Source organism: Lissotriton vulgaris, chromosome 6 (assembly GCF_964263255.1).
Source record: "Lissotriton vulgaris chromosome 6, aLisVul1.2, whole genome shotgun sequence".
Classification (NCBI taxonomy): Eukaryota; Metazoa; Chordata; class Amphibia; order Caudata; family Salamandridae; genus Lissotriton; species Lissotriton vulgaris.
In genome coordinates this window covers 1,468,327,199-1,468,399,287 of record NC_141694.1, presented here as the reverse complement: position 1 = coordinate 1,468,399,287, position 72,089 = coordinate 1,468,327,199, and the positions used below count along the sequence as shown (strand labels likewise).

Below are 72,089 nucleotides of genomic sequence, written 5' to 3'. Positions count from 1 at the left end.
TCTCTAGATGCTCAAGTTGAGTTATTCAGATTCACGAGAAAACTAAGGCTGCGCTATTTTTTCTCCACTTTTGAATCTTCTGGTTCCAGTCAGGACACTTCACAACTTCTTGAATTTAAACCAAAGAGCTCCTTCATACCACCGATTTCACACAAGTCCATTGATCTTTTTGAGTCTTTAGCCAAACAAGACATTGCTAAATTATCTCCTACTACTAGATCAAAATACAACTTATCTAAGAGAGAAAAAGATTCTCTACGTTCACTTAAGGATAACACTGAGCTTCACTTCACGCAGGCTGATAAAGGTGGCGCTCTCGTCATCATGGATAAACATCACTACGAGCGAAAAATTGAACTTATGTTATCTGACACATCCACGTACCTACCATTGCCTGCAGACCCTACTAATGATTTCTTGAGAGTACTTGACACAATTCTCAACAAAGCTTTAGAAATGAAATGGATCACAGCCAAAACCAAAGAATATCTTTTCAATAGGTTTCCACGCAGACCACGTCTATACATGCTCCCAAAGATACACAAATCTTTGAGGGACCCACCCTTGAGACCTATTGTTTCTGGATGTGATTCCATACACGACTCTCTGGGAAGATACCTGGACACTTTTTTGCAACCCATAGTTAAATCCAGTGACACCTATGTGCAAGACACCACACATTTGCTCAACATTCTCTCTTCCATTGACATTCCAACAGGTGAAGAAATCTGGCTAAGCACTGTTGATGTGGTAGCCTTGTATACCTCCATTCCTCATTCTGAAGGCATTGATGCCATTGAATGGGCACTTCTAAAAACTGACGAATCGAGAGCAGACAGAGTGTTTTTACTGGAGATCTTACAGTTTTGTTTATTTCACAGTTACTTTCAATGGAAGAGCACTTTCTTTTTGCAATCTAACGGAACCAGTATGGGTTTTCCGGGAGCTCCCAGCTATGCCAACATCTTTATGATGAAATTTGAAACCGAGCATATTCTATCCAATAAGGACTGGTCTGATCATTTACTTCTTTTTAAGAGGTACATTGATGATATCCTCATCATATGGCGAGGTCCACGCCATTTACTGGAGACTAAGATACAAGAGCTCAACACCGTACATCCGAGAATTCAATTCACTTCTCAAATTGCAGCAATGAGCATCCCATTTCTTGATGTGTCAATCACCATACAAGACTCCAACATAACCACGTCTTTGTTCACAAAAACAACGGATAGGAACAACGCTCTGGCATACCAGAGCTTCCATCCATGGTCACTTAAACGCCACCTTCCGTACAGTCAATTTCTGCGCATCAAGCGCATACACTCTGATGAGCAAAAAGGCATGCAAACGATTGAACAATACAAAGAAAAATACAGTGCAAGGGGCTATCCCCCTTCAGTCATCCAAGAAGCTGAAACTAGGACTCGAGCAATGACACGTGAACAGCTTTTAAAAAAAACCATAAAAGCATCATCCACCAAGAGAGAAGTATTTGTTTCTACTTACTCCACACAATCTCCAAAGTTGAAAAGCATCATAATTAACAGATGGTCTCTTCTACAATCGGAAGTGGACTTCAAAGATCTATTTCAGCATACACCTATGTTTGCTTACAGAAGAGCTAAAAATCTCAAGGAGATTTTGAACACTCAACCAACTCCCAGAGTCATGTATAAAGGTCTGATGACGTGTATGAACTGTTCGAACTGCAGCAACATGGTCAAGGGTAACATGATTCACCATCCTAGATCTGGCAAACCCATTCATCTCAAATTTAATGCTACTTGTAGCAGTCATCATCTAGTATACTACATCAAGTGTCCATGTGGTCTTTACTACATTGGCAAAACTGAGAGACCTTTAAGGGTTAGGATTAATGAACATAAGAGTCGGATCAGAACTCAAACCACGAGTTCCCCTATTGCTGAACACTGGCGTAACCTCAAACATAACATCGCACAACTGAGATGTGGGGTACTTGAAGTCATCGATGTACGCCCAGACAGGGACTGTAACAAATACTTGTCTCAACGAGAGACAAACTGGATTTGGTTCATGCAGACTCTGACCCCCTTGGGTCTTAATGATAAATTTGAACTTGCTTGTTTTCTCTAAACATACCATTCAATATGCATTTTGCATCTTCTGTATTGTTTTCATTCCTCCTGTTCGCATATTGCAGGTTTCTCCACTGTTTGTAACATCTCGATATGACATTGACATTGAAAACATACACTGTTTCTGGTAGAGAACCACGTTTATCTCACTGTAATTAGTTGCTTCATTGGACCGTTTGGTCACCTTTTGGTATCTTTAGTTTACTCTTCACACCACTTGCAAATGGCCGATCATGGGCACACACACTTGAGTCCTTCTATTCTTTCCTCTCTCTTTACTTGGGACTTCCTGTTTACTCATGCATATCATCGGGCGCCTCTCTAGCGCTGACACTCGTTTCCTGCATGGCACCGTGTTTACACGCTTCGCGTCCACATTGCTGCTAACGGTAAGAGACGCGCTCGCCTGGCTTGCTTTTTCTTTTCACTTCACATCACCGGATCTCCGGTTTTGCTTAAATCACGTGTCTGCATTTTTTGCAGCTACCGGCAAGGATGTCCGTCTATCTACCTACCTCGTAAGCTCCATTGAGCATGTTCTTTGTTTACTGTTTACATTTAGACTCACTTGCATGTTTTTTTATCTAGAGGCACATCCACGGGAATATTGTTAGGGTACTCTAGTTTACTAATGTTTCATTGTGTACTTGTTTGCACTCATGACAGTCACCACTTTCATAGTTCAGCCACTCTCCATGATTTATTTACACTTCGAAGTTGCCGCACAGGTTGGATTGGCACTTGTATGCATGTGTGTAGGTCTTTCCTTTTATTATTTCGTTTACCACGTTTTGGTTTTCTTTTTAATTAAGCAGCTCACTTTGGGTGCTATTCGGTCCATGGCTTTCTTCACCTCCTCATTTGAGCGAATATGTTGCCTATTGCTTGGTTTCGCATTCAGGTCTAAAACATGATTTATGTCATTTTTCTAGATCCCCTGATGAAGGGCTTGGTTTATAAGCCCGAAATGCATTGGGACTTGTGATTTCATGGAATTTAAAGTGTGATATTTCATGTCCTGGATCTTGTGAATTTCAACAGTGTCCTTGGATATACACTATTCTCATCATGGTTTGAATACAAAGTTAACTATGAACTAAAATTAATGCTTCATTTGGTTATTTCCTTCAATCGTTTCATCATGAACATTTTTTGTGTGTAAAGACATTGAACTGCATAAGATTTCATTAAGCTTTTGGATTTACACTCTTTCGAGTGATAACGCTGTGCACAAGGCTACTCTGACATATGTCTAGTATTCCCTTGCATTGTTAAAAGTAAGGGCACCCTGTTTATCAGAACCCGTTCTTCCATTAGTGGCCCGTAGCCCATGCTCCATACATAGAACTTTTAGTTGTAACGCGGCCTCTGTCCACTTTTTAATAGGTATTAGAGACAGCTGAGGGATTTACCAGATATAGTCCTCTTCTACCGTGAGATCTATATCATGGATATCTAGGGGTTCAAAACAACAATTAAAATCACCACCAACAATAACATTGGCGTTTAAACAATATTGTTTTAAAAGAGAATCTAATTGGTCAACTGCCTCAGTGGATTTACCACCTGGTAACCCCCTTGAGTAAATATTAAAAATATAAAGGTCCTTGCAATGAGGTCGCTGTAATTTGACTAACAGAATATCGGGACTGTTAATAGCCAATTGGAGAGCAGAGTGCCCACTGTTCTGTTTGACCCATGTCCCCAAGCCACCCTTTGGCCTTCCCCTTAAACTCGGTGTAGCGGGGATATAAAAATGTAAATATCCTTGTATAGGTTCTGGGGCTATCTGCCAAGTTTCCTGGAGAAGGATTATGTCCTTTGTGTCCAGGAAAGTTAGCCATTCCAACGATGTCATTTTACTTTTTAGGCCTGCAACATTCCATGACACCAAAGTATATTTTGAAAGAACATTAGCATTAGGGGATTCCGTGCTAGTGGATTGGCTGACCCTATGTTATTGAGATGGAATACTTTCACTCGTATTATTCTCAATTGCCACCAATTTTGAAGATATTTTTACATTTAAACTATGATTAGTTATGTAGCCAGGTCGGCCAGTAAGGTCATAGGCTTCCTCTAGAACCACCGGAGTATCTTGTCTGCTCCTCTCTTTTATGTGGGGTGTGGGAGTATCAACTATCACGCCATTTATCTGGACCATCAGGTCTCCCGCTAGGTAATCACCGGGGGAATAAGGCAAGCAGTATTACGTCCCATACCAAGGAACTACTAAGCCTGTGTATCTATCAAAAGCAATGATTTCGAAAAGGACAGTAACAGGAGCCAATTGAAAAGATGGGTAGAAAATGGGCGGAGCTTCTACTCCATACCTCAATACAGCATGCCTCGCAGAGCAGCGCAAGCGCTGCCCAGGTTCAACCTAAATACTCTTTTTTCCACACAACAGGTAATAGGGCAACAATACTAGAAATGTTAGCGACAAACCACCTGTAATGGTCATTAACAAAAACTAACATCTCAGTTGATAAAAATTATTTTTTATATGGGTCATATCAGTGTGTGCAAAAGCTTTTTTGCACATATATACACAAAATAAGGCAGCAAATAAGTGCTCAGTGGGCCCAACGACTACACAAGATAAAAATATCCATACCAGTGAGTCAACTGAATGAGCAAAACTCAAACAGCCAAGACACAAAAAATATTGATGGGCATTTATATTCAGTCTATTGTTACAGCAATTGTGTGAAAAAGTAAGGAAATGTGCTGGCAATAATGTCAACGAGGTTTCGACCATGTATTTAAATTATAAGGTAATCCTAAGTACTGGAATATTTTAGGACACCTGGAACAAGCCAGATATGAGAGAGGTGTTCAATCTATTATTCTGGAGAGGATCGTTGAAAAGCGGTATGAAGTTCACATGGTGCAAAAGCCCGGCGTAGGAAACCTTGTGCCAAGCTGTAAATCACCAGTGAGATACAAACAAGGGTACTTACATGCGATAAGTTCTACTGTAAGACGAGGCAACATTAACATTTAAGGGAGAGCACAGATATGTGTCCAAATAAATGATGCGATCAAAATCCTACTCTGAGTGCCCTTAGAATAGATGGACTTTGTGGGTAATACAAAATAATGTGTGGTAAAGCTCGAAATTGTAATCCGAAGGTTCGTGTAGCAAAATAAATTGCACTTACCCAAAATGTGTAAGACTGTGAGGCAATCTGTTACATACCCTCGTATTTAAAACACGGTGTATATGAAGAAGGTGGTTTTATCTATGGTTAATGGGGGCACATAATATTTTGAATTTTTGATTCTATGGGGCAAAGACACTGCAATGCAATTTCTGTACTATTTGTTTTGCACTAAATATACACGTGCGCAAATATGTTTGTTGATTCTTTTATTTAGGATAAAAGGTACTCCGAGAGTAGAGGAAGCAATGACACATGGTGTAAAGACTGATGAGCCACTAATTGTTACGCCAGTGTCAGCCTATCTATGGTCAGTGTGGGCAAAAACTAGATATTGCATTGCATTATGAGTGACCTACTGTTCAAGTACCCAGATGGGGTATAGACATGCAGTATAACTGTCTTATTTGTCTTGAATACCGCTATGTTGTTAGCAGTACATTTGGTCAGGTAACAAGCAACAACATGTGGCTTTTTTATAACTGGATTTTGTGATTATCTTTGCACAGGCTTTTCTCTTCTGCTCCTTGGCCTCTTAGCTGATTGACTCATTATGCAGAAACTTACTAAAGGCGGTTTTAACCCATGTACAGTGTTATTTGTTCTGTATATGTTGTTGCTATGTGTCGCTTGATGTGAAATTTTAACAATCCTTTTAACCTTGTATTATTTTATTTTGAAAGTCTCTATGCTGACTCCAATAAAATAAATATTTGATTTCAATGATTCATATGGTTTAAGTCCAGAGTTGAGAAGACCATTGCTACAATTTGTTATTGTTGACTCATGGATCCACATTAACTAAGATATTACCCATTTGTTCTGTAAGGTCTATGTATAACCACAAGTTACCATACCCCTTGCCTGCTAAAACTACTGGAGATACCCATTCATAGTATATCGATTTAATTATATTCTGGACAGGCTCTTTATTCAGCATAAAACCAAAATATTTATTCACCCGTATTTGCACCCTCATACCTTGTGTTTCACAGAAAGGGTTTCCATTTTCAAGCCAATCTTGTGCTAGGAATTCTTCAACATACCAAGATTTGTGCAAATGTCTGGTGGAAGTATATCAGTCAATGTTTTCTCCTGACTACCTTCACTCACAGCCACAACTTGCTCTGAGAACAAAGATCCACTTTACTTTAGGTGTTTTTTTGTGAATATACCAGCACCATAAAACAAAACATTTTTTATAAAACTATATTCCCTGCTTTCCTATTCCAATAGTGAGTTCAACTTTAAAACAAACAAACAATTAAATTCTAACCTTCATTTGCTCAAGGAGACACATCAGGTGTCTCTAAACTCTCTACCTTGCTTCTTAAACTGTCAAACTCATAATCCTTTGTAATGGTGTAAGGAGAACATGAGGCAGCTAAAACGGTAACATACTAGTGCTGAATTCCAACTAAACACATTTTTTTCCACCCTCCTCCTCTTGTACGTGCAAAGCCTATACCGATTACTTTTGTTGATGAAGGCTTCAAAAGTCCATACAATGATTGCTACACCGAAACCAAACGGTATAGCATGTGTGCATGTCCATTGGTAAGCATGGTATGTTAAATTTAAAACCGAGTCATTACATCGTGGCAGCCTTAACACAATGTAATTTCAATGCCTATGTCATTGTAATGCAGATGTTATAATGCATTACTTAACAGGGTAAGTCTTTATCATGCATAGGTAAGTATAGGTATCTATGTACCCTTCAGGCAACGTGCCTGCACGCGCAACCTTACTCCTTCCAGCGCCTAGGCGTTCTCTGGGAGCACACTTGCTGGTCCCATGACAAAATAAATAACAAAAGGGATGTTTTACTATTACCAATCCCTTGTTTTTAGGTCTCGCCTAGGCAGCGCGCATGCGCTGCTCTAGGAGGGCCTTTAGCCATCGGTCTTCACTTTTCAAGCACTGCACTCGTGCTTGTGGCGGCATCCACATAGCGGGAGCGAGCAACGGCGTGTCACAAGCACGAGTGCAGTGCTTTTAAAGTGAAGAGTGCTCTCCAAAACGCGCGCGCACCACTCGCAGGCTCACCTTCTGCTCCCCCTCTCTCTCACAACCTCATCTTCGTGAGCTGGCAGGCTCACTCGGTTATCATTAATGCCCACCCAGATTCATCTTCGTGAGCAGGCAGGCTAATTCTTTTATTGTTAATGCCCACCCAGACTCATTTACGTGAGCATGCTGAATCCTCTGTTATTGTTAATGTCTAAACGCGCTTTCGTTAATGCCCGAATTGGCTCAGTTTTTTATCATGGCTAGACTTTATGAATTATTAGAGCGACTCAAATATTGATAATTACCAGTCATTCTTCCATTAACTACCTGAATGACTTTGATTCTGCTGAGAGTAAACATGTTTACAGTGTCTTGCTTGCTGAAGTATGTTAAATTTGGAGTTGATGATTTAGTGCAATGTAAAATTCACAGATTAATTGATTTGAATGTATAATCTTTTGTACGCTCCTTTTGGCACACACCTGCAGACACCCTTCTATGGTTGAAGTGATTAAACGCCAATTAATGCAACCACAGCGCTTCTAAGGGGTGGGGCTCTTCCAGAGTGCTCACAATTTTTTACAAATGAAGTGATTGTGGCAAACGTATTTACAGTTCAATGCCCACAGTCGCACAATTAATTGAGTGAGGAAAGATGAGATTAAAACTCAAGTCTTCATTTTGAGCAGGCAAGAACTGTGGAGTCCAATCACAAAATAGATTTTATCATCTACGCAAAGGCAACAGAAGCACACTGCACACTGCAGCATTATACCTACCCCAACCTCCATTGTTAACAAGCATTGGTATAGCCAATAGGTTTCGCCTTTGGGACCTTATAAGTGTTTAGTCATGCAACAGTTGATGTTGTTGCACCAAGGATATTGTGCTGGATAACTAAACATTTATAAGGTACCAAAGGCAAGACCTATTGGCTATGCCAATGCTTGTTAAAGGAAGAGGCAGGCGTGAAAGTTGAAGTGGAAGGTGGGGAGCGTCTCCAGCACTGTGAATCCTACGGAGAAACAGACAGCTGAAAAGTAAACCAGTCTTTTTGCCAGCATGCCTGAAAAAAATATAAATAAGCACATTTAATTAATCTGCAAGTGTGAAGGCTGCTTGGAAGCCGGTACTGGCTTTAATTGATGGGGTACTTGAAGAATATTTTTTTTCAGTGGAATTGTAAGCACACCCAATGAGCTTGAGATTGAATGCTTTATAAAAATGTTTGCACTAGGTACAGTCTGCATATTACTCAGATCTACATTTTGGAAGTACTTTATTAATCTTGAACCTAAATCTTTTTAAGCACTTTGTGGCAGTAATGCAAGTTCAAAATAATGATGTACCCATTCAGAGTTCTTTCTGTCACAGGCTGGGACCTCGTAATACTAAAAACACATAAGTCACTATTTCCCATTGCACCAACCAGAATTCAATTAAGTGGCTCTCTGGTTACACACATAGATACCTGCAGTGATCACATTAACCAATAGAGATTTCTCAGAGTAAAATAGTGCATCTCTCACTGATTAGTTTAACTTGCATTTATTTTTCATTTCAGGTGTGTGCTATTTTACCTGCAGTTACGTGAACAGTTACAGAATATTTTGTTCTTTTTGGCCACTCCCCTCCCGAACCGGGCATGCTGCCTGTGGGGCTTAGCAAGCAATGCCAGGTCAGGGACAGAGACAGCGCAGTTCCTCGGTGACATGAAGGAGAGGGAACGGATTTGTTGAAGAAACGTTCCTCTGTGAGCCATTGCCATGCCGATTCCGGAGAATCAAAGAAATGTGACTTGTTAAGATGAATAACACAGAGCTTAGCAGGAAATAACAGACAATATTGTAGTTCCATTGCTCTCAGCTTCTGCTTAACTTTCAGTTACGAACGCCTATGTTGCTGCACCTCAAGTGTGTAATTGGGGGAAAAGGAGGACTTTGGCATCACCACCTCCGAGGTCAGATTGCAGCCGGATCTCTCTGAGAAACACATCTCTGTCTCTATAATTCAGGATACGAGCTATGATTGGTTGGGGGGAGGCACCAGGAGGTGGTCAGGGGGCCAAGGCCCTGTGAGAGCCTTCAATCGCAAACCACAAGGAGAAATGATCACTAGGGATCCAAGACTTAATCCACCATTCCATGAAGTCCGCCATCAATTGGGATTTGGTTTCCCCAAGTGTCCCGGGAACTCCAATTATGCAAATATCAATGCATTGTGAGCGGTTCTCTCCATCTTCGGTGCGTCTATAGAGCTCTGACGTGCGGGCAAGTAGTATGGACTTAAGAGCGGTGACTTCATCTTCGACAGTGGCGATGTGGGATTCCGCTTCTGTGATTCGGGCAGTGGCGTTTCAGAGATCTTGACGCAGCAATGCCACGTCAATTCACACCATCACCTTCATTGCTGCCTGTGAAGTTTGGATAGTCTGCAAAATGACAGTGATCTCACTACATGGGGGGCCAGATTGTCTGAGGGACCAATGGGGGTTGCCAGTAGGGCCCGTGATGTAGTGTTCCAACTGCGTAGCAGTGGAACAGGCAATTTTATCCTTGCTCATGGTCACTAGCTGAGTAAAAGAGGGTGGAGGGAAAAGCACTATTTTCAGGCTAGTCTCCTGCTGCAGTGAGGAGTTTCAGAGCCACACCTCAGGAAGGACCCTATCAGCTGGGAGCACATTTTAAGTCGTCACTGAAAGGAGGAAGGGTCAGAGGTCAGTAGCAGAGGATCACGGGTCACAGCACCAGGGACCTCAGGGTGAGCACTGGGTAGTCATAAACAGGATCCACTCAAGCACACAGTTTAAGGGGTAGACTGCCACTGACCCCTAAGAAAGCACAAGCACCTACCTGTTGCTGTCCCAGACCTCAGGGGTGAGTACAACCAAAAGAGCCGATACCGGCAACTCCACACTTGGCGGTAGGTCCCTGCTGCTGTCCAGACACCGCTGATCCACCAATTGGCCTATGGGATCGCCCCATGTCCGGCCCCAGGGCCCCAGGTGGCCAGGCCGTTCACGAGCCAGGGAGGAGCATGGAGCCATCACCACGCTCCAACCACCGGCTCCTGTTCGACCCCAGCCATCACCAGGTGGAGGCACCAATTGCCAGCCTGGAACCTTAAGCCAGCGCTGCAGCAGCTTCGGTCAAGGCTGCAATGGGTCCAGCGGTGTCCGAGGGGAAGAGGGGATGGGACCCCCACCGACCGAGCCACGTGGGCTGCTTAAGTGACTGCACAGTTGGGCCCCCTGAACCGGTCTCATTCACCCATTGTGGGCACAATCTCAGGAGCAGGGCCTTCAGCTTAATCACCTCCGTGATTCCCTCAACGGAGTTAGCCCGTCGCCGCCCAGGATCACAGTTCACATTGAGGGATGGCGCTTTCACCCACCACAGCACAGAGATGCTCTCACTCCATTCTCCAGACTCAGGTGAAGTGAGCCGACTGGAAAAGGAGGCAGCCACCGAGGGGCGCACTCCCAGCCAGGCCCAAGCTCCGATCGCCGTGTAGGGAAGCAGCAATTGGGGGGGCTGTGGCAGGCCCAGAGATCCTTAGAGGAGGGGTGTTGTGGTGTGCCCCATGAACATCCTGGGAGGGACGCCACCAGCAGATGATCCCTCAAGCCTCAGTGCCAACCCGCCAGCGGAGGCCAGTCATCACCTCACTGCTGTGTCAGGACCCCACTCCCGGGCGAGAGTCCCAGTGGAGTCGGACACCCAGGGGGGCCCGAACTGCAATGCCAGGACATCCAAGGCAGGACAGGGGCCGCTAGCCACACCATGATCCCAGCTCCCACGCCACCAGGCTACAGCACCGGCCTTACAGCTCCATTGGGCAATCAATGGTATAGAGGGCAGCAGAAGTCAGATACAATGCTGCACCGCTGGCGAGTTGTGGAAAAGTAGTCGGTAAGTGTTAGATTGCAATCACAAGTCTGGATGGATGACGTATAACAGGGGTTCAGAGCGGGGCTGTCTCAGAATCTGCCCGCCATGTTGGCAGTCTTGGACATGCACCCAGAACTATTTTGATGAGAGTGCTGGTACGGCTACCTCCCCACTTATGGAATGGAAAGCCTTTAAGGTAGTCATTAGAGTGCACTGGTTGTCCAAATCCAGCTGTCACTATTGCAGGATATTGTTATCCATGAATGGACAATTAGAGATTTAGAGATCCGGTGCTCAGACAAACCAGAACTACAGCAGGACCTGCTGGAAGCTAAGGAGAAAGTGGCTGAGCATGTGGAGCATCTCTGCTGCTTCAACCACAAGGCTTGTACGGTCAGGGCACATACGGAGGGGGACTAGTCTGGCCCATTGCTGGTTGACCAACCCTTCCTGTTGTAGTTCGCCGACCATGTAGTTGTTCACTCCAAACAATACTTGCCTATACACTCAGGGAGATATAAATAGATCCTTGGCAGACTTCTGCTTCCTTTTATACGCAGCTCATACCTCTCTGCTGAATCATGCTGTTGATACGTGGCTTTCCACTCTGTGGTGGGGGTAGGTGGACTGACACAGGCGGATGTGGATGCACTCAGGGGAGACATCACTGAAAAGGAAGGCCGGGCTCAGATCTGATGCATGGCCTGTGGGAAGGTCCCAGGAACAGATGGCCTACCGGTGGAGTTTTATGCCACATACCCTGACATTCTTACTCCACTCCTAGAGGACTTATGCAAAAATGCACTCACTATCGGGACGCTGCCCTCTACGTCGCACCAGGCCCTTATTGTCCCTCTTCTTAAACCAGGGAAGCCTGCCTTGGATGTTTCCGTTTACCGACCCATATACATGCTCAACGTGGACTGTAATGTATTATTAGCGGTGTGCTTGCACAACACCTGATTCCTCACATGTCTGGATTGATCCACCCTGACTGCTGCACAGCTCTTAATATTATGTAACTCCTGGCACTCCTTAGGGAGGACACACAGCTCCCAAGATGGGTGGGGTGCATGTTTGTTGACAGAGAAGGCTTTTGATATCTTAGATTGGAGATATCTCCTTGCTGTCATACTTTAGATAGGGCTTGGGCCTCAATTTGTTACCTGGACCTTTTTTTATACACGGATTCTAAAGCTAGTTTACTCACCAGAGGCACAATCTCTGGCCAATGTGTGTTGGGATGGGGTATGCGGCAGGGCTACCCACTGTGACTGTTGCTTTTTGCCCTCGCTGTAGAACTGTTGCCGTGAAGATCATGCAGTGGCCTGCCCATTTCAGGTGTTCCCATCCGGCGAATAACCCATTTTATCTCTCTCTACGCAGACTACATGGTGCTCTTACTTCACGATCTGCGCACAGAACCAGAGAGGGAAGCTCACCTTTTCTGGCCTTCAGAGAAGCGGCTGGTCTTAAGGTTGAATTAAAACCAATCTGTCCTCAATGTGTAACAATGGAAAGGAACCCTTGGATATTAGGGACATGCACTGGGAACCAATGATGGTGCAGTATTTGGGAGTGCTTGTGTATCGGTCTCTCCCTGACCACCAAGAGGTCAATGTAGGTATGGCGCTCACTGCTGTGCGTCAAAGCATGGGGCTTTGGAAGACCTTTCTCCTTTCTGTCACGAGCTGCATTGAGGTGGGTAAGATGATGGCATTACCTCTCCTCCTTTATTTCTGTGCAGTGTTCCCTCTGGTGATTCCACAAGCAATGTTCCGAGAGCTAGGTTCCATCCTTATTTAAAAAAAAAATTTTTTTTTATGGATAACAGTGAAGTGACATTTATGTTTACAATCAAATGGGATAAATTCTGGCTTAGCGTTTGCATACATACATAAACGGGTTGCACATTTCAATACTTAGTATTCTTGTGTTACATTTTTACAGAGTACTTGGAACAGAAGGAGAGGGGGCAATTGGTGGGACACAGATATTACCATGATACTCATTCCATTTGCCCCATATTTGTGACAATTTGTTTTGGGCAGGCTCTTGCAACAAATATAGTTTTCTCCCTCATTATGCAACAGTCCATGTGGGTCTTCCATGCCTCCACTGTAGAAGCCGCACTTGCGCCCTACATTTTGGCAACATTCCTTTTAGCTACTATCAGACCCAGCGTCACCCATGTTTTGTCTTTGCTATTCAGATCTGTAGGTTCCCAAACATTTAGTAGACATCTTTTGACATCATTTTCCATGCTTAGACCAAGGACCTCTCTGAAGCAATAGTAAATTCCCGTTCAGTATTTCTGAATCTGAATGTGTTCACATTCCCAAAGTATTTACATGAATGTGCCTTCCTGGCCGCATTGTCTCCTGCACTCCAAGCGATCTGCCCTGCCCATCCTAGCTAGCGTGGATCCCGTAACGTATACTCTATGGAGGATCTTATTTAGGACAAGTCATAATCGAGCGGAGATAGCTACTTCCCGAGGGGAGGCCAACGATTCCTGCCATTCACCTTTGTCCAGCTCTGAGACATCCTCCTCCCAGTGTCCTCAGACCGATCTAAGGGGGTCTGGGGCATTTATAATCAGTTTTTTATATGTTAGGGATACCGCTTTTATCTACATGTATCTGTTGAGCAATCTATCCTCTAACGGTGAGGCCTCTGGGAGAGACTCTCCCTTCTGTATATGTGATGTCAGTGCGTGTCTCACCTGCTGGTATCGAAAGTGTTCTGTGTCAGCCATCTCATACTCCTGTTGCAGTGTGGCAAATGATATGATCCCTCCCCCTTTCCATAAGTCGCCTACCTTGGCGATCCCAATCATATCCCATTTATCAAATCCCTTTGTTTTCCTCAGGGTGCCCAGTTGCTCCGAATCCCACAGGGGAGTGGCCTGCGTACTTTTCTGCACCCAACCCATACTTCTAGTGGCAGCGTCCACACTAGTACCGAATGTCTGGTCGGCCCTGTCAGAGAAAATTTTGTGGGTTTTGAGTAGGTGGCCATGTTGAAGTTACCATCTGGTAGTAGCCATTTGTCCATCTTATAGCCCGGATCATCCCCATGATGGTATGTGCAATGATTGATAGCGGCCAGGTGGGCCATCCAATAGTATTTTTTAATGTCAGGGAGTCTCATTCCCCCATCATACCAACTCTTCACCAATTTTGAGAATGAAATGCAGGGTTGTCCATCCCAGAGCAGTTCTTTCTGAACACTCTCCACCTCTTTAAAATATTTCACCGGAACCAGGTTTGGGAAGTTTTGGAGCGCATAAAGGAATCGTGGTAATGACATCATTTTAAATAATGCTGATCTTCCCAATAACGATTTTGGAAGAGTTTTCCAGTTTGACTCCATCCTTATTGACCTTATATGGAACAAAGGTTGTGTGGCCTTAGCTAAATTGCAATGTGCAACGATGGACAGGGATGAATTTATCTAAGTATTATCTATGCTGCTTAGCAGCTCAATTGCAATGGTGTGCGGGCTGGTTCCCGGGACGGGATGCTCCGGGATTGTTACACTTACCAGAGCCCTTTGACCCACAGCAGCTTTGGACCCTGATGCTCAACCCGAGACAAGTTGTGTTGGATGCGTGTTCTCGCTAGGGCTTGCTTGTGGTCACCGTAATCCTCGAATCTGCCACTGCGGGCATTACTTACCCAGTTGGACAGCTTGGGTATGTTGTATGCTGATGGCGTGCTGCAGCCATTTGATGACCTATGCACGGACTATGATATTCCAGCGGGACAATTTCTGCTGTACGGTACCTTCACAGTGGCTATACCTAAGGTCTGGGGCCGATGCAGTGTAGAACCCAAACCACTTCCCAGTTGTTGCTTCCTCTGTGACACCTCCAATGCCCGTCACCTGGTCTTGGGCCTTTATGTGGACTTAAGGGATTGTGCCTGTTCCCCCTTGCAGTGCTGCGGGCAGATGAGAGGAAGACCTGGGACCTCCATTTCAGAGGGAGATTGGGTAAATATGTGAGAAAGGGTGTCCAAAATATCCTGCAATGCTTGCTTAAAGCGAATCCATTAGTATGTTCTCCACCGAGAGTACCCCTGCCTTTGAAGCTAGGCAGGTATTTTCCCTCAAGCTTGCCTGACTGCAAGCACTGCTGAGATGCTTGAGGAGACATCCTCCATATGCTGCTGGGGGTGCCCCCACATAGCCTATTATAGATGTGAAGTGGTACACCTATTGGCCGATGCCACTGACCCACCCAGATTTTGTATCCTGGTTATCTACCCTCGTCCTACTAAATACAGAGTCACTAGCTGCTTAATTGACCTGGCCTTAGTACTGGCTGAGAGTTAAATTATTATGATGTGGAGGAATGCTGAGGGTCTTTGGATTGAATGCTGGCAGGCAGATGTAATATGATGGGCAATGTAGGAGGGTATCGCTTTGCTTCATGAAGCACACCAGGGCAGGCTCCCCTTGGAAAAGGCGAAGGCTTAGAACGTAATTCTGGCAGATTTTGGGGGAGATGAGACTGAGAGTGCGGATGAGTCCTCTGACTGAATATCCCCTGCTAGGCTCTTTATGACTTGATGTTTGAGCCCCCACCTGTGTTTGCAACTCTCCGGCATTATCGTGGAGTCTCAATGTTGGGTTCTGTTCCTAGCGCATAATGCCTTTTCATTCAGAAGTGCGTTTTTCTATCACCGTTGCCTAGTCACTTGAGGATCTTCTTGTGGGAAACGGGGGGGGGGGGTGAGATGTGCCACGAGAGGGGGGAGTTGGGCCTGGGTGTTTTATTGATCCCTTTTTATTTATTTACCTTTATATGCTTACTTTATTTGTCATGATGTACACCAAGTTAGTTGTGACAAGCCTTTACGTTCATGTCCATACGCCTTGTGCTGCATATATATTATGCATTGTTGATTTGTATCATTCTCAGTGCTGAAAGTGTATTGTTCCTTCAGTTCAATGAAATTCTGTTGCAAAAGGGGGGGATGTAAAGAAAAAAGGTGGGTACCTTTGGCACCAATACATTTTCCATAGAGATTTTACTTAGTGAAAAACAGCTGTACAGATTTGAATCAAATTTGGCAGGAATAGAGATTATGGTGTGCAGATGATCCTTTTTGGGGTTAAGTAGGGTAAGTATTTTTAAGTTATAAGGTATTTTAACTTCATGATATCTGTTACTGCGGTAATGTAATGAAATGTCACAGTATTTTGCAAAACTAGCACAGTAAAAAGTGATACGGCATTATGTGATTGGCTAATGACTGCCTTTACAAAAGTTAAAAGCAAAAACAACAATTGATGGACAGAATGCAGAAAAATGATATACATTCACCCCAGTACAGCAATCTGGGCCTAAATCCATAGTTTTTTTGCTCACCATGCCTTTCCAGTTTGAACCCAGCCGTATGCAAATCAGTCTCAATCCTGTGCCCGAACTGCCCGAATAGACCAGGTCCTCACAGGACTGGAAACAAGCACCCTAGGACCAGTTTCGGGGGTTCACCTCTCTTCAGCCAGGTTAGCTTGACTCCAGTGGCATGGAGAACACGGGACTCACGTTACGGTATACCCGTCCTACTTGGGGTGACAAATGCAAAAACAACAATTGATGGACAGAATGCAGAACACTGTCATACATTCACCCCAGTACAGCTAACTGGGCCTAAATCCATAGTTTTTTTGCTCACCATGCCATTCCAGTTTGAACACAACTTTATGCAAATTAGTCTTGACCCTGTGCCCAATGGGAACAGTCCAGCCCGAACTGCCAGGCCAGGTCCACCCTGGACTGAAAACAAGCAGCCTAGGACCGGTTTCGGGGTTTCATCCCTCTTCAGCCAGGATAGCTTGACTCCAGTGGCATGGAGAGCACGGGACCCACGTCTGGATATATCCGTCCCACTCGGGGTGACAAATACAAAAACAACAATTGATGGACAGAATGCAGAACAATGTCATACATTCACCCCAGTACAGCGATCTGGGCCTAAATCAGTCGTTTTTTTGCTCACCAAGCCATTCCTGTTTGAACCCAGCCATATGCAAATCAGTCTTGACCCTGTGCCCAATGGGAACATTCCAGCCCGAACTGCCAGGCCAGGTCCTTCCTGGACTGGAAAGAAGCATCCTAGGACTGGTTTCAGGGTTTCACCCTTCTTCAGCCAGGATAGGTTGACTCCAGTGGCATGGAGAGCACGGAACCCACATCTGGGCATACCCGTCCCAATCGGGGTGACAAATGCAAAAAAAATTATTGATGGACAGAATGCAGAAAAATGTCATACATTCACCCCAATACAGCGATCTGGGCCTAAATCCATAGTTTTTTTGATCACCATACCATTCCAGTTTGAAACCAGCCATATGCAAATCAGTCTTGACACTGTGCCCAATGGGAACAGTCCAGCCCTAACTGCCAGGCCAGGTCCTCCCTGGACTGGAAACAAGCACCCTAGAACCAGTTTCGGAGTTTCACCTCTCTTCAGCCAGGATAGCTTGACTCCAGTGGCATGGAGAGCACGGGACCCAGGTTTGGGTATACCCGCCACACTCGGGGAGACAAATGCAAAAAAATTGATGGACAGAATGCAGAACAATGTCATACATTCACCCCAGTACAGCGATCTAGGCCTAAATCCATAGTTTTTTGCTCACCATGTCATTCCAATTTGAACCCAGCCATATGCAAATCAGTCATGACCCTGTGCCCAATGGGAACAGTCCAGCCCGAACTGCCAGGCAGGTCCTCCCTGGACTGAAAACAAGCATCCTAGGACTGGTTTTGAGGTTTCATCCCTCGTCAGCCAGGATAACTTCACTCCAGTGGCATGGAGAGCACAGGACCCACGTCTGGATATATCCGTCCCACTCGGGCTGACAAATGCAAAAACAACAATTGATGGACAGAATGCAGAACAATATCATACATTCACCCCAGTACAGCGATCTGGGCCTAAATCCATAGTTTTTTTGCTCACCATGCCATTCCAGTTTGAACCCAGCCGTATGCAAATCAGTCTTGACCCTGTACCCAACGGGAACAGTCCAGCCCGGACTGCTAGGCCAGGTCCTCCCTGGTCTAGAAACAAGCATCCTAGGACCAGTTTCCAGGATAGTTTGACTTCACTTGTTTGCGCAGCACTTTACACCCTAAGTGGGATGGGTATGCCCAGACGTGGTCCCTTGCTCACTGTGCCACTGGATTCAAGCTAGCCTTGCTGATGAAGGGTAATACCCAGAAACCGGTCCCAAGATGCTTGTTTCCGGTCCAGGGAGGGCCTGTCTTGGCAGTTCGGTCTGGACTGTTCCCATGATGCACATGGTCAAGACTGATTTGCATATGGCTGGGTCTAAACTGGGGTGGCATGGTGAGTAAAAGACCAATGGATTTAATCCAGATCTCTTGACTGGAGGTGAATGTATGATTTATTCAGCATTCCGTCCATCATTTGCTTGCGTAGCATTTTTCACCGTAAGTGGGATGGGTATGCTCAGACGTAGGGCCCTTGCTCACTGTGCCACTGGATTCAAGCTAGCCTGGCTGATGAAGGGTAATACCCAAAAAACGGTCCCAGCATGCTTGTTTCCGGTCCAGGAAGGTCCTAGCTTGGCAGTTCGGTCAGGACTGTTCCCATAAGGCAGTGTCAAGACTGATTTGCATATGGCTGGGCCTTAAATGGGGTGGCATGGTGAGAAAAAGAACAATGGATTTAATCCAGATCTCTTCACTGGGGGTGAATGTATGAATTATTCAGTATTCCGTCCATTATTTGTTTGCATAGCACTTTTCACTCTAAGTGGATGGGTATGCCCAGACGTGGGTCCCTTGCTCACTGTGCCACTGGATTTAAGCTAGCCTGGCTGATGAAGGGTAATACCCAGAAACCAGTCCCAAGATGCTTGTTTCTGGTCCAGGTAGGACCTGGCTTGGTAGTTCAGTCTGGACTGTTCCCATGAGGCACAGGGTCAAGGCTGATTTGCATATGGCCATGTCTGAACTGGGGTGGTGTGGAGTGCAAAAAAACGATGGATTTAGGCCCAGATTTCTGTACTGGGGTGAATGTATGGCATTGTTCTGCATTCTGTCCATCAACTGTTGTTTTTGCATTAGTCTCTCGGTAGTCAGAGGGGTCATGTCCAGGAGCGATGGTCATTGTGACCAATCACTGCACGGCTTTATTGTAAAGTCGTGCAGTGATTGATCATGCTCATCATTTGCTCAAGCTCAGCAGAGAGAGCGGGGTTGAGCTTGAGCAAATGATGAGCATGACCAATCGAATGAGCTCAGTGTCACTGCGTGTAACTCTGTACGGATCGACATCGACCCGCTGCGAGTACTAAGTTTAGTTTAGGGTATTGACAACAACAACATTCACTAGACTAGTACTAGTATATTATATTGCAGTGGCTGGCCTGGCTGCTGACTTTAGTTTAGTTGGGACTGGGGAAACGTGAGACTGGCTGCTGCGTCATGTAAGTTCACTTGTTGAGGCCCTGGCCTGGGCCTGCATAATTTGTTGATGGCGCAGGGCTGAGACCTGTGCATGCAGAGCAGTCAGATCATGATCATGCATTGCCAGGGCCTGGGTGCCGTTGCCGTGCTACTACTAGTGGTAGGGAGACAAAATATCGAAATTTAAATATCGATATTCAATAATATCGATGTTTTCATTTCAATGGTATAGAATATCGATGTCCAAAATATCGACAGACAGAATATCGTTTTTTTGGTATGTATGTTACAAATATCGAAATTTACTAATATCGAAATTATGTTTAGTGTTATGTATTTTATTATGTTCTTTATATGTTTGTTAAATATGTTATTAAATGTATGTTTGAAAATTAGTAATTTAGTTTACATTTTGCGTTTTAGTATCAGAGCGGGTTGTGGGTTTATAGGGGAATAGGGTGGGAAGTAATTTAATAATAATTAATTAATTTATATATTTATTTAAATATTTTTACATAATAATTAATTGGTAATTAATGATTATTAATTAGTTAATTAAATTAATTAGAGTTAATGTGCTAATATATATAATTTTTTGTTATTGTTAATTAATAATTATTTGGTAATTATTTAATATTAATTAGTTAATTACATTAATTAGAGTTATTGTGCAAATATATTGCATTTTTTTATTGGTAATTAATAATGAATTGGTAATTATTAATATTAATTAGTTAATTACAATAATTAGAGTTAATGTGCTAATATAAGTATATTTTTGTTATTGTTAATTAATAATTAATTAGTAATAAAATAATATTAATTATTTATTTAAATGAATTAGAGCTGATGTGCTGATATATTTAATTTTTTGTTATTGTTAATTAATAATTAATTGGTAATTAATAATTATTAAGTGATTAAATGATATGAATTTTTTATGTGTAGTGGGTTGTTTGTTTATAGGGTAATAGGTTGTCATATAATTAAATGTAATTAATTAAAGAGATAGTATTTCTTTATTGGTATGTATTGTTAATTCATTGGTAATTAATATGTGTTAATTAGTTCAATTAAAATTACATCAATTTAATATTATTAATTGTTATTAATTGATTAATTGATATTTATATTAATTGTGTTTTTTTGTATGTGTACTGTGTTGTGTGTTAAAGGGAGAGTAGTGTGTGAAGTAATTTTTACCCCCATGCTATCCAATGCTTTCCCTACTGTTGCACCCACTGGAGTGGGAATAGTAATTTAAACCCCTACGCTATCCAACATTTTCCCTACTGTTGCACCCTCTGGAGTGGGAATAGTAATTTTTACCCCTACGCTATCCAACGCTTTCCCTACTGTTGCACCCTCTGGGGTGGGAATAGTAATTTTAACCCCTACTCTATCCAACGCTTTCCCTACTGTTGCACCCTCTGGAGTGGGAATAGTAATTTTAACCCCTACGCTATCCAACGTTTTCCCTACTGTTGCACCCACTGGAGTGGGAATAGTAATTTTAACCCCTACGCTATCCAACGCTTTCCCTACTGTTGTACCCTCTGGAGTGGGAATAGTAATTTAAACCCCTAGGCTATCCAACGCTTTCCCTACTGTTGCACCCTCTGGAGGGGGAATAGTAATTTAAACCCCTATGCTATCCAACGTTTTCCCTACTGTTGCACCCTCTGGAGTGGGAATAGTAATTTAAACCCCTACGCTATCCAACGCTTTCCCTACTGTTGGACCTTCTGGAGTGGGAATAGTAATTTTAACCCCTACGCTATCCAACGCTTTCCCTACTGTTGCACCCTTTGGAGTGGGAATAGTAATTTAAACCCCTACGCTATCCAACGCTTTCCCTACTGTTGCACCGTCTGGAGTGGGAATAGTAATTTTAACCCCTACGCTATCCAACGCTTTCCCTACTGTTGCACCCTCTGGAGTGGGAATAGTAATTTAAACCCCTACGCTATCCAACTCTTTCCCTACTGTTGCACCCTATGGAGTGGGAATAGTAATTTTAACCCCTACGCTATCCAACGCTTTCCCTACTGTTGCACCCTCTGGAGTGAGAATAGTAATTTAAACCCCTACGCTATCCAACGCTTTTCCTACTGTTGCAATATGTGGAGTAAGTATATATATTAATTTATATGTAGACTTTTTAATTTATTTTAAATGTATATGTATAACTTATTATTGTTTAAATATGTTTTAATGTTTTTATTTAATATTTATAAAATTATATGTATTTTTAAATTATTTTTACATTATTATTAATACATTTAAAAAACAATATTTTTAATTTCGATATTTTAGTACTACGATATTTTTTTTCGATATTTTTGTACTTACCTTTATAAAGATATAACTCCGATATTTTTGATTTCGATATTTTTGTGTCGATATTTTTGTATGTAGATATTTTGTCCGTCGATATTATGTCAGACATTCACTACTAGTACTATGATGCCTTGTTCTAATAAATTGTTTGTAATGTTTCCGTTTTTATTGTGTAAATTGGCGTTTTCCAAATTCCTATTCCTATCCTTTATGGATGCGGGTTCTGCTGCTGCTTGATGCTGGCACCAGCGGGATGCGCAATGCCTCAGTCGAAACTCCACCAAGGACCACAGATTTGATCACCTAGACTTCCCATGAACTCACGCAGCATTCATTTTCTGTCTGTTTGTGTCGTCATGTTGAAGTGTGTAATTTCTCGTTTTGAGCATGGTGAGGGCACAGTTGCAATGAAAAATAGCGCTGACCTGACAAAGTCTACAGGCTTAAGGCGAATTTCATTGCACGCGCTGAAACGCATTTGGCGTTCCAGCACGCACAATTAAATGTGTTTTATTTCTTTCTTTATTTACATTAGTCTGGTCTGCCGTGAGCTGGAGTTTACTACCCCCACCCAACCCTCCCCAGCCCCACCCCACTGCCCCGCGGCACATCCTCCATGGGCGGCTACTGTACTATGTGCTGCTCTGGTGTCTTTCACACACTTTTCCGGATACATGTACCCCTTAATCAACCTTAAATGCATCCCATTCCTGTGTCCTCTTAGTTGCTGTTTCGGTATTCTCCTAGAAATAATTCTGAATGTGTGTTTTCTGTTCGTGTCTAAATATCTGGTCCTCTAGACATTCTCGGTGTAGTCGCCAAGTGGGGACTTGGGATGGTGGCAGTTGCAAGGCTATTGTAAGTGTGTGTGCGTCGTGGTCGGACAGGATTTAATCTAGATAGTCTGCTTCTTGTATCATGGGGATTATTTGGGGTGTGCATTAAAATCGATCTAGTCAAACCCTAAGGTTGTGTGGAATGGAATGGAACGAGTATAGCTTGGTGGTAGAATATTTACTACGCTATGCATCTTCTAGTGCCCAATAGTAAATCCAGGCATTAAACCGCTTTGTTTTGGCTATGGCCAGTGTTGCTGGGTGCGGGGGATAAGATCTGTCCAGACTTAAGTCCTGTACACAATTATAATCCCCCCTAGTATCCAATGTGACATAGTATTCTGAGCTTAAGTGTGGGAGAGGGAGTCCCAATATTTTTCCTGATCCGTAATTGGTGTATAAATGCTACCAATCAGGGCAGGACGACCATCCAACAGCCCCTCTAGGAGAGCATAATGTCCTTCCGCATCAATCGCTCTGCCCAGTTCATGGAACTGGGTCCCTGGCAGAAGCCAGATGAGTGCTCGAAGCGCAAAAGCTGAGTATGTGGTTGCATAGAAGATGCCTCACCATCTTTTACATACTTTGTTACGCTCTCCTTCCGTCAAGTGGGTTTCTTGGAGCAGCGATATATGTGCATTTTGCCTTTTAATGTAAGCATATACCGCATATCTCTTTCGGGCCGTGTGCATGCCACCCACGTTGAGTGTGAGGACCCAGAACATCACCTTTAAGCGCCATTAGGGATTACGGGGCGTGCATCTTGCCTGTCACTGAGAGAGGGAAAATGGGTGCAGGCCGGCGCCACTTCTAGCCTGTCTGAGGAATAACACATGAATATGCCACTCTCTTCTACCGGATTACATACAGTCAGTGCGTAGATAAATGACAAATGTGGGTGTAGGAACTGGGGTGGGAAATCTTCCCAATACTTGGGATCTACCGCAACCGGCGGTACATCCAAACAATGCATGTCTCTGGGACTCTAGTGTAGCGTGGGTCTGGCCGAGTGTACGCCTCGGTCTGTACAGTAAGTGGCTGTGACCGGATCTGTGTATGGGGAGGGGTTTAGTGTAGTGTCGTGTTCTGCTTGTGGCATGGGTATATTCAGTTCTTGCTTCCATGTGTGTGAAGGATAAGGCAGAAGCATTAGTCTGGTAACTGGCAAAGATCAGATAAGAGTGTCAGCTGTTTGTGGCGTCACCAGCGGAGGGGTCACCGAGCCCGGGCAGGAATCAGTGGCATCACTACCTTTTTCTTCTGAGGTGAATATGTGCGGCCCTCTATCCTCATCTGTTGCCGTAGATGTCGGCCTGAGTTCTGCCGCAGCCTGTAGAGCTTTTCTGCGCTCAGTTATAAATCGTTCTAGACCTGGGGACATTGCGTCCTGAGTGCAAGTTCTTGGTTTGAGGTGCTTGTAGGGGTTCTTGGGGCGTCGTCATCTGTATTTTGGCAATTGGGATTATTCATTACGCTTTGGAGTTGAGTATGGTCGGTTTTGTGCTATCCAGTCGCAGGCTGCCTCTGGATCTGTGAAGAACGTGGTGGACCGCTCATACATGATCTTGAGTTGTGCTGGAAACAAGAACGAGTATTGTATGCCTTCCTAGCAGAATAGCCATTTAACCTCCAGGAATGACGTTCGCTGACGGGCAGGGTGGAGATCCTGGGGGTGGGCCGGCACCCTGTGTGCTCTCTCTAATTAGGAAAAAGTGTGTCACGTACTCCGGTGATGTAAAGGTGCGGACCCAGATTTTTATGTAAGCAACAGGGTTCGTTCCCTCCACACCCTCTGGCATGCCCAGTTTGCAGATGTTGCACCTTCTTGAGCGGCCTTCAAGAACATATGCATGCTCCTCCAGGGCCTCCACTCGAGTTTGCAGTTTTTGTAACGTTGCTTGTTGTTTTTTTGCTATAGGCTGCAGGGTGGCGACCGCTTCCTCTCCGCCCGCTACTTTATCCACCAGTTTGCGGTGGTCATCCCTTAATAGGCTGAGGTCTGTAGAAAGGAAGCCGAACTGCTCCTTCATTGCAGCCCGGGAATGCTCAATGGCTTCCAACACTTTATCCAACTTCTCTGACATGGTAAGAACTGTTTGCACCTCTGCATCTTCGCATTGGAGCTTAGCCGTGGTATTCTGAGTTGTGGACGGCGTCTGGGAGCCATTGTGCAATTGAAGCGTCCCCATATTGACACTGCTCAGGTCGTCCTTTAAAGGCAAATTTCAATATTATCTCTTGGGCCAATCTGGATCTATGCTGCGCTTGGTGACCCACCGTGGGGGTCCGGCCCGGCACAAGTGCGTGGGCTGAGGCTGCAGGTTGTCAAATGCTTCTCCGTCACACCATACCTGGGTAAGTTTTAGTTGTGGCGATATGGGCACGCTCAGGGGTCACAGCAAAGTCCTTGCTGCTGCCACTGCGTTTGGCAGCATTGTAATGATGGCGTTGAGCGATGCGCACTCTTGTGGGTTTGCTCTTGCTTGAACTTCCTGTACAAGCTGGACTCTCTTGCATCTTGTTTGCCATGGATCTTGGGTGCACCTGAGGATCCCCTGCGTGGATGATGTTCCTGGGCTCCCTGAGTGTGCTCGGCGCAGTCCTGTTGGGCCACCTAAGACTTCTCTTGGGTCTTCTGGGCCAAGAAACATCACGTTTCAAGGATGTGGACTCTATGCATTAGGCCTCAAGTAAAAAGAAAAACTCCAGTCAGGAAGGCGGCGGCAGGAGCCGCGTGTCCTTTCCTGAGGCTAGTCCCTCAGACTGCCCACTGGCACCATCTGCTGAGTGTATAGTGGTCTCACTGGCCCTCCTTACGGTTGAGGCCCCGGGCTGGAGTTGCGGCCACCAGGGGAAAAGGATCTAGATTCTGACTCTGTGCCTGACACCAACTATTGACTGCTCTCAGTGCCGTCCTGCTGCGCTTTCTCTGTGCTCCCCCACCACTCCAATCGAAGGGAGGCTGCCTGTGCCTGGTCGCGCTGCCTTTCCTCACGCTGCTACTCCATACCAGGCCGCACCTCGATATTGATGCTGAGCAGCGCGCGTTTCCCCTATAGTTGCGCTTGCTACGACTTCCTGTTTTTGCTTAACTTTCGCTCGCCCCCAACAGCTGCGATTCACTGCAGCTTCCATGGACTCACTGGTCTGGTAGTGTCTCCTGGCTCTCGGGCTGCACAGGGTATGTTTTACCGGAAAGTGGCTCCCGTGCTTTCACTTGGGTCTTCTGGGCCTCCCGGTGGTAGTCTCCAGGGCCGAGCTCCCTCGGCAGAGGTCCCCAGCGGAAAGCTCTGATCAAAGGGAGTGGCGGTGGCAGCTCTGTGCTCCTTTCCTGGGACTGCTTCACAGTCTGTTCGATGCGTCAGCGCCACGCTGGTCCGCCACTTTGTCAAGGCCACGGGCTTGGGTTGAAGGCGGCCAGAGGGGTAGGGGCCTGGGTGCCAACTTTGTCTCTAACGCCTGCTGTCGGCTGGCGCCTACTGCTATTAACAGAGTCACCCTCCCCAGCCACTCACCTGTGGAATCCTCGTCATTCCAGGAGACTGTTAGGATCGGTCTGTCTCTGCTTTTCTTCCGCCGCCGCTCTATGCCCTTCGCGGCTGCCTCCGATACAATTCAACTGCCTGCTTCACAGTTCCGGGGGGTCACAGTTTGGGTTCAGATATGCTCAGTTTTCTTTCCTTACGGCAGGAAGGTCGCTCAGATCATCTCCGAGCACTGATGCTGCCGGATAGGCTGCCCTAGTCACCAAGCACGCCTCATTTGTACTGGCACACTCCTCCACTGGAAACCCCGCTGTGTGTCGTCGGCCAGAGGCCCGCCTTTATCTTCTGACTAGCGAGCCTCTCAACCCCTCCTCATAGATGCTGCCATGTTGGGCCCGGATCTAGTACGGCATATCCTGGGTATTCCGTGGCCATATTTTCTCCAGGCCTGTGAGTCGATTTATTAGAACTTCCGCCGCTGTCTAGGGCCCAGGCATACCCATTAGCACCCCCTTCGACTCGGATTAAGGACGTAATTCAGCACTCACCCACCTTAAACCCAGTTATGACTTATTCATGACATGTTGGCCCACATGGCTACTGGCAGCGCTACACACGGGCCACTGGCAGAACTGGCGGCACTCTTGAGACTCCCCAGATCCTGATACGGAGCGCCGCAGACTCCTGATACAGTGCTGCAGAATTGAAAAAGTACGGGGTATGCCAAGACCGACAGCTCACACACATCCCAACAATCTTTCTCTTTCAGTCTCAAACTCCGTTTAAGAAGGGACATTGTGAGAAAAGCATATAATCATCACTGGACATATTTTACTAATTGGTGTAGAAGTACACCTTTGCCACTTGTTCTTTGTCCTTCAGAACATATCCTTCAATTTTTAGTAGGTAGTAAAGATTTCTCTTCCCCATCAAATTCCTGTAATGATATTGGGAGTTGGACCTCTAAACTATTCATAGGGATTTGAGATTAAGGAAAGTGTTCTAGATTGTAACTTGCATTTGGTTCTTGCTGCATTACAAACACTTTCTTTGAAATTTTGGACAGGATTTAGGCCACATTCTTATCATTAAAGGTGGTATTTTTGTGGCTATAGCTACAGCAAGAAATGTAGGTGGACTGAGTGCATTGATTTTTAACCCTCTTAATCTAAGAATGTTTTCGGATCGTATTGTTATGAGGCTGGTTCGATATTTTGGCCAGAAAGTTAATTCATTGTTTCACAAAACTCAAATAGTAATTCTATGTCAGGACCGGAGGCGAGGATTATGCTTGAAATTTCTTCACTTTAATGATAGCAGCCATTTTAAAGTCACCAAAACAAACAACTATTCCCATGAAACATAGGGAATATCATAAGAAACAATAGAATGTCCATGGATAGAGTGCCCTTTGCTGTCTGCACCAATCACAGGGCTCCGAGGTGATGGTAGTCCTCTTTCACTGTCCAATCTCCTTCTTTCTTCACTGCTTGCAGCCAGATACGTTATATTTACTTTTCTCTTCGTGATTTTATTAATATAGTGTTGTTGATGAAGTTGTTTGTTCTGAAATTGATTGTCTGCTCAATTTTCCTTGAGTTTATTTTGATTGCCTGTGTCACAGGGTTTTTTCTGCTTGGGTTATCCAGATGCTCCGTCCATCACCACCCCCTTTTGTATCGCTTTGGCCACCATAAGTGTGGCAGGGTATGCTCAGACGTGAGTCCCTTGCTCACTTTGCCACTGGATTCAAGCAAGCCGGGCTGAAGACGGTTGGAATGCCAGAAACCGGTCCTCGGAAGCTTGTTTCCGGTCCAGGGAAGACATGGCTTGGCAGTTTGGGCTGGACTGTTCCCATGAGGCACAGGGTCAGTATTCCGTCCATTATTTGTTTGCATAGCACTTTTCACTCTAAGTGGATGGGTATGCCCAGACGTGGGTCCCTTGCTCACTGTGCCACTGGATTTAAGCTAGCCTGGCTGATGAAGGGTAATACCCAGAAACCAGTCCCAAGATGCTTGTTTCTGGTACAGGTAGGACCTGGCTTGGTAGTTCAGTCTGGACTGTTCCCATGAGGCACAGGGTAAAGGCTGATTTGCATATAGCCATGTCTGAACTGGGGTGGCAGAGTGGGCTAAAGAACGGTGATGGATTAAACCCAGATCTTTTGACTGGGTGTGAGTGTTTGATTGATTCAGATGCTCCGTCCATCACCACCCCCTTTTGTGGGTTTTCCACTCAGGCATTGTTTCTCGAGCCTTCGCGCTCTGCTGCTTATGGTTACAGCGCGCGCCGGCGGTCGACCGTCACGCGCTGTTTATTCTTGATTTATTGTTGTTTTCTGTTGGTTTAGCGGCTAGCCTCTTATTATCCTGTGCGCTTCCGTTTTCGTGCTTGTAAGGAGCGAGTCAGCCGCTACTCCTCTGACTCGTTTCCAGCTACGGGAGTGTTCCTCCCTAGCGGCTGCGTATCTGGTGCGGCTCACGGTGCGTTCTTTCACCGCTAGAGGGCGCGTGTGTACGTCCTCCTCTCTGGGTGCGTTCCTGAGATTCTGCGAATTCTGCGGGTTTTTGAATCACGGAACGCACTGTGGAGAGCGAGCCTCTGCCTGCTATTACACCGCTTGCCTTCTGTTTCTGCCATTAGGCAGTTATTCACTTGAACGCCCCCTGAACGCCTTTTTCAAGGTCGATATACTTATTTGTGAGACTGTGGGCTGATGATTGTGCCCAGCCTTGGGGGTCCGTTCTTTTTGGCCTCATCTAACGCTCCTATGAGTCTATACTGCAGGCTGTGTCCTGCTGGGGCCCATTGGTTGGCAGGCTGCCCTTAATTGTAGCACCCGGGCTGTTGGGTCCCAGGTCTTGGCTCCCGAACACGAGCTCTGCTTGCTGAAAAGTAGGCTGACACTCAGCCCCCCATATTGCGAGGTTCGCCCTCTCTCTATCAATTCCCACTTACCTAGGTAATGTAGACTCAGTCTCCTCATGGAGTCTTATCAGGGCGATACTAACCTGGATGACTAGTGGGAGGAAGCCCCACTCACGGCATTGCAATGGGATGAGGATTTCTACGACGCAGTAGATTCTTCCATCCATAAAGCGGTGGAGCAGGCTATGGCCCCTTTAGAAGACCGCCTCTCCCGCAAAATTGAGCTAGCCTGTGATAAATTGTCCAAGGCAGCTCAGGCCATTCCGGCCTCCCTCCTTCCAGCAATACTCCAGCTGACCCACAACCTCCCCTCACCAAGCATGCCAAGGAAACGGGGGTTGACACGGATGCCTTTGCTCACCTCAAGCAGGCTTTCTTAGCCAGCAAACCCCCTCTTGTGATGACCGTTCCTGGAGACTCTGCTGAAAGGGACGATGAGGAAGCTGGGCCTTCACGTCCCTGGTGTCCTTCGCAGCCAGCATCTGCCATTCCTGTTCCTGGTGCAGATGAGCAGAATCTTTGCGCAGATACGCTTGATCCCGATGACATTTTGCACCCTAGATCCTCTGACTGGGCGCCCTGTGACAAGGTCTCCCAGTCCATCGCCAGCCTCATCCGCCGGCTGTTAGAGGCCTCAGTGCGCAACTTAGGGCGGAGTGTCCTCGCCCCTCTTTGGAAGGTAAGGTGGCAGTAACCCCAGACATTGACCCTCCAATGGCGACATTTTTGCAAATATTCATAAAGGACCCTAAGAAGGGTATCAATAGGTCTTGGCGAACTTGCCAAGGCAAGCTCCTTGACATTCTTGGGTCTATAACGAAGATCCTCTATGTGGCTGAAGAGGCCAAATCATCCTGATCTCTCTGGAGAACCTCTCATCTTGGGTCCAGCGCGTGGTGGTATTTCTGGGGCATGCCAACTGCGCCATATCGACAGAACGGCGAAGATCCCTTTTGATAAAAGTGAACCCCAAACTTGGGGACTTGGCGGATTCGTAGGTGGGAGCTGTTGCCCAAGGAGGCCTTTCTGGCGAGCCCTTTATGAAGGAGCTGAGGCGCTTCGTGAACACTTTCACGTCCTTGGACAGGGCGCAAACTTCAATACGGAAGGTCTTTCGCCCAAGTGTTTTCCAAGGAGCCGGACAAGGCAGAGGCTGCTCGTCCGGCCATCCTAAGCAGCAGAGAGGAGGCTCCAACCAGGCATCTTACCAGGATCAAGCCAGATTCTGCAACTTCTACCCTACCAGGGGACGGCGAGGAAAGAACCGTGGTGGCAGAGGTGGCGGCACTTCCAGTTCTTCCGATGAGTGTTCTCCCTTCTTCCCATCTAAAAGTGGGGGACCGGTTGGCACATTTTTTCCAGGCTTGGACTTCTGTCACGGGCGACTCATGGGTACTCCAAACTGTCCGAGGGTTTCATATAGAGTTTCTCTGGTAGTCTATCCAGCCAGCTCCGCCGCATCCTCTAGTGTTCTCGGCAGTAGATGACGCATTGGTCAATCAGGAGGTCCGGTCTCCTTTGCCCAAAAGAGCGGTCGTTCAAACCACTTCCTATGCTCGTGGCTTCCTCAGCAATCTTTTTGTAAGTGGACAAAGCGGACAAGGCCAGAGGCTCGTCATCAATTTGCGCGAATTCAACGAGTAGCTGGTTTACCGCCACTTCAAGAGGGAGGGAATCCATCTTCTTTGCGATCTTCTTAGACCAAGCGACGGCATGGCGCGTCTCGACCTAAAAGACGCATTCCTGACCATACAAATTTTTCATCCACACTGGAGGTTCCTGCAGTTCCTTTTGCGAAACAAGGTGTACGAATTCACTACACTCCCTTTCAGTCTCTCCTCCGCTCCTTGGTGCTTCACCAAGGTTCTGCGTCCGGGATGCGACCCAAAGTTTATCTGGACGACATTTTACTCATGACGCAATGTCCCAGGATTCTGTCTCAACACCTACACACAGCGGTCAATCTGCTCCAAAGCCTCGGCTTTGTGATAAACGAGGCAAAGTGTGCTTCTACTGTCCCAGAGGCTCGTTTTCCTGGGGTTTTCCATCAACTCCATAGCTGCTACTCTCAGCCTTCCTTCCCGGAAGATGACAAAAATCCGTCACAAGCTGAGGAGAGCTCTCACCCAGCACCAGCTCTCCCTCAGACAGGTAGCCTGCATCGTCCGTCTTCTGTTGGCGTCAATTCAGGCTATTTTCCCATGCCCTCTCCATTACAGGGCCTTGCAACGCCTCAAGGCCCAGCACCTTCGCAGAGGCCTCTCCTACTCTGTGAAGAAGTGCCTCTCTGCGGAAGCCAGGGAAGAGATATAATGGTGGCTATCCAACATGGAAGCCTGGAATGGACGTGCGATCTTACGTTCCGCACCAGATATCGTTATCGAGTCAGACGCCAGCAGATCAGGCTGGGGCGCGCGATGTGGCGAGTTTGCAACAGGAGGTGTGTGGTCTCCTCTGAAGCAGCATTTGCACATCAACTGTCTGGAACATTTAGCGGGGTCGTTTGCAATCCAATGTTGGACCAAAGACTCAGTACGATCTTGTGTCCTGCTCAAGATGGACAACATATCAGCCGTCCGGTACATATACCATATTGGGGGCACGCGTTCAAGGGCTCTCTAGTACATGGCAGCGAACTTTTGGCAATATTGTATGGACCATCATGTGTCCGTGACGGCGGAATACCTTCCGGGTCGGGACAACCAGATTGCAGACTTTCAGTCTTGCCATTTCCACGATGGAAGTCTTTGGAAATTGCACCTGGGGGTTTTCGCAGATCTCCAGTCCCTCTGGGGTCCATTTTCAGTGGACGTCTTTGCCTCTCGCTTAGATCACCAGCTGCCCAAGTTCTTCAGTTGGAAACCGGATCCTCTGGCAGTGCAGACAGACCCATTTCTTCAGAATTGGCGGAACAAGCAAGGCTATACCTTTCCCCCGTTTGCCATGATCACGAGGGTCTCAGCCCAGGTGAGACGCCAGAATGCAGACATGGTTCTAATTTCCCCGATCTGGAGGTCTCAAGTGTGGTTTCTGGTTCTTCTGGAACTTTCTTGGGATTTTCCAATCCCACTCCACCACTTTCCGACTCTTCTTCTCAATCCGGACGGAGTTCCTCATCCACTGATAGAACAGGGCTCTCTCGTCCTCATAGCATGAAGGATTACATGGGACGCTGGGCAGTCCCAGGCCTTTTGTCAAAGGCTTTGGCCGACAGCACCGTCAAGAACTACCGCTCCACCTGGAGGAGGTGCTATCGTTGGTGTGAGCAACGGAGTCTCAATCCCGTGGCAATGGATGTGACTTTATTCTGAATTTTTTGGCCTCTCTGGCAGAGGAGGGCTTGGCTTATAGGACTATCAACACATTCCATTCTGCCATTTCGGTGGGTCATACCATGATTGACGAATCCCCTGTGGACGAGCATCCCTTGGTCTGCCGTCTCCTCCGAGGCATCTGTCTCTCGCTACCGCCTGAGCCTCGTTATTCTCAGCTTTGGTATGTTAATCAGGTCTTACATTTGTTTTTGTCTTGGCAGCCGAATAGGTTCCTCTCTAGGAAAGAACTATTGGCGAAGTTGGCAATGCTTCTCTGCCTTATCTCATGCAGAAGGGTTTCAGATGTCAGTACCCTTGATGTTACCAGTAGAATTGTTTCCCCTACAGGGGTCACTGTTACGATTCGCAGACGAACGAAGTGTGAAACGAGATCCATTTCTTATCCGGCGATCCCGGATTCTCCGAAGCTATGGTTGGTGGCTTGCCTTAAAGTGTATGAGGAAATGTCAGAGGAGCTCCGTCCTCCGGGAGAGCAGCAATTACTCATTGCGCTTAAGAAACCTCACAAGTCAGTTTCTTCCCCCACTATTGCCAGATGGGTAAGGTGGATCATGCAAGAGGCCGGAATCGACCTTCGATCCTTCGGCGCTCACTCGGCCAGAGGAGCAATGGCCTCCAAGGCATTTAGCCTGGGAGTTCGTCTGGAAGACATTCTGACTTAAGCAGACTGGTATTCAGACTCTACTTTTAAGCGGTTTTATTTTATGCCTATTATTGACATGGCTCACTTGTTGGTGAGCAAGCTTTAAACGAGCATATTCCTCGCCTCCGGTCCTGACATAGAATAAAAAATTTCCTAGCTATTGTAACAGAAAGTTTAAATTCTATTAAGGACTCGGAGGCGAGGATTATCCCACCCAGGGTACAAAGTCCCTTTGATTCCTTCCCGCCCATGTACTGGGGTGAGTAGCATATTTTGATGGTTTTGATGTCATCTGATGTTACTGTGCATTTTATTCTACTGTTTCCTTGCATGCTAAGCCTTAGCCATGACTGGCGCTTATATTCTGCTTTGGGTTTCTGGCGATTCAGGTAAACAAGATTCGTGAAGCTTCTAGGCTGGCCTACAGCGACGAAAGAGGGAGATTGGACAGTAAAAGAGGACTACCATCATCTCGGAGCCCTGTGATTGATGCAGACAGCAAAGGACACTCTATCCATGGAGACACTATAGTTTCTTGTGATATTCCCTATGTTTCATGGAATTAGTGGATTTTTTTGGTGACTTTAAAATACCTGCTGTTATTAAAGTGAAGAAAGTTAAAGCATAATTCTCCCTCCCAGTCCTTAATAGAATTGAAACTTTCTGTTACGATAGTTAGGACATTTTTCATTCTTTTGCCATTATGTCCTAATCCAGTTTCATAACAGGAAATGTTACTGCATGTATTCCATGTGGTCAGAGCAGTCAAAATGCATTTGTCTAGATCAGCAGATTTCAGATAAAGTGATTCATATGTGATTCATTGTTAGTAAATTATGCCCAGGCTAATAGAATTTGTAAAACCTCACTGTCTAGGTTGCTGAATTAAGGAGGCAATTTCTATTGCTTACTCAAATATGGAATTTGCTTTTCTAGATTCACAAGGGGAATGGCGGCCTAATGAGTTGAATGTGCTGGAGTCTGCTTTTCGATATTTTTACTGCAGCAACTTGGGGAAGGCCTTCTAGATGTGTTAGTCGCTGCAGGTTGAATCTAGGCCAAGGGACTAAACTGCAGTTTAGTACAAAAAGTTTGAATACAAATAACGCATCATGAATAGTCCTGATGTTAAAGGATGGGTTAATGTTTTTCAATTACATTTACTTTGCTGCATGACTCATACTGTATTTCTTCTAGCAGTATAAAAGACATCTTTACTTTGGCATGTCTGCATTAAGTGCGAGCGGGATATAGATGAGAAAGTAATATATAATACTATACATGTATGCTCTAAAGAATGGATATGGAAAAGTGAATGTTCCTAAGGGAAATATCTAGATATGTATACATTATTTACTCACAATCTTCATTACTCCGATTCCACTTTCCTTGTGCCAATACTTACATGGTGGTGAGTCCAGTATCACTGTGGGCACCCCTTACGAAGCATCTGTCTTCTGATTCCATCCTTAAAATGCCACCCTGTTTCACTAATTAAAGGGTATGGGTTTGTTGTATTCAAGATCCCAACCAAACTACTTGATAACTTGAGGTTTGCTGGGGGGATCTTAAGGCTTGGGCTAAGGAATGTAGAATAGAAGTACTAAAGATTACTGGTATCTAATCCAGACAATACTTTAGATGTATATGGGCTTTTGTCATACATACGTACTGTAGGCATATGAAAATTCAGGCCGTTTACAGGTGTAAATAAGATTTGGGCTTAGAAAAAGATTTGTGAATCAGAACCACCTCCTATTCATAAAAAGGCAAGTGACCGACCTAGGGGCACAATAGTACTGAGAAAAAAAGGATGAAGGGACAGACCATCTATAGCATGTGTGTCAACAGTTAGAACGTCAACAATCTGAATGGGGTTACATTTGATCTTTATGTGCTTTTCAAAACTGGATATTTTACTGTCCCAAAAGCACTTGTGTAGGTCGCTTTAGCCAGAGGGATCCTACAATAACACAGCCAGGGCATATTTAGGACGTAGCCGAAAATATCTACTGTCTGCTCTGGCTAAAACTGGTTGAATAGATTCACGTGTTAGTATTTGCTATATTCAGAAAGGGCAAAGTAAAAACTGTCCCTGCTTTTCAGTCATATAAATAACACAGCCATTGCTTGGGCGTGCGTGTCGCACCCATTTGGCCGAGCTATGCAGAGTATTAACTATTCTTGTATTCACACCGGCGCCCTTTTATTAGAGAGCCTCGTGATATAATAATGTTCGGGGCTTCTGAGTGTTTAGAAATCAGCTAAAGCATAGCTTCTTCTAAAATATTCTGTGTTAGTCATGGGTCGTTACTTCAGAGCTGCTTTTAAAAATGTCAAGTGTGCTTGATAACAGTGGTATGTTTTTCAAATTCTTTCATACGACAATTTACAGCAAACATGTTTTACTCCTCCACCAAAAGAGAAGCAAGTCTACTTACATCAGATGTGTTTAACAATTCAAATCATGGAATTCTAACTGGTGAGTGGTTGTTGTTGTTGATCGTGTAGGGGGTTACTAAACTGCCGCGAATCATAGTATACTTCTAAATCCATTATTTTCTTTTATGTTCAGCTGAAAAGAATTGAAATCAATAGCAACTTCCTTCCTGCACCTCCACACTCTCAATATAATCCGAATCTCTTATGTGGGGGTTGATATAGCTCAAGGAATCGGACAAGGCCATAACTGACCCCATTTGAGTGAGTTAACAGCACACATTTTCTAATCAAACTTTAGAAGAGATATGTGTTTGTAGTATGTCCTAGCCAGTCCTAGTCACACTATGCGTTTTTGTTTCCACCATGTTCATGCAAGGTATCAATGAGAGAAAACACAAGCCATAGGTCAAATAAGGCCTTCTGCTCAGCTATAACCTATTTCCTCTCTCCATGTTCATGCTACATAGATACACAGGGGCAGAGTTACAAGCCCTTTGCACTGCCAGTACGTCACTTTTTGTGATGCACTGGCAGCACATTTCTCTGCCCCATATTTACAAGGACAGGAAAAGCAACACTACATCACTTTTCCTCTCCTTATAAATATGGCCCCTTCACACACAGCACTTTGCATGGAAGGGGCGTTCCATGGGTGTTACTGTGGGTGTTCCCACGCAACAGCCATGAATACACCCATGAGAACATTTCCAGACTTACGAGGAATGCGTAATGCGTCAGTATACCACGCCACCCTAGGGGTTGCATTCTACCGGACGCATTGAAAGAGGAAAATGCCTGTAATGATTGTTTTTGTGCAGGAGGGAGACCATTCCTGCACAAAAACAACCTCCCCATGACGCAGGCATCCTTGCACCATGGTGCAAGGGTACCTGCGCCTGTGCATGGCAGCTGTTTGTGCGCCTGCGCTGGGGAAAGCTAGGAATGTGACATATCATTGTAAATATGTTGCATTCCTGTGTTCTGAAAGTGCCACAGCATGGCACAGCCAAAGGGCTTGCTGTGCCGTGCTGCTGCACTTTCTTGTAAATTTGCCCCATAGAACGCAGCAATTTTATTCCATTTAAATATTACCGGCCGTACCATCATATGACTATGCTGGCCCTGTTCCTTACTAAGGAGAGCTATTTTTTTGCCGTTCGCAAACCTTACAAGGGTACCATTTTTTCCAGTATAGCATCTTTCCCAAGTTCATGGAGGTGCCCAGCTCTTCTTTCTGTTGGGTCACAAAGGTCTGTTTGTGAAACATAGAATCTCACTGAAGGCTCTTTGCCTTGTGTATACAGTTTTTCATCAACTACATAAGTCACCTTTGGCTTCTCGATTTAAATTTTATTTTCCTCTTAAAAAGCTTCACTTTTGAAATATGTTCTTTTCAGTTAAGCGAGTGAGGAAATGAAGGATAGGTGGAAGATCTCTGTGTGCGCATCCCTCAACTGGAAAATGTGCTGCCGATCTCCTCTCATCTCAGTTTAGGAAAGCCTTATAAATGTCCTGTTTCTGTTAAGCTGGTACAAAGCCCCTTGTTGAAGTAATGGCTGTTTAACACTTGTTCTAGCACCAAGATACCAATTTTAGGTGAACGTTTGTGCACTATAAGTTTCTTACTCATTCAGTCATTTCTCTTGGCTGTCGACTCTGAGCTCCACTATATTGTCACACCCCTCATTGGTACCAAAAAGCTAGAGCCGAAAAAACACTTTTTGAGACATGTCACCTTTGCTTCTGTTAGGTTCTCTTGTTGGCATTCCTTCGATGTTAGAATTGGTATGTCTAGGCATGGGCGGAATGCATTACTTTAATGTGGGGACAGTTGGAGGTTCCTGTCTAGTGTTGCCGTCCTACCATTAGATGCTTAAGAAAAGTGTATATTTACCGTGAATTTCTCGTATTGCGCATCTTTTAATTGGAGATGAGTTCACAGGTGGCAATTCCGGACCTGTGTGCTGAACCCTGGCATGTCTTGAGGCCCAGAAAGGACTTTGGATTCCAGGAAGGTGAATTCTGGGTAAGCATGGGCGAATTTTGCGGATCTCGCGTTCGCGAATTTTGCGGATTTGCGGATTCGCAATCCGCAAAATCCGCGAATTCCCGCGAATTTGCGGATTTTTTTTTTTGTGTTCGCCCGTGTTTCTGCCAGTTCGCGAGGGTTTTTACAATTTCGCAATTTGCGAACTTACCTGTCGGGTCGCAAGTTTTGCGAACTTGTTGTTTCTACGTGTCCAGCCTGTTTGGGACACTCTTCTTCATCACTGCCACTCTCTGTCACCACTGCCACTCTCTGACTACTCATGCCACCCTCTGGCCCACCCATGCCACCCTCTGTTTCATCACCACACCCTCTGGTTGTCCAGTGTACATTATTTTCGGCAAAGCAAAGCACACCTTCCCTGCCTCAAGTGACCTGAATTAATTTGGGGCTGATTAATGTGTCACAGAATATTTTTTTAGCTGGCACCTGCTTCCTTAGTGCGCCCTGATTAGTGATCTTTTGCACTTGCTAAGTGCTTTCATTGTTGCAAAATTAGTTACAACACCTGCCCTGCCCCAACTGACAATAATGAATTAGGGGCTAATTAATGTGTCACTGAAAGAATTTAAAGTTCCAGCCTGGCACCTGCTTGTCTGCTCCTTTAGCTGTAAATCAGGACCTTTGTGGCATACAGTTAAGGTCAGAGCAGGGTCACACAATAGTTGCAAGCAGGCAACCGAATTCTGGAGGGCCCCCTCAGGAAGCAATACAAAGAATCGTTACAAATCATGAGGTTGACCTTTTGCACCTGCTCATTGCTTTTGCTTTTGCTGAAATCGTTTTGCGGTTTTTTTCGCGCTATTCGCGGGGCGCGGCGTCGTGCGAAACCGACCGCGGAAGCCGCCAATTCGTGCGAATGAGCATTTTATTTTTTTGCGGCTTGTTGTTTCGCGAGTTTTTTTGCAGTATTCGCGAGCCGCTTGCAGCGCAACACGCGAATTTACCCCAAGGTCGAGTACGGGCGCGGCCATTTTGTTTGCGTGACGTATTTCCGTTTCCGCCCGCTATGTATAATCTCGCGCAGTAAGCGCATTGCGAGTAGAGGTTCGCACGAGATCGCGCGGGAAATCTAGAGGTTCGCACGAGATCGCGAGGAAAATCTCGCGCGAACTGACTTTCGCGCTCGGAAACGGGCGCCGGCCATCTTGTTTTTCATTCATTTCCTGTGTCTGGGCATGGTGTTTAATCCTCTTGATATCTTTGCCATCCTTTGCTTGTTTTCAGTTTTTTTTTTACGATTTTGCTTCTTATCTATCCCTCTCTTTTCCTAGCTGTATATTTTTGTCTTTTCTGCTATTTTTCTTTACTTTTAAACTACTTTTGTAAACTCTTTTCTTTTCTTCTTCCCTATCCTATTCTTTCTTAATTTTCTACTTCTTCCTACCTTACCTGCCCAGACCATGGTCAAGCCAGGCGCCGTGAAGCTGCCCAGGCACTTGAGGGCCGCAGCGGCGGCGGGGAGTAGTGCTGGACCCAGTGGCAGGACAGCAGGCGTGAGATCGAGGGGGGAGCAGGTGACGCGCCGGGAGATATTCAGCCCGGAGGAAGTGGGCGCGCTGGTCTACTTCGTCCAGCGCCGCCTGCCCAGGACCATCGCGGGAGGCGGCAGGATCGCGGCCGGCGGCTATAACATGCGGGAGCGCCGGAAGCGGTGGGAGAAGGTGTGCTGGGCCATATCCCACCTCTACGGGGTCCAGCGCACCTACAGCCAGGTCACCCATCGCTGGACGGACCTCCTGGACCGCGAGCGCGACCTGCTGGACCAGCTCGGCTTGGAGATCCCCGGCCTTGGTGAGTAGTAGTAGCCATTGGCATTTAATCACTCACTACTATGATGTTTTCTCCTGCTCTGTGTTGTTGTATTGCAAATATTTGTTTTTTACATGGAGCAAGCCAATAATGCCGCTGATGACGATTACATTGTAGTTAAATTATATTTCAAAATCTTCTGTGCATTTCAGGTGCACTGCTCTCCTTCTCAGTGGGGTTGCTACTATGCTTATTTGTTTTCTATTTCGTGGTCTCATTGGCCTGAGTAACTATTATGTATGAGTGTACTTAACAGAACTGCGTAATGCTAGACACTAGGGGGCAGATTACATTTACAAGCCCCTTGCGCCACGTTTACGTTGCCTTGCGTGACGCAACAGCGGCGTAAACGTGCCGCATCCCTGCAAGTCATTTACAGCATGACGCATCTAGGGAGATGCGTCACGTTATAAAGCCATGGGCCTGCACCACAATGGGTGCGTTCCTAGTACGCAGGGTGGGCGGTCCAGCGGCTGTGCGCCTCGCAAAATTGCCTGCGTGAAATCTACAAGATTTAACGCAGGCACTTCTGCGACGCTGCTACGTCAATTCAATTCCTTATGTCTGCTCGAAGCAGGCGAAAGGACTGACACAGCATGTAAAGTATTGGGTGGCCCTGAGCATTACTGGAGTTGCATTGCGTTGGCGACGTGACTCCAGCGATGCGCCGCTCTTACGTGACGAGATGCGTCACGCAAGTGCCTACCCTTGCGCCAGGGCGCGCCGCATTGTAAATGAGGCACATCTGCCGTGTCGCAAGGGTAGTTTTGCGTGACGCATTTGATCTGGCGCATCTCTGGAGATGCGCCAGAACGCGTAAGTAAGTATGCCCCTAAGGGGCAGAATTGCAATTACCGTCGCATCCCTGCAAAGTAGCAGGGATGCGCCATTAATTGTGCGGCCCGCTACCACCACCAAACATGGTGCGCCGTATTTGCAATGCGGCTCCCCATGGGCCCAAAACGTCACCGAAGCTTTACTGCTGGAGTTGCGTCGCAACGATGGCGCAGCTCCATCAATGCTCTGGGGTACCCTATCTCCCCAATGCTGGGTCAAGCCGTACGTCTGCTTCAAGCAGGTGCAGGGTTTGTGTGACGCATCATTGTCCTAAAGGTGACTGATTGATATTTTGTAGATTTCCCTCAGCCACTATTAGGATGTGTTCCAGCGCAGGAATGCCCTCCCTTGCGCCGGAACGCCCCCTGATGGCGCAGGGCTTTATAACGGGATGCATCTCCCAAATGCGTCACGTTGTTATAATATTATACGCCGCACCATGGCGCCCTTTTTTGTTTAGCTGCTGCGTCACAAAAGTCACGCAAGAACGGCGCAAAAGAGCCGCAAGGGCTTAAATCTGCCCCTTCCTTTGTAACCCTGACAATAAGAAAAATAGTGGCGGTGGATTGATAGTTTGACTATTTAAATGACTGGTAATGTAGCAGGCAACTGTTAGTGTTGTCACTGATCTGACTGAAATCACAATGGAGTTTGTCTGTCACTTTGCGTCTTGCCTGCGGACTGCTGCCTGCCAGTCCTAGGTGAACGTTTCAGTACTTTGTTTAGTGAGTTACGTGACTTTCGAAGTCACAGGTCCGCAAATAAATAAAAAGTAACCATAATCAATATAATTTCGCGGAAATATTTTGTTATTGTTCTTTTGAAATGTTTGATTTGGTTGACATTGACAAGCAACAATCATCCATGTTTTCTGTTCTTTCTTTCATGTTGTACGTCAGCTCCCCCCAGGGGCGAGAGGAGGACACAGGAGCAGCAGGCGGCGGATGCTGTTCATCAACAGGGCCAGGATCGGGCAGGCGAGGGCTCCTCTGCTGGCCCCAGTAAGTTTTCATTTTAGACTAGTACCTATTTTTCCTAGCGTTCCTCATTTGAATTTTTTCAAAATTGTCTTTGCTCTTCTTGTAGACTGTATCTAAATTCTTATCCTGCCTCTACTATGACTCCCTGTGGTATTACTAGATTATTCTTATTAGTCTGTCTGTGTAGCTAACTAAGATTGCACGGTTGGCGAAACTCCCATGATTCTAGTCAGCAATAGCTCTATCAACTTAGTGCAGTCCTCTGGGATTGTCCATAATGTCTTTTGAAGTGTTCTATCTGGACTCATGCTTGCAAAAATTGCAAAACCTTTCGTTCAGTCACTCTAGTCTGGAGGACCAAAAAACACAGATTGTATTTAAATTTAAAAGCTTTATTAAATGTAAACACATTTATTAAAATGAAGTCATAATAAAACTAAACGTTTAACTGATAATGGAAAAGTGGTTAGTGCTGACGATTAATTGAAGACATTTCTTGTGGTCGAGCCGAGCTCTCACCTGGTTTCAACTTGATCTTGTTGTTAGAAGTCCATCTTCTGTCTGTGTGGAGAAAAATGGTGCGTGTTAAAAAATCAGCCTTCATCAGTTGTGCCAAAAAGTGCAGCAAGACAACCTTCCCTGGAAAAAGGGACATTTTTTTTAACTTTAACGTAGACAGTCACAAATTACATTGTTTTCACATGTCTTCATTCCTAGACCAAATACTAGTGAGTGCTTTATTCTAAGATTCTTAAATGTACTTTGTAGGTGGAACATCTGGTGGCGGGGCCAGTGTGGTGGTGGTGCTCGACACGGAGGCGGAGGGCAATTCATCATCAGGGGAGGAGGCGGCGGCGGCGGCTGTGAGAGTTGAGACGGTGGTGGCGGCCAGAGGTAAGCTCTTATATATTCCTTACTTATTGAGATTGAAGACTAGCTGGGAAGGCAAGAATATGAGATGCATGGCTGGGTGAATGATGAAGCAATGATGGGTGGAAGGACAACAGCCTGGGTGGGTGACACAGAAACTGTATGTGTCCATATACCTGGATCATGCTACTATCTGACTCTTAGATAGCATATGTGTATCTAGAGCAGGGGTACTCATAGTACGGCCCGCGGGCCGGTGGTGGCCCGGCAAGCCTTCCTTGGCGGTGCGCAGACCTTGCAGACAATCACTGCTCCCCCGGCCCCCACAGAGCAGAGGCTTTTTTGTATTTCACCTGTTAGCGCCCCTGCATCTCCACTCTGACAATCACTGCTCCCCCGGCCCCCACAGAGCAGAGTGGAGATGCAAGGCCACAAAGAGGTGAAATAGAACAAAGCCTCTGCTCTGTGGGGCCGGGCAAGCAGTGATTGTCAGGGTGGAGAAGCAGGGGCGCTAAAAGAAACAAAGCCTCAATAATATGTTAATGGTCTTTTAAAGACCTGTTAAGTACTTTGGTGTTGTTGTCTGTGTGTGCGCGTTGAGGAAGCGGTCTCAACCCGGGCTGAAGGCTGACACAGATAGACACACACACAGTGAGATGACAGAGGGAGAGGGAGGGCAGGAGGGAGAGAGAGATGGAGGGAGGGCAGGAGGGACAGCAGGAGGGAGAGAGATGTATGTAAATGCTGGGTCTGGTGGCTCAGTGGATGAGGGCATCTGCTGCAGGGACCTGTGTGCAACCTCATGGTCACAAGTTATCGTTTTGCTTTAGCCCCGCCCCCTCTGACTCCGCCCCCACCAGTGCGGCCCTCGGCCACAAACTACACTGTAAATGTAGCCCCTGAGAGAAAGTTTGTGAGTACCCATGATCTAGAGAGAGTAGATGGTCAGTGGATGAACTAAGTGTAACTTTGAAGAGCATGTAACACTGCACCCGCACGTCCGTTCCAGTGTAGGAAAGGCAAGGAAAAGAACTTTTAATTTTGTCCAAATACTACCATAAGTAGTAGCAGTAGTTTGTATTGCAAGCACTGCATAGATCCGGTTATTATGGTGGCCACTCCCTACCTCTCTTAATAAGTTTAGTAGTACTCAGTCATTCATGTGTGGATGTATCACTGCCTGTCACTCAATAAAAAGCAAAGCACCTAAAGTCATCCCATATGTAAGCAAAAACATCTCATGTGAAGTGATAGATAATCAGATTATTTATCTTCTTCAATTTTCCATTTCTAGTACTCATTTCCACTGTAGGGTGAAAGTTAAATTAATTAAGCAGTAGCCCTTGAGTTGTAACAGAGTATTCTCAGTGCCACCCGTAATAGAAAAGTAAGAGATTCACCACCTGCATGTACTGGACGGGTACAGTAACGCAACGGCAACGCAAGTCTAGGTCACTCCTCATGGCGTGCGTCTCTTTTTCTCGGGTGCAAGTTTACCGCGCTGGCATTATGCCGGCTTGCAGAAAATAACGTACCAATTTTCCAAAACAAGAGACAAGAAGAAGAATAAGACTGGTGTACTTTCATAGCCGACTCCAATGGAAGTCCACAGTGCTCATAGAATTTGTTCCTTAAACTCCCACTAATGTTAGAGCAAGGATGAAGAAGTGTGAGGTTAGATAGATACTGGCCTCAATAGTTATGTAATGCGCTTGCAAGTTGCTAGTTGTACTGCAGCACACATTTCTGCTGAATGATTGAGTTAATCTTAAAGAGCATTGGTTACAGACTATGTCTTTCTTTCTTCATATAGGTTCTCCTTCCAAACGAACAAGGAGGAAGGAGCTGGCTAGAGCGGCCCGGCAACGGAGAATCGAGGCCACTGTTGCGGAATATCGGCGGCTGGTGGCCCTGGAGGACGAGGAAAGTGTGCGGTCGACAACAACGACAACGTCGTCCTCCGTGGCCTCACCGGCTGCCACCGTGACCCAGCACAGTGGTCCACCGAGACTGAGCCGGGCTGCCAAAGGCAAACGCCACCGCCGAGCAGCAAGGCCAACAGCTGCTTCTCACAGGCCTTGCACCTGCAAGGCAGTGAAGGCACGCCTGCGCCGCACTACCCTGATGGTGTCCCGCCTTCAGCAGGAGCTCGCCTTGCTCCGCGAGGAGCATGATGCCCTGGCCCAAAAAGTTAACAGCATCCACCCATAGTGTCCCTTGCCCCTTTTTTAGAGACTTTTGGGGGGTGGGAATTGGGAGTTGGGTTTTTGGGGACTTTTGAAGGACAATCGTTGGGGTTAGGGAGGGTCTTGCGGGAGATTATTTTGTTAGGGATATAAATATACTTTTTCAAACTTTATCTGAGCATACCTGTTTTTTACTGCTTGCCTGGTGGGTGGGGGTTTAACGTTGACTGTTTTCCTGAAAGTTTAGTTCCATTTTCTTCCTTTAAGTGTAAATGCCCAAATGTTTTCAACACTAAGTGCCTCTCACAGACTAAGTGAAGTGAATCCAAGAGTCCTAGGACTTTAGTAGTACTACCTTCAGGCTCTCGTCTCTCGTACTAATACTCCATTATACCCCCAAACCACCAAACGCTTATCTTACCTGTAATTTGTGTTTGAAAGTAGGGCTAGGCCCAGGGCTGGCTCCACGGGAAACACCGAATAACGTTGGCAATCTTGGTCGGATAAAATTTCCTCATAGCGGTGGTAGTAGTGGTGTGACACAGTGGCAGTTGCATGCCTATGAAAAAAAAGAAAATGAAATCTGGTTTGTCCTCCTGAGCAATTCAACGGTACAACTGAGAATATAGCAGGTGACAGAAGTACAGTAGAGCAGTGCCACATTGTAGCCTAACAAATGGTAAAGTATAACTACTAATTCGGTTGAAGTTCTTTCACATTAGCAATGGTTCTTTGTCAAGCAGAGTAAGAATATATCATCGACAACTGTGGAAAGAAAGAATGCGACAGTACAGGGCCTGTGTGGAATTATTGATAACTATATTCAACATAAGGTCTCTGTAGCCAGATACCCGAGAGCCTTGCTGGTCACTATAAATCCATTCACAACAACACTCAATGGGGTTGGTCTGGAAGGTGTCACGTTTACTCCCCGTGATCCAGTCGATGCAAATATGGTTCCACCTCCAAATGTCACCAACACCCAGAAGTGTAAACACAGGGTGTTCGAGGCATTAGGCGAGGGAGAAAAATAACAAACTAAAATAAAAAATGTGGGATGGGTAAAGGTAGGGTCAGCAGGGAAAGGATACCTGTAAGAGAAGACAAGACAGGCATCAGTGAAGTGATGTCCTAACATACAAGGGTACTCTCATATAGTCTCACTAAATAGTCTGCAAGTCTCCCGCCTACTCATGGGAAATGTAGTTTCATAGTACGGTAGGCGCTTAGGGGCTGCGTAACCTGACAGAAGGTATAGTAGATAGAAAAGGAGAAATTGCTTTTTTTCTAGGTGTCCCCTCACTCACCAGGGTTGCCCCTTGGTGACATGCTTCATCATTGGGGCCATCCCAGTCCTCTACGGCCTGGGGCGTGCTGCGACTTGCGAATTACGTAGGAGCACTTACAAATGACTATGTGTGGTGCAGATAGTGGAGTGGACTAAGTGATGTGTTAAGGGATCAATGTAGAAGCCGAGAGAGAGCAAAGAAATGCAGTCACAGTCAGAGAAAAAGGCAAGGGATACTGTATCTATGTGGTTGTAGTGGTCCTGTTGGAAGTGGTAAGTAAGTTGCCCGCAGAAAAAAAATCCTCCTATTAGCGGCACTCCTCCATTGCAGCCGACGCTTCGTCCACCGATGTTGGTCACCAGAAGACACCCTGTCCACTGCCTGCCTGATGCTGAATTGTGGCTCGCTACTGTGAAGCCTGACTCCATCCTTTTTTCCCCATTGCAGAGACTGAAACCCGGCCTGTAATTATTCAACGAAAAACAGGAAGTGATATAATATTACAACACCACTGATAAATAAATATAAGGTATGTAGGCTGTGGAGTGCAAAAAGTCACAATTTGTTTTTCCTAGTAGACAGACAGTACAATGTTTTTGAAAGTGCGTACTCTGAGTCACCTTTTGAAGGATAAGTAAGTATGGGCAAATTAATGTAGCGGATCTTGCCCCTCAAGCTAGGTGTACTGTAAACTGTGTTTTAGAACAAAAATAGATCTTCCTAGCAGTGCTCCCACCCAAAAAACGAGGCCTAGCAGAAAACTGGAGACAAAACTTACTTTGAAAGTAAAAGTAGGCCGAAGTACCCTAATTACCCATTACCCCCCGTGGATTGTATTCAAACCACTTGCAAGCAACCAAGCAAAAGTAGCCATAGCCAGCATCGCTCCAAGACTCGAAATCCCCCCCACTCAAACACATGCAATAGAAATACTGCTAACCCTAACGAACCCTAAGTTAAGAATAGTGGCAAAGGCTTTCTTTAACTATGCCAAATCCCCCCTTTCCCACCATGGATTTTGTTCAAATGACTTGCAACCAAAATTACACATTCTCACGAGTGCTCTAAGACCCCAGAACTCAGTTTGAAAAATCTAGAACACCCCGATACACATGCAATCCTGCTGCTAGGGCTAACCCTAACGAACCCTAAGTTACAAAAAGTGCCAAAACTAAAGGCTTTTCCGCGCGGATTTTGTCCCAACCACTTCTACCCGGTATTAGACCTTCCCAGGAATGCCCCAAGACCCGGCAACCCACCCGCCAAGAAGCATAACACCCCCAAACAGGCCAAAAGCAAAATCTCATACTTGCAATATTTCTGGGCCTTCGGTCCAAACGCGCTGCGTAGCTAGGCCATAAGTCGGGGTTGGCACGACGGATTTCCTGAAAAGCAAATGCAATCAAGATTAGAGTGTCCCAGCAGTGCTCCCAGACCACGAAACTCACCCACAAACACCAGGAAGCCCCCCAAACAGGCCCCCGAAAACGCTCCATAGAGCAAAATGTCAGAAATAGCCCAAAAAAAAAATCGGCCTGGATTTTGTCCCAACCACTTCTACCCGGTATTAGACCTTCCCAGGAATGCCCCAAGACCCGGCAACCCACCCGCCAAGAAGCATAACACCCCCAAACAGGCCAAAAGCAAAATCTCATACTTGCAATATTTCTGGGCCTTCGGTCCAAACGCGCTGCGTAGCTAGGCCATAAGTCGGGGTTGGCACGACGGATTTCCTGAAAAGCAAATGCAATCAAGATTAGAGTGTCCCAGCAGTGCTCCCAGACCACGAAACTCACCCGCAAACAGACGGAACCCCCCCTAAGAGCACCTCAAAGGCAAGCAAGTCATCAAAAACACAAAAAAAATTCCGCCTGGGATTTGGTCCAAAACACTTTTATCCGGTATTAGAGCTTCCCAGCAATGGCCCCAGAGCCGTCAACCCAGGAGAAAACGAGTAGAAGACCCCCAAACAGCCAAAGAGCAAAAGTACAAAAATGGGGACTTAGTCACTTTTTCACAAATTTCCCAAATCACTCCGCGCGCGCTCTGCAGCTAGGCCCTAAGTCCCCTCAGCCACCATGGATTTGCTTCAAACCTCTTGCAAAGTAAAGTATATATAGCCAGCAGTGCTCCCACACCACGAAACTCACCCGCAAACACCAGGAAGCCCCCCAAACAGGCCCCCGAAAACGCTACATAGAGCAAAATGTCAGAAATAGCCCAAAAAAAAATCGGCCTGGATTTTGTCCCAACCACTTCTACCCGGTATTAGACCTTCCCAGGAATGCCCCAAGACCCGGCAACCCACCCGCCAAGAAGCATAACACCCCCAAACAGGCCAAAAGCAAAATCTCATACTTGCAATATTTCTGGGCCTTCGGTCCAAACGCGCTGCGTAGCTAGGCCATAAGTCGGGGTTGGCACGACGGATTTCCTGAAAAGCAAATGCAATCAAGATTAGAGTGTCCCAGCAGTGCTCCCAGACCACGAAACTCACCCACAAACACCAGGAAGCCCCCCAAACAGGCCCCCGAAAACGCTACATAGAGCAAAATGTCAGAAATAGCCCAAAAAAAAAATCGGCCTGGATTTTGTCCCAACCACTTCTACCCGGTATTAGACCTTCCCAGGAATGCCCCAAGACCCGGCAACCCACCCGCCAAGAAGCATAACACCCCCAAACAGGCCAAAAGCAAAATCTCATACTTGCAATATTTCTGGGCCTTCGGTCCAAACGCGCTGCGTAGCTAGGCCATAAGTCGGGGTTGGCACGACGGATTTCCTGAAAAGCAAATGCAATCAAGATTAGAGTGTCCCAGCAGTGCTCCCAGACCACGAAACTCACCCGCAAACAGACGGAACCCCCCCTAAGAGCACCTCAAAGGCAAGCAAGTCATCAAAAACACAAAAAAAATTCCGCCTGGGATTTGGTCCAAAACACTTTTATCCGGTATTAGAGCTTCCCAGCAATGGCCCCAGAGCCGTCAACCCAGGAGAAAACGAGTAGAAGACCCCCAAACAGCCAAAGAGCAAAAGTACAAAAATGGGGACTTAGTCACTTTTTCACAAATTTCCCAAATCACTCCGCGCGCGCTCTGCAGCTAGGCCCTAAGTCCCCTCAGCCACCATGGATTTGCTTCAAACCTCTTGCAAAGTAAAGTATATATAGCCAGCAGTGCTCCCACACCACGAAACTCACCCGCAAACACCAGGAAGCCCCCCAAACAGGCCCCCGAAAACGCTACATAGAGCAAAATGTCAGAAATAGCCCAAAAAAAAATCGGCCTGGATTTTGTCCCAACCACTTCTACCCGGTATTAGACCTTCCCAGGAATGCCCCAAGACCCGGCAACCCACCCGCCAAGAAGCATAACACCCCCAAACAGGCCAAAAGCAAAATCTCATACTTGCAATATTTCTGGGCCTTCGGTCCAAACGCGCTGCGTAGCTAGGCCATAAGTCGGGGTTGGCACGACGGATTTCCTGAAAAGCAAATGCAATCAAGATTAGAGTGTCCCAGCAGTGCTCCCAGACCACGAAACTCACCCACAAACACCAGGAAGCCCCCCAAACAGGCCCCCGAAAACGCTACATAGAGCAAAATGTCAGAAATAGCCCAAAAAAAAAATCGGCCTGGATTTTGTCCCAACCACTTCTACCCGGTATTAGACCTTCCCAGGAATGCCCCAAGACCCGGCAACCCACCCGCCAAGAAGCATAACACCCCCAAACAGGCCAAAAGCAAAATCTCATACTTGCAATATTTCTGGGCCTTCGGTCCAAACGCGCTGCGTAGCTAGGCCATAAGTCGGGGTTGGCACGACGGATTTCCTGAAAAGCAAATGCAATCAAGATTAGAGTGTCCCAGCAGTGCTCCCAGACCACGAAACTCACCCACAAACACCAGGAAGCCCCCCAAACAGGCCCCCGAAAACGCTACATAGAGCAAAATGTCAGAAATAGCCCAAAAAAAAAATCGGCCTGGATTTTGTCCCAACCACTTCTACCCGGTATTAGACCTTCCCAGGAATGCCCCAAGACCCGGCAACCCACCCGCCAAGAAGCATAACACCCCCAAACAGGCCAAAAGCAAAATCTCATACTTGCAATATTTCTGGGCCTTCGGTCCAAACGCGCTGCGTAGCTAGGCCATAAGTCGGGGTTGGCACGACGGATTTCCTGAAAAGCAAATGCAATCAAGATTAGAGTGTCCCAGCAGTGCTCCCAGACCATGAAACTCACCCACAAACAGACGGAACCCCCCCTAAGAGCACCTCAAAGGCAAGCAAGTCATCAAAAACACAAAAAAATTTCCGCCTCGGATTTGGCACAAACCACTTTTAGTGCTTCCCAGCAATGGCCCCAGACCCGTCAACTCACCTGCAAAGAGGTAGAACAACACCCCCACAAGTGCTGAGTCTTTCTTCATTGGGCGTAAACCAGCCCTCTGCTTTGATGGAAATAGGAGTCTGGAGGAGGAGGATAGAGGAGCATGTTCTTCTGAACTTGTGAACCTGAGGAATGCAGACTGCGGCACCTTCAAATAAATTAGCAAACAAGTGAAGACAGTTCTGCTGATGGGCTTGTCTTTGTGATAATCTGATTAAAGTTTGAATTATATTAACTGTGCACAACAAAGAAAGACAGACACACAGGAATAAAAGTGAATAAGGATGAAAAAGAAAGTTATTGATTCGTTGTCTCATTTTCAGGGCTCGAAGTCGGAATCACGGTCCAGGAATAAGAATAAGGCTTCGTCATCATACTCTGCGAATTCAGCCCGGGTGAGGTCAGTGCCACCTGACAGAGTAGAAATTCCCTCATCTATGGTGCTGGCCACCTCCTCTTCATCCGGCACGCTCTCTCGTACTCTTATATCTGGTGGTATGAGGTGCTGATTCATCTTGATCATTGTTAACCTCTCCACATTTTTGGGCGAGAGGCGGCTCCGTTTGGGAGTTACAATCCCACCAGCCGCACTGAAAACCCGTTCAGAAGACACACTTGCGAGTGGGCAAGACAAGTAGTTTAAAGCCAGGTTGGTGAGCTGTGGCCACAATTCTTTTTTCCCATGCCAATACGCCAATGGGTCAGAATTAACATAGACCTCTGTGGAGTCATTCAGATAGTCCTTCACCATCGACTCAAGGTCCTCCTCCAAGGTTCCTCCACTTTGCGTAGCTCTTGCTGTGCCTCTGGCCTTTTGAGAACCAAACCCACGCAGAGCTAGCCAATCCTCTTCAGCCTCCAATGTTTCTGCTGTCTTTCGTGCAGATGATGCGGTTGCCGGTGTCTTTAACGGCTGAGAGGTCACTTGTGCCACAGCCACAGGTGCAGAAGTGGATTGTTTTGACTGGGGATGGCCTGCTGATGTACTGCCATTTCCTTCAATTTCCAGCCGTTCTGTTTCAAACTTCTTGGCTGACAAGGCTAGCCAACGTTTGTACTTTGTAACATCTTCATCAGCAAAAGGAAAGAATGCTCTGCCTGCCAGCGCCTTTTTGTAGCGTGGATCCAGAATAGTAGCACAAATGTAATGCTGTTCTGAGTGGATCTTTTGAAGACGTTCATCACCTTGTAGGAGCTCTAATAATTGCTCAGCCAGAAGCAAAGAAGAGCCTTTCTTTTTGTCATCTTTTCGAAACACAGAACACACCTCCTTCAGTTGGTCCTCCAGCATGTACAACAATGGGATAGCTTTTCCCAAATTAGAGTCCTCCTTGCTGACTGCACGCGTGAAGACCTCAAAAGGACGAAGCATGCGTGTTAGGCTTTCAACTATGTTCCATTGCGGCCCACCCATCCTCAGCTCCTCTATACCCTCTTTCAAGAAATATTGATCGAGTTGCGTATACTGCTCATACAGACGCTCAAGCATGTAGAAGGTTGAGTTCCAACGTGTTACCACCTCCTGGATGAGTGCTTTCACTGGCATTTGACATTGATATAGCATGCTCCTCAGCTGCTTGCGGGCCTTAAAAGAATGCCTGAAATGCTTGCAAATTTTTCGGCAGTTCTCCAATACACTGTACGCTGCACTGAGTTTATTACCCAAGAATTTTTGGACAACCAGGTTTATACAGTGCGCCAAACACGGCACTCTGAAATAGTAACCGTCCCTCATGGCCTTAACTATATTGGAGCCATTGTCCGTGGAAACATAACCAACCTTGCGTTTTAGTGGGGACAGACAGTTAAGGACCTTTGTGTTAAAGACATCCAAAATGTTTTCTGCTGTGTGACGTTTCTCCAAACCAAACATGGCTAGTGTTGCATGTTTCCGAGCACCTTTAAAAACAATGTTAGTGTCAACACCTGAGTTTAGCTTTGCTTTAGCCCCTGAAAAAGAGACCCAGTGTGCAGTGATGCACATGTAATCAGCGCCTGCGCCACTGGTCCACATGTCTGTTGTCAGATGTATAGTGTGAACAGCACTCTTCTGCAAAGCTGCCCCAATCGCCTTCAGAACATCTTCATGTAGTGCTGGAACCGCAACTCGGGCAAAATAGAACCGGCTAGGAACCTTCCATTTAGGGCAGAGCACTGTCACTAATTCTAGAAAACCAACCCCTTCGACAAAAGAAAAAGGGAGAAGGTCCAGAGCTAGCATTTTAGCCAGCTTAGTGTTATACAGACGGGTCATTGGGTGGTTGCGTTCATATTGCGCTTCTGTAAACAACATCTTTTTAATGTTGCCCTGGACCAATGATTTACGGGATGATGATCTCTTCGACCCAGTTACGCTCGCTGATGAACTTTTCCGCATTGATGTCTCACTCTCTCCCACACTCTTAGTGTGGCTCCCATGGGGTGTGCTGCTGACATGGGAACTGGGTGTAAGTGAAGTGTTTGGATCGTCTTCTTCTACCTCCTCGTCATCAGCAGATGACAAATCAACGTTTTCATTACGTGCAATTCCGGCTTTCTTGACCGCCTCTAGGTGCGGAAACCATTCGACAGGGTGCCTTCTCTCAAGATGACCTCTCTGGCCTCCGGTACCATAGTTAGAACCAAGCTTACCACGACTATATCGAAGCTTACAAAGGCTACAAATGGCTATGTTTTCCTTTTTTGGGCAAACACTAAAGAAGTCCCAAACTGGAGACTTGAAATGTCTTCGGGGGCCGCCGCCGGAGGAGGCGTCGATACTGGTGGTGGTGGTCCTGCTGCTAATGACAGATGAAGTGGAGGATGTGGATTGCCGAACTTCAGTACGTTTTGCACTTTCACCACCACGAATTGAGGTCGAGGACGAGGTGGGTACCTTCTTGCGAGGAAGAAATATGGAAGCGGTAGGTTTTGGTGTACTACTTAACTCCAAATCTAATGATTCCATTTCCATTGCCTCCTCGCCGACATCATCATCACGCTCAGCAGCTTCTCGGGATAGGGTCAAAATGTCTCTTTGCTGCATGCCCGGTGGGGCTGCAGTGACCTTTGTGATGACTGCCTCGTCGTCATCGTGAGAGGCTTCATCACCAGCAGTATCTGTCACTTCTTGTTGAGCCTCATCACACTCCATAGGTTTGAGTTTTTGGACGACCTTCCTTTTACGCTTAGGTACCGGTGGCAGATCATGGTGTGCCTCTGCCTCACTGTCAGACCGCAGTTGTCGTGGTTCCCAAGACAGATCACTTGCATCAGAACGAGGTGGGCTTGAAGAAGATGTAGACACCCCCCTTGATCTTTTCCTTGCTAGGGATGTGGAAGACAATGAATGATCATCAGGAGGAGTGGCTTCCAATGATACCTCAGCTTCATTGTCGATTTCCAAATGTGCCCCTACTTCGGGAGGAACAACTATTGTGGGCACTTGTGAACGTCCATGCACCTTTGCTTGCGCATCTCCTTTTGCTGCCTCTCCTTCCACATGTACTTGGGCGTGTACTTGCACATGGTGTTGTTGTTGCGGCTGTGGTTGTTCAACACTTGTCAGATGAGTTACAACAACCTGTGTTGATTCAGGGACATTGCTGCTACTTTCTTGCGATGAGCCAACATCACTGGTCGATGGTGATTGGAGAAGTACACTGACTGCCTCTGAAGCACTCAAGGGCTTTGACTTAAGTTGGCGTGGTGGTGGAGGCACTGAACCCAATGGAGCAGGGGTGCTGCTCTCAGGTTGGTCCCCAGCAGATCCTGCTGCTGCAGGCGTACTTTTTTTTTTGCTCCCAAAAAAAGTGGTGGGTGGCACACCAGCCTCCTTGGTAACTTGCTTCTTCTGCTCCTTACTAGCAACTTTCTTGCTAGAGGAGCTACGGAGACCTTTCTTTGGGGCCATCTTCTTCAGAGCAGGTCAGACAGCAGGCCGCAGTTGCACGAATTGTAGAGTTGTCTGAGGCCAGACGTGACGTCGCGTGACGTTATGCTGCACACACACACCGCTGCAGGACTTCTTCCTGGCACTGGTGGTTCTCTTGAGTCTTGTGCACCTAAAAAAAATGGAAGACAGAGGAACATCAGTTCAGTTATAGAGCACAAAAAAATCGAAAAACACTGCAAAATCAGCACAATCCCAATACATCCATGCCCTCCATAATGTTTAAATTCAAGACAACCCACAGAAAGACTAGGCCCATGCAAGACTCACTACCCCTGGGCATAAATAAAGGTTGAAAAGTAGGCAAAATGGTTGGAGGCCTAACAACAAAGCCTGCATTCAAAATGGCCACTTGCCTGCCAAGCACATGGCCAGTGCCTGTAGCTGCACTCAAAATGGCCACCAGCCACATGGCATGTCCCTCCCCATGAACACCCCCAAAAATCGAAAAACACTGCAAAATCAGCACAATCCCATTCCATCCATGATGTTTAAATTCAAGACAGCCCACAGAAAGACTAGGCCCCATGTACCACTCACTACCCCTGGTCAAGGCCCCAACAACAGGTCAAAAATCGAAAAACACAAAATTTTACAAAAAAAAAAATCGAAAAACACAGAAAAATCAGCACAATCCCAATTCATCTATGGCCTCCATGATGTTTAAATTCAAGACAACCCACAGAAATACTAGGCCCATGCAAGACTCACTACCCCTGGCATAAATAAAGGTTGAAAAGTAGGCAAAATGGTTGGAGGCCTAACAACAAAGCCTGCATTCAAAATGGCCACTTGCCTGCCAGCACATGGCAAGTGCCTGTAGCTGCACTCAAAATGGCCACCAGCCACATGGCATGTCCCTCCCCATGAACACCCCCAAAAATCGAAAAACACTGCAAAATCAGCACAATCCCATTCCATCCATGATGTTTAAATTCAAGACAGCCCACAGAAAGACTAGGCCCCATGTACCACTCACTACCCCTGGTCAAGGCCCCAACAACAGGTCAAAAATCGAAAAACACAAAATTTTACAAAAAAAAAAATCGAAAAACACAGAAAAATCAGCACAATCCCAATTCATCTATGGCCTCCATGATGTTTAAATTCAAGACAACCCACAGAAATACTAGGCCCATGCAAGACTCACTACCCCTGGCATAAATAAAGGTTGAAAAGTAGGCAAAATGGTTGGAGGCCTAACAACAAAGCCTGCATTCAAAATGGCCACTTGCCTGCCAGCACATGGCAAGTGCCTGTAGCTGCACTCAAAATGGCCACCAGCCACATGGCATGTCCCTCCCCATGAACACCCCCAAAAATCGAAAAACACTGCAAAATCAGCACAATCCCATTCCATCCATGATGTTTAAGTTCAAGACAGCCCACAGAAAGACTAGGCCCCATGTACCACTCACTACCCCTGGTCAAGGCCCCAACAACAGGTCAAAAATCGAAAAACACAAAATTTTACAAAAAAAAAAATCGAAAAACACAGAAAAATCAGCACAATCCCAATTCATCTATGGCCTCCATGATGTTTAAATTCAAGACAACCCACAGAAATACTAGGCCCATGCAAGACTCACTACCCCTGGCATAAATAAAGGTTGAAAAGTAGGCAAAATGGTTGGAGGCCTAACAACAAAGCCTGCATTCAAAATGGCCACTTGCCTGCCAGCACATGGCAAGTGCCTGTAGCTGCACTCAAAATGGCCACCAGCCACATGGCATGTCCCTCCCCATGAACACCCCCAAAAATCGAAAAACACTGCAAAATCAGCACAATCCCATTCCATCCATGATGTTTAAATTCAAGACAGCCCACAGAAAGACTAGGCCCCATGTACCACTCACTACCCCTGGTCAAGGCCCCAACAACAGGTCAAAAATCGAAAAACACAAAATTTTACAAAAAAAAAATCGAAAAACACAGAAAAATCAGCACAATCCCAATTCATCTATGGCCTCCATGATGTTTAAATTCAAGACAACCCACAGAAATACTAGGCCCATGCAAGACTCACTACCCCTGGCATAAATAAAGGTTGAAAAGTAGGCAAAATGGTTGGAGGCCTAACAACAAAGCCTGCATTCAAAATGGCCACTTGCCTGCCAGCACATGGCAAGTGCCTGTAGCTGCACTCAAAATGGCCACCAGCCACATGGCATGTCCCTCCCCATGAACACCCCCAAAAATCGAAAAACACTGCAAAATCAGCACAATCCCATTCCATCCATGATGTTTAAATTCAAGACAGCCCACAGAAAGACTAGGCCCCATGCACCACTCACTACCCCTGGTCAAGGCCCCAACAACAGGTCAAAAATCGAAAAACACAAAATTTTACAAAAAAAAAAATTCGAAAAACACAGAAAAATCAGCACAATCCCAATTCATCTATGGCCTCCATGATGTTTAAATTCAAGACAACCCACAGAAAGAATCAGTCCACCCACCACTGAGTACCCCTGGGAAAAGGCCCCAAAACAGCCCAAAAATTGAAAATCCCAAAATTTTAGTTGCAGCAACTGTAATGCCCCAAACAAACTTACTTGTAAAATTTCTAATCCAACAGTGATCCAAAGAAAGTCAAAAAGGCCTCAAATCCAAAGATCCAGCAGCATCCACAAAAGGTAATCCTTCCAGGTCCACATCCGAATGAAAAGTGACCAGGAGATGGACAAAGCACTGGGAGGAGCCTGCTGAACAGGAACAGGAAGTTGAAGACTATGGGGCACTTCCTTCCTCCCACCCCCCTGCCCCCCTCCCCAAAATGGACTCCTCGCTAAAAAAGTGCAGGCAAATGTCAAACTAAGGAGTTATTCACATAAAAATCATCATTTCTAGAAGGTTTATGCTGCTTGCTGGTGGATTTCTTGTGCAGAATTGCAAATTTATATTTTCGCGCGCCGCATCTCAAATCTCGCAATTTGCGAAGTACCGCGAGACGTGATCTCGCCGTACTCGCGTTGACAAACTCTCGCTGGCAAGCCGCGATGACGTAATCGCGCTCGCCAATTCCCGCGGGATCACACAGCAAGATCCAAAATGGCGCAGCACTCGCAAACTATCGAAAAAAACAACTCGGCAAACGATGATAAACGCCGCGCGCCGCAAAAATTGTATCACCAACGCCGCGCGCCGCCAAAAAAATCCGCTGCGTGCGAATTTGCGGATTTTGCGGGAAATCCGCAAATCTCGCGGATTGCGGATTTCCCGAAAATCCGCAAAATCCGCGAGCGGAACGGATTTTCCGCCCACGCTTAATTCTGGGACATTTTGTTATTGCTTGTTCGAACGTGGGCAGGCACCTTCAGTATGGTAAACTGATTGGGGTGAGACTCAGGAGGCCCTCATTTCATCTCACCACACTGCACCATTGGGGCAAGGGCAGTTTGGAGACCTCTGGCAAAGGGAGTTGGAGTTTTGAGCCTTTAGCTTACCCTAGAGGGCGAGCTTGTGCACTGGCGGGCAATGGAAATTTGCAGTTTGGAGGTTCACTAGAGCGGAAGCATGTGCATATGTGTAACCTCTTACCAAGGGGATGAGCAAGGGGTTATATTAGGTGTGTAATCCCCATACCCTGACTAGAGTGAAAGTCCCTACTTGGACAGCATGCAAACCACTGCTAACTAGAGTCATTTCTAAGATTCGGAGGCGTGGGTTCGATTCTTACCTCTGCCACCATTGTTAGAAATGGGGTCTCTAGTTGGTAGTGGTTTACACCTAAGATAACTCCTGCTCATCCCCTTGGTAGCTTGGCACAGAGCAGTCAGGCGTATCCCAGAGGCAATCTGTTAATTATTTGTACACACACACACAGTAACACAGTGAAAACACCACAAAAGTACTCCAAACCAGTTATGAAAAATAGCCAATATTTATCTGAGTTAAAAAGACCAAAAAGATAAAAATCCAACATACAACAAATCAAGAAATCACTTTTGGAAAGATCACTTAAAAGTATAGCTCTTAGAAAACAATAGCTCCAACTGGGACGTCGTGACAGGTACTAATCCAACAGTACGGCACCAACCGCAAGGAAGGGTGGCCTGGCTGCAGAGTTACATGGACCCTGGTTACAGTATCAAAGAAGCAGACCAACACAGCAAAGTGAACAGCACTATGGCATGCCCTACTGACAGCTATCCAGCTCTTCTTCCTGGCAGAATGTCCTCAACCCAGAAGTGTTCTGAGGACATGGTGTCACTGGTCCAGTACGTATACCAATTTCAGCCTATATAGTGCACAAGACCCTACCTTTCCCTGCCCTGGCTCCAGACACACTACACAGGGGGGAGACTTATTTGTGTGAGGACAAGCACAGCCCTATTCAGTTGTCAGTGTCAACTCATCCCATCACTCTAGCTCAGGAAGGCCCATCAGCCTGGTAATGGCCCATCAGGATATGCAGGGCACACCTCCGCTCCCTTTGTGTGACTGTCTAGAGTGAATGCACAAACAGCTCAACTTAGCACTTCCTAGTTTGCACGCAAAGAGGATAAAAAATAATGGATTAACTTTGGATAAAGAAGGAGTGCATACCTCCCCCTTGTTTGATATTAATTTAAATTCCCTTTGCTGGTGTATCACCAAAAATAAAGTGAATAAGGAGTAAGAGTCACAGAAGTTTCCACATTCTGAAGAGATCGAGGTTCTAGGCAGCAACATGAAACAAAGACGTTTGAAAATGGGGAGTCCACTCAAGAAAGAATATGAAGAGCGTTTTAGGACATTGTATGATTATTTGTGAAAATGTAAAGGGGTCAGATTTTGTGGACGAGTGAAGTGGCTGACAATAGACTAGAGGATCATGCATATTGTAGTCCCTAGGACGCACAAGCAGGTATTTCGAGTTAGTGAGGACACAGGGGGGCGGAGCTAACACATATTGAAGTGAGTCAGAATGTAGGTTACCGATGGCAGACTCTGCTCAGTAAATCGCAAACAGAGCAAGGAGGTAAGCGCCATATATTATATAATTTTAGAGAAACGTCTGTGTGCATAAAGAAAGCAGGGTGTATAAAACAGCTAGGGAAGGTGGATTCTTTCCTCATTAGTGGAGAGTGGGATACATAGACGGGATAAATAGAGTAGAAAGAGGCAGTTAATCTTTATGCGCTCTGAACGGACCCTGAGAGAATTATCTATCTGTAATACAATGGAAAGATGAATAGAAAGCGAGTGACATCCTGATAAAAGGAAGAGCACGGGAAGTTGAAAGGGGAGGTTGTGTTTACTAGAATTGTAGTAGCTTCGAATTGGTTGTGAAAGATGATAATTATGGTGAACACGGGGATTTGGAATGTTAGTTTAAACATAGAAATGATTTACATAATGCATTTAAAAAGTGTATGCTCAGCGAAAATCATGCGAAATGAATACTGATGCTTTTTTCTTGAAACTGTTGACTTCACAGTGACCCCCGACGAAGGGTTTACACCCGAAATGCATTGGGTCTAAAATAAAAGAGATGCTGCTCTGAACCACCTGTTGTTTTTGGATTATATTTTCGATGAAGTCCGGATGGGCACGCGCAAATATGAAAAGCTTCCAAAATTCAAGACGTTACTAATGTGGAGAAGTGGATAAAAGGATTGGCATGATTCTTGAAGCAAATGGAATGAAGTTTGATTAATGCTTAGTACTGATGAGTTGGTTGGATGGAGTTTCAAAGAAAGCAGTGCAACTAGGAGTGGAGCGTGGAACCTGCGCTCCACATCTCTGAACTTTCTAAAAGTGGCATTTTCAGACAAAATATGTATTTTTAAATTGTGAGTTCAGAGACCCCAAACTCCAATTTTCTATCAGCTCCCAATTAGGAGATACACTTGTAAGATGTTACATGGCACCTCCTTGGTTTAGCATTTTTTTCAATCTATTACAGTGACCCCTGACGAAGAACTAAGGGGTTCGAAATGCATTGGGTGTTTCAAAGAGTCCGCTTTAAAGTTGACCACACATGCTAATGTTAAAGCATGGATGGGCAACAGAAGGCATATGAAAATGTGATAATAAAATACGATGGTTCAAGACAGCTATCTCCGGAGTGATTTTATAAAGTGTAAAGATAAGGATTATACAAGAGTTGCACATTATTTGGTATACTTTGGATCAATTTGGTTTACTTGGATGGAAAATCGTACTTCACAGAATCGTTTTCCTCATTTCAGCAGGGCTACAGCTGGGTGCCCGAAGGTTGCACCCTTTGTTAAGTAACTTTGATATGCTGTGTTTGGACGAAGCACAGCGCTGTGTGCACGCTTTCACTTGGCAGACTAAGCATAAATTAACCTACGAACTAAGGAAAGGAGTGCATTCGCTACATTTGTACTTGCTTTGCAATTTAAATCGTCCCCTTGCGAGTTTGCACCCTACCATGTTTCACAAGATAATGGAAAAGACAACAGAGTACTGACAAGCATCACTTTGGAGACAGTGCAAGATCAAAACTTCGAGTGGATTTCACTAATGGGACATTATACCTGGACTGTTCAACATCAGATTGGAGAGACAGCCATACTAAGCACTCTAAGGATGTTTCACACGTCATGACTTTGGGATTTGATTATTTAGTTTTTGTCTTGAGTTTGTTTATTCGAGCATGACGTTTTTCGTAGTAATGTTTCATAAAGATATTTCTGTTTCATATTTCTGTTTTTGTAAATGAATGTAGGGGGTTGTATACTGTGGGTAAATAATCCTGGTCGGGTTACATGTTTTGGTTTTAGGAGATAGTGCATTATGGGATTTATAGGAGAAACTGGTTTAACACATAGGGGCCCATTATGATGTCGGGCGGATTGCCCCCGCCAGCCTGGCGGTGGCAATCCGCCGGACATCCTCACCTGAATTCCCCCCCGCCATATTAGGATGGCAGGGGGGACCACGGCGGACGGAAAGACCGTCCCCCGCTTTTCCGTCGCCTTGCGGCCGGGGCGGAAATGGATTAATATGGTGGCGGTGTCTAATAGACACCGCCAGCCATATTATGATCAGCAAAACACACTGGGGTCTTGACTCGTTACTCAGCGCGGCTGAGCCGAACTATACTAGAAAGCAACACAAGCGCCACTGCTGAGAGAAGCAATTGACCAACAAAGCTCAGTACGTATGGGTGTTTAGAATGAAGCATAAACAACCTGCAAAATTCTTTAGCAACTAGGAATTTATTCCTCTTTCAAAGATCTTTTTTGTTGTTAACACATTATTTTTTTAGTGCATGGAAAGAAACAACAATTTTTTATATATATATACAGTGAACAACAATGACATGTAGGATAATATTTACACACTCCCAACATTCATGGCCTTCCAATCATACAAAACACATGCATACACAGTAATCAGTAAAACAATCAAGACAGCAAATAGATACAAAAAACATGAAACCACGTATCGGTCGTAAATCAGTTGAAGGAATCCCTTGAAGTTTTTTAGAATTTTCTAAAGTCTTTTTAACTTAATCTCTGAACGAGAGTCGACTTCTTGGAAAGGTGGTAAACAAACTTGTTTTTAGCGCAAAAAGTTGTAGACCAGATACGGGGAAAGGATGGTCGACGCGTTTCGAACCCTTATGATTAATGGGGTTCTCCTCAGGACCTGTACTGGTTCTTAAGCCATTGAACCAGAAAACTACAAAATTCGAAACTGGAAGATCAAGGCAGGAAATTCTACGGTGAAACCTTTTGAATTTCCTGCCTTGATCTTCCAGTTCCCTGCAGGCCCCCAGAGTGAAGGTGATGTGGGGGGATGCACCTGTGGTACCCCCCTTCATTTGCATATACATAGCGACAGGCACTGCGCGGTGCCTGCCGCTTTGTATATGCAAATGCTGAAATGCATTTATAGCATTGTGGCGGGTGGTGCTGAGAGCACCATCCGCCACAATGCTATAAATGCAGGATGTGCCCGCCTCTGTGGCGTGCACATCCTAATAGCAACCACGGGACCCCCGCCCTAATGGCGGGCGGTCCCCAATTCTGCCAGGTTTAGAGCACGTCATAGGTCTTGTTTCAATTAGCAAATTAGGTATTGGGATTGGGGACACGTGTGGGAGTTACTTATAAAAATGGATTCCGAGGGAGGCTGAAAGGCAGCGTTTTTATACACGAAGGAAGGCACGATAAGGTCAGATTACCGGTCATGGCTCTTAAGAGGTAATTAGTTTGTGAAGTTTACCTTGGTTCTAATTGGCATATAAACAGATGGGGGGAGGTGGAATAGTGACAACTTTTGAATATGAAGGGATGCAAAATTAATGGTTTTGGTTTTCTACAGATAAATGGGCACAATTTCGTTTTTTGTGTGTTTGGAACGTGGAGGGGTTGTTAAGTTGATTTATTTTTAACTGCTATCAGCCCATGGATTCACGAGGGGACACAGAAGGGTGACATAGCGGAGTTCATCATGGGAAGAGTTTTAGGGTTGTTTACTGTTTTTAAAGGCACCGTTTTTTCTGTCTTATTTCCGTGATTGAGTGGTTGGGTTAGCATTTTATTCAATCTATTACAGTGACCCCTGATGAAGAAATAAGTGGTTCGAAATGCATTGGGTGTTTTAAAGAGTCCGCTTTAAAGTTGACCACACGTGCTAATGTTAAAGCCTGGATGGGCAACAGAGGGCATATGAAAATGTGATAATAAAATACGATGGTTCAAGACAGCTGTCTCCTGAGTGATTTTATAAAGTGTAAAGATAAGGATTATACAAGAGTGGCACATTATTTGGTATACTTTGGATCAATTTGGTTTACTTGGAGGAAAAATCGTACTTCACAGAATCGTTTTCCTCATTTCAGCAGTGCTACAGCTGGGTGCACGAAGGTTGCACCCTTTGTTGAGTAACTTTCTAAAAGCGGCATTTTCAGAAAAAAGATGTATTTTTAAAATGTGAGTTCAGAAACCCCAAACTCCAGTTTTCTATCAGCTCCCAATTAGAAGATGCACTTGTAAGATGTTACATGGCAGCTCCAATGCTAACCAACAGGAGAGATAGGCCTTGTTGTACTGAAAAACGAAATTAGCAGGATATCACTAACAGGACATATAAGGTGTGCCTTACATGTAATAAAAGTGAAGGTTTGGGCCTGGCAAGTGGGTGCACTTGCTAGGTCGAACTAGCAGTTTAAAACTGCCCACACAGACACTGCAGTGGGGGGCCTGAGACATGTTTACAGGACTACTCATGTGGGTGGCACAATCAGTGCTGCAGGCCCACTAGTAGCATTTGATTTAAAGGCCCTGGACCCGGGACACACCTGGTACGCTGTACCTGGGACTTACTAGTAAATCAAATAGGCTAATTATGGAGAGCATATTCAATGTAGCACTGGTTAGCAGTGATAAAGTGCCTAGAGTCCTAAGGCCAACAAAAAGAATGTCAGAAAAATAGGAGGAAGAAGGCAAAAGGTTTGGGGAGAACCCTGCAAAAAGGCCCAGGTCCAACACACTATTATTTTTGTTCTCCCTTATATAGAATTGTAAATTATAGTTAAAACAGAATGGCTGTCCAACATGCACCTTTATTTCAAATAGACCTGGCATATCCTTAGAACATGTAACTACATCTGGATTTTAGGTAGAAACTACTTATAAATCAAAGACTCTGAAGACAATAAGGAATCTAAGGGGCAATAAAACTGAACAGTATTTGTGGCTAGCAGTAGCTGGGAATCTTTGAAATTAGTGCGCTGTACTAAATTCCAAAATTCCAGCAAGCAAACCTGATCATATGTGGATGGTTTGGGCGGAGTGGGTTCTCCTCCAAGACACATTTTATTATAAAGAGTTCAAATAGTGCATTTTACAGCACAATTACCTCTTGCATTTGCTAAAAAGCCAAAGGCTCTGAAAAGGAACTAATGACACACTCTGACTTTCATGGATTCTTTCTCCTCTCTTTCACACTCATTGTCACTCATGCTATCAATCTCTTACTCCCACTCACTGATTCTCACTCACAAAAAGCTCTGTTGCACATTTTCTTTTTGTAGAAAATCTGTGGTTTCAGCAGCATGGAGCTGTTACTTCGCGATGATCTACATCCGCCAGATAGTTCCAACTTTTGTGCCAATTGTCTGTGAGTGTTGAAATGTACAACTTTATGGGTCATGCAAGCGATTTTTCTATGAATGTGTGCTTCATAAAGAGCCTTTTTAGGGATTTCAGGTCAGGGAAGATGTGAATGTTTCTTTTTGTTCGGGTGATGAGTCTGGCCGCAGTGTTACGAGAAGCCAGTAAAGGGGCCAGTTTGTATCTAGGCATAGCACTTCTGTAATCGAGCCTGGGGATGACTAGGGCTTGGACACCAGATTTAACGCCATCACTGCTGATGGTATTCTCCTCCTGTGCTGTTAGTGAAGAAATCCCATTGTTCATGATGAGCTCAGCTCGTCATGAGCATCAAAGGGGTTAAGGTCATCCTGCCACTTTCTTTGAAGGGGATGAATGTGTGCCAGGAGGGATTGTTTTTCGGGGAGAGCTCAGGGTGACCAATAGGGATAGCAGAGTGTGATGGATGACTAATGGTGGGTAAGTTAGATGGTACCAGCTTCCTCATTGTGTGTCACTCCTTTGCAATAATGACCATTTTTTCCATGAAGAAGGAAGCAAATTCTTCGCAATAAGCAGGCTTGTTGGAACCAATGCAGGGAAGGTAGGGTTGGTTGTTGATTGTTGCTTGACAATTTAAAAACGTTTTTTGGGCTGATTTATGGCTTGGTCCAGTTGGGTTCTAAAGAAATTGGCTTTCGAATTTTGATTCTTTTGTTGTAAGTGTTTCTCACTGACCTTAGCCTTTCCAAGTTTTCCATGGAGGTGAGGATCTCCAGGCTTTTTCCTATAGTCTCAAATTGCATCTTTCAGTACTGAGGTTTTCGTTTTACCTGGTTTAAGAAACTTTGGTACATACTTTTTTTTTGTTGGAGGGGAGTGATTCAGTCAAGGATGTTCAAGATGGAGGTATTGTAACGCTCTGTAAGGTCATGGACGCCCACAATGTCCCCCTGGGTACTGGTCTGTCTAATCGCAAGGCAGAATAGACTCCAGTGTAACAAAGGTATTATTCGGCAGGAAGGGCATCCAAAGCTGCCTGAGTTACCGCTAGGGTATTAAGGTAAATGCATGGAACTCCCCCACCAGTTCTGTGAGTTCTGCCTACTCTAACGATGTTGCGACTAGGGGGGACTAGTAGGTCTAAAAGGGGGCAGAAGAGTCGTTTAACCAAGTATCTGTCTGGATAACGCAGTCGTGCTCATTAGTGCAGGTGAGGCCATAAATGTCAGAAGCATGACTAACAGCCGATCTGCAATTAATGAGTATGCATTTAAGCAGCGTATTGGAGTGGGTTGTGACAGACCGAGTAGGGTTGGTAGGCTCGAGATTGGCTTTGTTAATCCCTCTAGGGTTGTGACTCGATACTCTGTAGGGGTTACTTTGGATGGTATGGATTTGAGCCAGACATACCCTACTGGTGTCTTCATTGAGGGTGTAGGAAAGGAGAAGTGCATGGATATCACTGTCTGAGAGGCATTCGGTCGATCTCCTGGGTTGAGAGGGGGAGATATGTGGATGGAAGGAGTTCCTATTAAAGTGAGGTGTGGGAAGGTTCCGGTTAGGGAGCAAAAGAAATTGGGAGCCAGCTTACTTCTTCTGAAAACTGTCATGCCTTTGGTTGAGCAACACCTCAGTGGTTAAGGAGGAAAGTCTTAGAATATTTTCCTTAAGATTTAATCTTAACAATGTCTTCCTTAGCCAGGGCTGATGATGTATTCCAGGCATTCCTGAGGGACTGCCAGCTCGGTGTCAAATGTTGCAAGTAGAAATTGAGATACAAAGTCGGCTGGTTTCTGATCTTTTTCTGGTCGATATTTTATCTTGGATTGGTAGCCTTGCAGCCTGGGACCACATTTGTCCATGCCTGGAGGCATCTTGGATTTCGGAAAATAGGGAATGGATTTTTGTATATGAATTTAAGGTAGTGCTCATAGACCTATGCTACAGTACAGCCAGCCTTTCCTTCTTCATCCACAAGTCTTTCTTTTAGGGCTTACTAGGTTCTGACTGATATAGGCAACCCCTTTTCATGAGACTTCAAGATTAAAATCACAATGGGCCAATACTGCACCATTTCCACCGGGCTAGTATCCACTACGATTTTGGTATGCAAAACGAATCAAAATAAGCCACGTATTCAGCTTCTGCCCTTCGTGACCGAATTCTTTGCACATTTGCAGAACTGGAACCTTTTGGTCAAATCGCGTAGAGGAGCACTGATAAACGGCAAGTCAAGAATGTATCTGGCACAATAGCAGGCCATCTCCATAAAGGATGGAATGGATGGGAACTTGTCAGAAGCCGGAACAGACCTGAGAGCCACTACTTTGTCAAGGTCAGTACACATGCCATTGTGGGAGACTATGTGGTCATAAACTTTTAGGGAAAGTCTTTGAAAATCACACTTTGCTTTATTTATTGGCAGACCTTTACCGGTGCACTGTTGGGTTTCCCCAAAGATTTACCAAATACCAGGATGTATCCACTATCATTCAGAATGCCCTGGATGATGCATCTTGTTCTTGAAAAACCTGCAACAAAAGGGACAACGAATCAAGGATACCTGGAGAGGCCCAGATGAGATGCAAACATGGGAATGTACCAGGAGTGGGGTTTGCGTTGCAACCAGTGAGGATCTTTGTGCAGGCAAGATGATAAAATAATCTGGCACCATTAAACATAGGGATCATGCTTTGAATGTATGGGGGTAAGGTGTCTCGCTCTAGCTCTGAATGTCCGGATTGAGCTGGCGAATATCGATTCATAAGAACATTTTGGAATAGAAACTATGGATTCTATACTGTCTTGTTTCAATAAGTTGTTAATTTCCCTTCCACTTGTTTCTGATGTTAAAGGGTACTCCCCTGAACTGCTAAACCATGTGATTTACAGACTCATCAATATTCCTTTTAGCTTGTCAATGCCTTGGAAAAGTCCAGGAAACATTTTCTTGACATCTTAGAAAACTGAGAAGACAAACAGCGCCTGCTGCTGTTGGCATGGGTGGACATGGGTTGAAAGTAACCGAGCCAGGTTTGTGACATAATTGGCCAGATTTTACATCGTTCATGACATTGATGGTGGGACCTGTGTCTACCAAAAAAGAAACCTTTGCTCTATTCACTTGGTGTTTTGATCAGTGAGCATATCAAGATTTGACAAAATGGTGTTTCTGGGAATGGGGTGAAGGATGTTTTTGTGCATTAGATGTTAAAATTCCATTATTATTAGTTGCTCTTCACCTCAGTTCACAGGTGTATACAGACATAGAGCTAATGCAATTAAAGCAAAATCAAGATGATGTGTTTGAGTGTGATTTTATAGCTTAGATTTAAATAGACCTTAATTAGACCTAGGAGCCAACTTGCTAAAAATGGATGCGAACCATGATGCTCATTCTGTGTTTATATATTTTACGCTTGACACTACATACAGCAAGACGTGAATTATTTATGACATACTGTTCTCGAAGAACTCGCTAAAGAAAGTATTTTACTACATTTCAAGGTTCTTCCTGCTGCCACACTGTATTGCATTAATTCACAATAGTACTTGGTTAGTTAAGTAACCAGTTTGATCTAACACCTCCAGGCGATGTTAGGTCAATAGGGGCAATCAATATTCTTATAATGGGTTAGTGCTAACAAGGTATGGTTATGTTACGTTTTAAAATATGAATTATGATCCATTGTATCAATGCTAGTACTATGCTATATTTGCAGTTTCAATGGGGCAGATGTATCATCTTTGCAGTTTGCGAGTCCTTAATCGCAAATTTTAGCGATCGCTATTAAGGACTCGCAAAATGCAATGTATGTAGGTTTCGCAATAATAATTGGGATTCCTACTTATTCCTTAATTTTGAATCGCAAATTGCGATTCGCAATTAAGGAATACCTTTCCATTCATTCCTATGGGCCTAGAGGACCATAGGAATGAATGGGAAGACATTCGCAATTTGCGAGTTCCAATAGGTACTCGCAAATTGTGAATGCAATTTCAAGGGTGCAAGGGTGCCAAAAGGACACCTTGTTGCACCCCTGAAATATGCATGTGTGCACATGTGGCACACATACATGCCCTAAGGGCATATATGTGCGCCACATGTCCCTTTGCAAATGCAAAAAAGTGCATTTTTCAAGGAAATCGCAAATTACCACCAACTTGAAGTTGGTGATAATTTGTGATTTCTTGAGGCAAAATCGCACAACTTGGGTGCTTCCAGAATTGCATTTAAGGAATCGCAGTTTTCGATTCCTTAAATGCATTTGCAAAATAGGGAATCGCAAATTTTACGATTCCCTATTTTGCGAGGGCCTTTTGGGATAATACATCCCAAAAGGCTTTTTCCCGTTCGCAAACGAGCCGATTCTGAGAATGGGAAAAAGACTTTACACATCTGGCCCAATAATTCTCTATGCAAGAAAATTGTTTAGGAAACTTTGAATTTGGTGGTGAGCCTCTAGGGATGCTGTTCGATTTCTTACTGGGTTTGCTGCACAATTTGAAACTTACAGCCTGATTTATATCTTGGTGGTTAGGATACTTGCTGCCAAGATAATGGTTTGCCCGTCTGATATAAACGTGGGTGGACTACTCTGTCTCCTCCATGGTTACACCCCTCCGATGGCCCACATAAGACCTTTAATTTCCATGCCACTGATATAATTTCTCTGCCACCTACCATGGTCTTGCATGAAGGATAAAGAGACCAATTAGGTACACCCCCTTTGACAGCACTATTTTAGGGTCAGAAAACATGCACTATGGTACAGAATAGCAGTATCACAGTACACGTAGTCGAAATACTAGTATTAATAGGGTCCAGAGAAAAAACAATACGTTTGGGGTGACAATGCAGAAAAGCAGAATCTGTTACAAATAGCAGATAGAAGCTATAATAGGAGACAGCCCCACACCCAGAGGCATTTCCTTTAGGATGTATTCATTCCCCCTGTCTTAGCTTTGGCACACAGTATAAGAATCAGACCTATCTTAACATTTGGACAGAAACCAGTTGTCTTCCAGTCCAGTACTCAAATAGCAGAGACTACTCGACAGTGCTGAAGGCCTTCTCCATGTCCAACAATGGTTTTGCTAGTGGATTTATAATGCTCACTATTTCTACCTCCTCATATAGCTGATAAAGATTTAGTAAGATGGCCAGGTGAACCATAAAATCTATTTCTTCAGCATGCAGTATTTTGCCTATGATCCCAATCGTCTATTAGCTAGGGTTTTTGCTAAGGCCTGTATTTTTACATTAAGGCCACAGAGAAATGAGGGAGGTCAAATCCCCATCCTGCAATCCATGAACAAATAGTCATGTATTCTCGTCCCTTTCACTTTTTTCCAGTATTCCTCAAGGAAACCACTGATAACCACAAACTCTATTGTGGAAAGCTCAGAATCCCACATATCTCATTGTTCGACATTCACCCTCCTGGTTGGTACATCATATCAGAAGCTGCCAAGTTCCTTGTCTAACCTGGTACAGAGGTATACAGTTTCCTACAGTATTTAGTAAATGTCGCACCCACAGGTGTTTCATTATACAAGCCACGAAAAGTAGGCCTGCAGCACTCATTGTGCCACCCGCTAAAGTACCCCTTTTAATTATGTCTCAGGCCTGCTGTTGCTACTGATGTGCAGTAGTAAACTGCCAATTTGACCTGTCTAAATAATGACCCTTTTGCCAGGCTTCAACCTTCCTTTTTAGTATTTGTAAGTCACCCCTAAGGTAGGCCCTAAACATCCCATTGGCAGGATACAATTTCTTTAATAATGTTGGACATGTACTTTTAAGTTTTACATGTCCTGGTTGTGAAAAACTCCTAAAGTTGTTTTTCACAACTGCAAAGCCTACCTGCCCCATGCGATAACATTAGGTTACCTTACTACATTTAATAAGAGTTAATGTTTGACTAGGAACATATAGGAATGTTTAGTCTCTAATGATTTGTACTTTAAACACCTCTTTGAAGTTAAAGTCGAATTTTAAGTCATAATTCTAAAAATGCCACTTTTCGAAAGTTGTCATTTTCTTGTCCTAACCTTTTGGTGCCTTGGGTCAAATGACTAGGTATAGTTGTCCTTTCTGTATTCCTCCCAGACAGTTTCGCAAAAAGAAGTGTGGGTGTTGACAGGATGGGCCATCCTGACTTGATGGGGTGGTGAAGCTGTCACCTACCACACTTGCACTTCAAAGGGGATTCCTCAGCACACTCACAAAGGACATCACACTAGCATATTGTCACCCCAACCCTCTCGGAGCAGGGGCTGTGGAAGGAAGGAAATTCCAGAACCAGATGTGGGGGGGGGGGTCGTCTAGAGGTTTCTCCCACTTCATATCTGACACAAGGTATAAATATTGGACGCTCAGACCAACTCTTCAGATCACTTCTGGACCTGTGGAATACTGAGAAGGATGGTCTGCACCCCTGCTGCTAGAAGGACTGCCCTGTTGCTAGAAGGACTGCCCTGCTGCAAGAAAGACAGCATAGCTGCCTGGGGAAGGAAAACTGGACCTACTCTTTGCCACCAGAACCCCCAGCTTGACTCCAAGGACTAGCTGACTGGCCTCCTGTTCTAAGCTACAGTACATAACATGCTCCAGAGCCCTGCATCTGTCCAGCTACCCAGACTCCGAAGGACCTGCCTTTGCCCTGCTTCTGACCTCTGCTGGAGCGAGTCCTGGCACCTACAAAGTGCCCGCCAGGTCCTAGACCCTTGACTGGCATCAGAGTGTACTCCTCCTGGCCAAAATGCGGGTTCTCTCAGAACTGACACGGTGCAACAACTCGGTACAGTGAGACGAAGAACCTTGCATCTCAACACCTATCAGCACCTGATTGGCAGCCTCATCTGAACCAACGCAGTGCTATGCAGGACCTCACGTTGCAGCACCTCGCAACTCCTGATCGGCGGCGTCATTGGAACTGATGCATCTCAATGCATTACCTCACATTGCAGCACCTCGCAGCATCTAATCAGAGGCTCATCGGAACCGTTGCATGCAGCTCGACGCAGCACCTCGCAACTCCTGATCTGCATCGCCATCATAACTGATGCAACTCAATGCAGCATGACACAGGATCTCATATCAACTCAGTCCTGTACCCAGCCAGCACTCTATTATGGAACTTGTGACTTTGTCCAGGTCCGGCGCGACCAGATAACTCCATTTGGCGCTACTTTTATCTAAGACTTTGAAATTGCTTATCTCCAGTGCTACTGATTGGATTTTTATCGTTCTGATATCATTTTATTTATTAAAGATTACCCTATTTTTCTAGACTCATGTGTGATTTTGGGATCAGTGACAGAATATCGAGGAGCAAAATATCGACCTGCCAAAATATCAAGGAAAAAATACAGAATGCCAGAATATCGAATTCCTATCTACAAACAGGTGAGTACAAAAATATTGAATCAAAAATATTGTTGTAAATAATATAGGGGCCCATTAGGATGTCGGGCGGATTACCACCACAATGCGGGTGGTGGCAATCCGCCCGACATCCTTGTCCGCCCACCACCCATTTACCCCCCGCCATATTACTATGGCGGGGGGACCGCGGCTGACGGAAAGACTGTCCGCCGCTTTTCTGCCCCAGACGCCTTGCAACCGGGGCGGAAAAGGTTTAATATGGTGGCAGTGTCTATCAGACACCGCCAGCCATATTAGTATGGGCTTTGGGAATGCCTTTCCGTGGCGGCAATGCCGCCACGGAATGGCAGGCGTTCTTCACTTTGGGGGCCCCATGCGGGTCCCCATGGTGAAGGCGAGCTGGGGGGTGCACATGGGGGTACCTGTGGTGCCCCCCTGCATTTGCATACACAATGCGGTAGGCACCGCGCGGTGTCTGCCGCTTTGTGTATGCAAAGGCATCACATGCATTTTTAGCATTGTGGCGGGCGGTGCTAATACCCCCGCCACAGAAACCCCGCCCTTATGGCGGGTGGTCCCATAATCCGATAGGATGGCGGGCGGACTAAGTCCGCCCGTCATCCTAATGACCCCCATAGTTTGTTA

At 45.5% G+C, this 72,089-nt stretch overlaps 1 protein-coding gene across 1 annotated transcript; it reads left to right on the top strand.

The window, feature by feature from the left end:
• Positions 1-29,634: 29,634 nt before the first annotated feature.
• On the top strand, positions 29,635-45,643 carry LOC147708998 (uncharacterized). Its single transcript, XM_086925833.1, has 5 exons — positions 29,635-29,913; positions 32,897-32,981; positions 41,250-41,351; positions 42,099-42,224; positions 44,014-45,643. The coding sequence occupies exons 1-5, from the start codon at positions 29,635-29,637 to the stop codon at positions 44,409-44,411; spliced, it is 990 nt and encodes a 329-aa protein (XP_086781959.1). The 3' UTR covers positions 44,412-45,643.
• Positions 45,644-72,089: the final 26,446 nt, after the last annotated feature.

Coding starts and splice junctions, on each gene's coding strand:
- LOC147708998 (XM_086925833.1), top strand. CDS start 29,635: ATGACCGTTCCTGGAGACTCTGCTGAAAGGGACGATGAGGAAGCTGGG. Junction 41,352..42,098: donor GGGCTCCTCTGCTGGCCCCA/GTAAGTTTTCAT, acceptor TGTACTTTGTAG/GTGGAACATCTGGTGGCGGG. Junction 42,225..44,013: donor GACGGTGGTGGCGGCCAGAG/GTAAGCTCTTAT, acceptor TTCTTCATATAG/GTTCTCCTTCCAAACGAACA.